At 33.9% G+C, this 67,207-nt stretch overlaps 1 long non-coding RNA gene and 1 pseudogene across 1 annotated transcript; both read right to left on the bottom strand.

Annotated features, from left to right (window-relative positions):
• Positions 1-25,376: 25,376 nt before the first annotated feature.
• Positions 25,377-26,307, bottom strand: LOC149562334 (uncharacterized). The gene is made up of 2 exons (XR_016363493.1): positions 25,815-26,307; positions 25,377-25,691 (listed from the first exon to the last, which is right to left on the bottom strand). It is a non-coding gene; the product is annotated as an uncharacterized LOC149562334 (long non-coding RNA).
• Positions 26,308-27,802: 1,495 nt separating this feature from the next.
• Positions 27,803-28,706, bottom strand: LOC149562333 (cell division cycle 20.2, cofactor of APC complex pseudogene; annotated as a pseudogene).
• Between the last annotated feature and the right edge of the window lie 38,501 nt (positions 28,707-67,207).

The following is a 67,207-nucleotide window of genomic DNA, read 5'->3' as shown; positions in this document are numbered from 1 at the left end:
ATCCACCTTGGAACCCATGGCTAACTCAACTTGCCACCTATCAACCTAATGCACTGCAACTAGCCCACATCACTAAACAAGAGATGGTGATATGAAAGAATCAGAAGCACTTGAGTCGAAAAAAATTGAAGATGAAATACCATACAATGTACCTATAGCCTCAACTACTATACCTTGATGATCTGCTTGATAGTTGTCAACCATCGCAAAGACTCGGTGATTCCTACTAGGATCTCCTATAGTAGTCTCAAATCTCGCTATGCCCTTACCATGTCCTGAAGATGGCTTGATGGAACACTCAAAAGATTTATGACCGAGCTTATCAAGGGAATAAAAGTTCCCTGCAAAGATGGAACCTATCCCACAACCACCTTGAGTAGCGCTAAGATATGGTGCACTATCCCTACTCGAATTTTGATGAACACTCTGAGGGGGATGATCTTGTTGATATTTCTGTCCTCGACTTTGGTCATCTCCCTTCTTACCTAAAGTACCAGAAAACTGCCCCCCTTTAGCCCTATGTTGACATTTATTTCCACCTTGAGAGGGTTTTGATTAGGCTTGGCCCTTTCCAAAGGACTGGGTAAACTAAGCATCTTGTCCTGAATATCATGCACTTTGGTTCTAAGAACTAGATCTACTACAAAAACCTCTGGCTAGATTTTCCTCTGCAATATGTGCCTTCTCGATAGTGAGAACAAGAGTCCTAGGTTGATGTTTACAAACTTCTCCAATAAGGGCATCCTTAAGGCCCCAAATGAAATGATGAGCTAGGAGTAAATCATCATGGTTGCAGCATGAGTACTTCCTAAGCTCAAAGAACCAAATTTTGTACTAATCCACTATCATGTTTCCTTGTTGGATTGCATTAAACTCATCAACACGAGCCTCTTTGAACTGAGGAGATAGGAATCTCTCTCGAAATCTATCCTCAAAGATCTGCCAGGTGAGATCTATAATGCTAATCTGAAGCTTATGTCCCTCAATATTCCACCATACGGATGCGTGGTCGCTCAACTACATAATCACACAACGAGCTTTCAAATTGGTTGCATATGGGTACATGGTGAAGCAACACTCCATGTCCAATAACCAAGTTTCTTCCTTGAGGCCACCTCCCTTACCATCATACAATGGCAGTTTGGATTGGTGAAGAGACTTCATGATATCCAAACTGATGGAATCTTCATTGTTGTAGTCCCTACCACCTCGACAGTGTCCTCAGCTACCTGGTGGAGTACGGAAACATTCACGCTCATGTTCCTCCTTTCTATGCTCTGACTAATGAGAATCTTCATGATGAAATCCCTCTTCTTGATTATGATCATGTTGGCATTCCTCTATACGAGGGCCCAACCAAGCAAGAATCTCTTGGAGCACTAGCATCAATGCCCCCATTCTATGCATGTCCATTATTATCTTGTTCTCCCTCTCCTCCTTGATGTCCCTCTTCCTAGTGTTCTTCTCCATGGTTATCGCTACGGGTACCACCTCAACCACCAAGTCTATGTGCAGGAGGCATCACTATCGGAACAACAAGATACTGTCAAAATAATTGAATCACAAGCATAAGAGTCAAAACCATGAACTATCAAGATATCAAAATAATAACCATAATATAATAATACACAATGGAAACAAAACCATAGTGGAAGCATAACACAAAGATCCCAATGTTGCAACATGGGCTCTGATACCAGATGTAATGCCCCACCTAGAGATCCTTAGAAACAAGGATAAATATAAGCCAAGATCATTTTTCTAAAATAAGTATGGATACACACAAAATACAACATACAAGGATCACAAAGATCACAATGGAAGGCTAACCAAACATCCCGACACCAATAGATCTCCAAATGCCACTACTAACCAAAATGATTGACAACGAAAGTGGCATAACTGAATTCGAATCAAAACATTTTGAATCTAAAATACAACACTAAAGGATTGAAGAGCACCTAAGAGGGTAGCAAAAACACTTCCCGAAAATTTTGGGTCAAACTAAAAAGTGCTCGCTATCTACCCGGACAGGTTTTTGCAAGTACCAGGTAATACTTTAAATCAACCCTTTGAGATACTTTCCAGTATCATACGACCTTTCTCAAGAAGGATGGTGACAATTTCAAGATTTGGATGTCAATCCTCAAAAGGATGTGTGATATTTTATAAGTATCATATGACACTTCTTCAAAGGCGGTGCGATACTAGAGAGTGTCGCATGACATTTCTCTAAAAGATGTGCGATACACTCAGGGATTGCACAACCGATCTCTATTGGGCATGCTACACTTTATTGCATCACCCCATGCTAACACATGGTTGCCCAGAAATGCAAGAAAAACTCTAAGGATGAACTAAAGAGTAAAACAGAGTTCAGAACCTCCACACCGGGGAGTACTAGATCCAAAATTCAAGGTGTAAACACTTGAACACAATACTGAAAGATGGAAACTACATCTAACCATCTAACAATTAGTGAAGGGAAAGTACAGAAGGAAACATCGCAGTGTACTAAAACAACATCGCAATAAACTGAAGTCACATCGCAATGAACAATACAACCATGCTAAGTATGTGGTTCCTCCCAACCATAATAGCATCATAAGACCATCGTGGGCCCTAGCCATCCCCCATGTGTAACAGCCCAAAGTACCACTCAGGTCGTCAATACTATCTTATGAGGACGTCACTACTTAAAAATGTTACAATATGAGCATAAGGATATCTAACATGCTAGAAGTAAAGCATAAGATAATCCTACAAATCAACTCATCATCTACATATGCTAAACATCATAATAAGGAAATTTGTCAATAATAACATCATCTAAACATGATATACAAGCATTCTTATGAAAGCATAAATCACAAGAAAGCATATTCTAGAACTCGAAGTACTAAGTGAAAACATCCAATGATGTTTGCATTGGGATAGTAGACCGTCTCTATACACTGGTCCCCGGTAGTGGTATAGGTAAATATGCCTCCCAACCATGTAGAACCCATAGGCCCACTCCCACCATGCTGATGGAGATAATGATCCAACCACAAACACACATAAAGAATACGTCCATGGCTAACACTCATGCCAGACAATATGATGACTAGAAACAAGAACAAAGACAATGCATAAGCTATACGTCCTAGTCAGACACTCAATGGGCTACTAAGTAGGGGTTGGCATCATGGAGAGTCGCTTGGCATTGACAAGCCCAAGCTAGTATTAGTAGCTACTCTTCTCAACAGAAGGCGCACAACCCAGGCAACAACTCTTTTCAGCAGAAGGTGCACAACCCAAACATTTTATTATCTTATCACTATTACCACTCAATATTTTAATTTAGTTATCACTTATATAAAACTTCTTCTGCCAACCAATGGGAAATAGTCACTAGGTTGCAGGATAGAAGCCCCTCGATGTGCTACCCTACCCTCCATGTGACAGCAAAGCAAGGTTTCCCCGAGCCGAATCCAACCAGACTGACCTCGCAAAGATCCCACACTAACAACTCTTAGAACGAGAAAAAAACTAATCCTTCAGGAAGAGGATTTTAGAAAATCTCTCCAATTTCTAAATTGAAAAATTGAAAAGTGGGAAAACAAAACCCTTTTTCAATACTTATTCACTTTTTGAGTGAATAGTCAATTAGGGAAAATAGTCACTTAGACTAGTTAGATTCCAAATCAACCCAAATGAAAATAGGTTATTCCTCATAATGAGAATTCACCTAAGGAAAAGCTGCCAAAAATTAAATTCAATAAGATTTAAAGCCTGAAAACCCAAAATCATAGAAAAAACTTTAAAAACTTTCGCAACAATGTGAACCTCTTAATGCACAGACACACTCACTAGTCTAATCACATAATGCAGATGAGATCAGATTTAATAATCACCAAAAGGTTTAATTAAAAAATTACAATAAGGATACATTGACCATATAGGGATGACATTGGTAAAATGAATAGATGAATAACTAACTCCATGTGCCACTACCAGGGATATAGTTCTTGCACACTAAAACACATGATCAAGTGCAATTGCATATAATAACATAGCCGAAGCAATAATTGCATTAAATGACTAATTAACCATTTATTCAATTATACCTAAAATTCTATTTACATCACTCACGTTCACATAAAGCATAAAGGGACAAGAATGAAGTAAATAATCAAAGCATAAAATCCATCACATGGCAAAATCAAAGATATGTCCAAATACCAGATAGTCAAATATCATCATAGATCTACTATCATCTCAAAATGGCATCAACATGCAAATATGATAAACTGAACAACATAGCAGTAAAGCATCTATAGTACTAAAATCAAAGTATAACATTAGACCCTCAGGTCATCTCAAAGTACAAATAATAAGAGTATCAACTATCTCTCAAATCAAAATAGACAAGGTACAGGCTACAAACACGAGAGTTACTACATTATGTAGCTCCTTTTTCTTATTTCTCTAAATTTTGGCTCTACTTTAAGAAGTTGGTGTTAACAAGTTTTGTTTATTCTTCCATTAACTCCACTTTATCTTGTGGTCAATATTGATTTCAACAATACACATCATGTAATCCTCTACTTGCATCTTTCCCTTGAGCTTCTAGACATCATGTTTCATTGATGAAAGAATTATTATTTGTTGACATCCATCAAATAGAGTTTTCATTCATGCACTAGCTTGAAAGACATCTTTTTCACTTCTTCTCTATGTTCTCTCTAATCTAGCCTATCTTGTTGCACTATCTTGTCTTCTAAGCTTAGGTGGAGATCAATTGTATTATCTTGGAAAAGGACACATTAATAGAGAGGGAAAATGGAATTGGAACTATTGGAGCTCTAGATTATGGTCTCCCAGATGTGGTTATTAGAAGCTCAAGGTTGCAAGTGAAAATGGGGGAATTCTCTACAAATATTGCAAGTGATAGTTGTGAAGATAAATTGCTTGGGAACTGGTGGTAATGAAGTGACTTGCATGGTTTTGGTTGAAGGAAGTGGAGGGGTCTACACAATTAATATTATTGTGATTATAGATGTCAACATAGAGGCAGGTGGTTGTGGTGGACTAGGAGAAATGGGTTTGTGCAATAGATGGGGAGATTGTAAAGAAAACTTCAAAGATAGAAGTGGTTGCAAGGGCAGAAATTGGAGTTTTAATAGTGTTTGAAGTGATAGTAGAAACTACAAAAGAAGATGCAGAAGGCATGGTTTGCACAAGTACAACCATGCATGCTATTGTAGATTGTGAAGGGGGCAAAAGCAATGAAGAAACGAGATGCACAAAATATTGAGAGGTAAGAAGAGAGGGATAAAATGTTAATTGAGGAATGTCATTCATTGTGGCCTAAATAGTGAAGTCTACTTCTCCCTCCTCTAATACATTTGAAAAATCTAACCTCCCAAGTCTATGTTTCTTTTTGGGAGGTGTTTCCGTAGTCGCTCAGCCTCTAGAGCCCTAAAAGCTTTGTTTGTCTATATGTTTTGTTGAGAATCTGAGTTTGCACCCTTTGGGCAGTTTCATATATGGTTGCCACTTATTGGGGATGTAAGTCCTATAATTGGCCTTTCTCTAAGATTCTTCACTCTTTCCTTTTCCTCCTTCTTGGATTAAGGGACAACTTATCCTTTTGAGTTCAGTAAACTTAAGGGCTATGTTTCCCACTTCATGACAAATTCATTTTCAATCAAAATGGTATTACATTTTGAATTTAGATTAGAATCCTCTTGATGTTAAACCCAAACATCCACTATCATTTCAATGCTCCAATCGAAGCCTATCACCTTTTTTTCATGGTCATGTGGATTTTGCAAGAAGGATTTACAATTATCGCTATTGTGAAGAGGGTAAGCTATGAGGATCTGTCACTAACTGGTACAAAAACTATATCACATAATTTTTTGTTTACTACTTGGGGGTTGTGGATATGCTCCTAATAAGGTCACATGAAATGAGTTAATAAATTTCTCATGTTGTGAGCTAAGCATCCATTGAGATCATAGTCCCAATGGTCGCAATGACATCTAGGCCTAGATATGTCAACTTGGTAATGAGTATGTCTTTGGCCTGACTTTTGTTTAAATATATCTCACTTTGCATAACCATCCATATGAATTATTGTTTTTGTTTTTTCTTACCCAAAATATTTGTCCACTATTGACAATTGTGAGGCCATCACCAAGGCAAGAGCCCTATCTATGACACAAGTGGGTGTCTTGAAAAGCTCTTCTGTAAATAAAAAATTTGAATAGAATCGAAATATGGCCCACAAAATGAGCCACATGGGGGCCAACTCTTGTATTGTCCCTTTTTGTCAAATATGAGACACTACTGAATTTATACAATTCTACTTTGAATAGTTAATTTATTTATCTAAATTGCAGTTTATAATGAAGTAAGAATACAATTCATTTAATCATTTAATTATACAAATGCATATATATATTGCAATGTAAATGAATGATAGAATCAAATGCAAAATTACTAGTAATTCCAAATGCAAGTACTTATTGTGTTGGACATTATATATAGTTCCAGATGCATATGCTTCAAGAAATTTATATGTAAAGAATATAAATGTTGTGTTTGATATAACAATGTGAAATGTGGTATACAACTTAAATGGTTGTCTCTGATACGTATTGTGTTGTTTAGGCTACATGTACAACTAATAATTAATCTCACTAACAAATATAGAGATCGTATTTGATGTTGTTGACTTTAGTATGCTTTGATTCTATGATGAGAGAAATTGTATATGATACATCAATACTTAATTTTTCTTTTTCTGATGATGTCGTCTTTGATAATTAATGTGAAATGCTTTCATAGTTGACTGCGATGACAACCTACAATGACTTATCGAGTGCTCCACAAGGGAAATAAATATATTTATCAAATAATATTCCTTCTTTATGATCCACTTGACTTGTATTTATATCTACAATGATCTATGAAAGGTTGTGGGTGGATGTAATATCCCCCTAATAATGAAATCTAATATATACGTAATAGTTAGTTGATCATTGGATGAGAAAAATAAGATAATTAAATAATAGTAATAAATAAATGATTATCAAGGAGAATTAATATTCACTTGTACTAATCAAATAACATTTAATAATAATCAATATTCAAGTAAATGATTACTAACATATAGCCTAAGTGAATCGGTCTTGAATAAACTTAAAATATAAAAGTCAAGTGAATTAGTTTAACTAAAGGTAATGAAACTAGTCTAAGAAAGGTAACCAATATCCCAATGGAATCGGTTTAAAACCAATCCCAAACCATTATTCAATTAACCCCCATCCTAATTTTTTTTTAAATCAGCAATTTGGAAGAGGATATAGAGTTTTCAAAAGTCACATTGTTCAATGGAATATGAAGAGATTAAGGAGATTTGGAGGAAGGAAACAAAGGAAAATATTAAAAAATATCTAAACAAACTATTACACTAAAAAATTTAACTAGGAATCAAAATATATACCATCTAATTTAAAAGGAAGAATCTAAGGAAGATTAAGGGAAAAGACACAAACTTTAAAAAGGGAAGATGAAAGTGTAGTATAGTAAAGAAAAGACAAGAGTATAATGACCAAATTCGTAAAAGATAGAAAGTAGGTAAAGTATTAAGAGGTAAGATTATGAATTTGAAATTTTATTATTTTATTTTGACATAAGATAGAAACATTAGGTTATTTTTTATAAGATAAAGAATTATGTGTTTTATATATATATATATATATATATATATATATATATATATATATATATATATATATATATATATATATATATATATAGAGAGAGAGAGAGAGAGAGAGAGAGAGAGAGAGAGAGAGAGGGTGCTCCTCTTAATACCACAAACACATAATAGAAACAAAGAAATAACAACAAATTGCAAGAACAAAATATGAGCTTCTTATTATCCCCAAAAATGTGGAATTGCATAATTTTGAAATACAATATGCAAACCCACATGGGTGCCTTCCTTACAATAATTTACAACATAAAGCTATGAAGTATCACCCAAAGGTGTCATATACAATGTATGGGCATTCCTTATATAGGCATTTTACATTGCCCAAGAAGTTTTTAGACACCAAACTCTAACCCTTGAGACCGACTAACTCTAAAATTACATATAGAGTCGACCTCATACACCTTTGACACTTACTTTGGAAATTTTGGTCAGCTCAACTTCAGAAGGCCATAACTTTCAAACCATTACTCTAATTGGCTATTGGAATTCTCAACTTTTGATCTATAGCCCAACTTATGCATGCTCCATTCATCCCCATTTTGAAGCTCATTTAGGACCTCTAAGGCCTTCAACATTGAGCTTGAAGTTTTTATGCAAAAATTGCATACTAAAAATCTGCAATAACTCCATGAATACTCATGATGTAACATTGAGCCTCAACTGGCGGGCTTATATATCCAAGATGAATATCTGCCTCTAAAATTGAGACATTCTAAGCTCGTATGACTAACTTTCTAAGTAGAAAGTCTCCAGAAACAACAACTCTGCACTGGGACAACCCTTATTCAATAAACAAAAAGGAAATATTTTTGGGTGATGCAAGATTTCAATTACACCTAGGAGAGAGAGAGAGAGAGAGAGAGAGAGAGAGAGAGAGAGAGAGAGAGAGAGAGAGAGAGAGATGAAAATATATTGACGTTGTTATGCTTATATTTGATGTTTTATAAAAGGATTAATATATTCTCTTATGGGGGTGTTTGAAGAACAAGATAGATTTAGAGTGGAGTATTCTAAAAGGATTTAATATAGAGTGGAGATTAAATATATTTGAATATAGAGGAATATAATATTAAGATATATTCATTGTGGAATTGACCTAACCACATAGGAAGAAGATAATGAAGGTAAGTTGTATTTTTTTATTAAATTATATTTGAATTTATATATGTTCATGTATTATTCTTATGACATATACATATGTATATATAAAAGTTGAATTGTAAATAGATAGCGTACATGGCTAAATGGTTAAAATTTTAAGATCAAGAGATTCCTTTTTGAGGGAAGAGAGTGACCTTAACATGGTTAATGGTTTAAGATCAAGAGAATACCTTTTTAGGGAAGATTGTGATCTTAATATGGTTCTTTAAGGTTGGAATCTTGTGTTGAAGGTATCATATGCATATGTGATAAGGGCCTTGCATAGAGGATATCTCTTACAGGAAGGTCCTTATAGGGAACACTCCATATAAGATGAAGAAGTAATCGAGGATGGTACTAGAATTGATGACATATCATTCAAGACCTAGAAATCCTCGGGAGGGTTATTGATCTCGATGTGGAGATGTCTTTAAGGTTGGGGTTAGAATAGAGGGTATAATAGTGAAGTTAAATTTATTATTTTATAAATTCTAATGTTTACTTTGCAAGTATTATTTATCCCAAGCTAATTGTAATAGTGGGGACATTACAGTCGAATGGACGCCACTATTTATAACAAAATAGAAATTATGTAGTTCACTAAAATAATCATTCGTGGTTATTTTGGTGAACATGATCATGAATAATAAGTATTAACAATTGGCATACCCTATTAGACTAATCACCTCATATCATAACACAATGGTAAAATATATTATACTCGAGGTATGGATCATAAGTAATGCACAATCCATATATCTATTGTGCCCCACAATGCATGGTAATTATTATATCAAGCCTAATGACATGTACCAATTACTAACATGGAATAAATATGTAATTGCAATAAATGATGCAAATGTTGATCTATTGAATATGACATATGAAGTTGATGCTATCATGGTGTTATGTTGATATGGCATTATGCAATATGAATGACGATTATGTAATTATATCAGCATGGATGCATCTATGTATATGATGTGGATGTCATGTATTTATGTATGACATTTTATGCATAAGTATGTGATGGAATGTGATCGCTAGATGTATTTATGTTGATAAACATTGCATGTGTAGTGCACAACATGATGGTGATCTCATGATGATAGCTCCAAAAACAAATCATCATGTCATCAATCCATCATGCAACTCACTAGTTGTGATGGCATATATAAGTGAACATCCAAAACTCACTTGTATATATCATCAAGGCTAAGCGTCAACATGGTGGACGGATGCCTTGGTGAATACCAAGCTCCATCTATCACTAGATCAATTTTAAGCTATTATGAAACTTTAGGAAGTGTTGATATTGTAAAAAGACAAGGTATGTTTCTTTCCTTGCCCATATTCACATATTGTTTCATTATTTCTTTAAATAATGAGATATAAAAACTCTCCTTCATCTAGTCAACATGTTGTGTAATAAACCTAGTAGGAGCCTCATGTCTATTTAAATATCCAAGGACCAAAGTGAAGAATAGGTTAGAAAATGTATAATAGTCACGTGTGGTAAAGAGTACACAAGTCCATAAAGAGACTAGATTCCATTTGTTGACATATGTAATATTTAATGGGATATACTTCTTTACAAAGTCAAACTTTTGGGGCAAAAAGATGCACACAATAAATGAGGGATACTTGAAGCAAAATTGCTTATGCTTTTGTAGTTCTTGAAATTACATCTTCTAGTGATGTTTTCAAATTCATATTAGAAGGGCTCTTCTCATTCTCGTAGCTTGAAACCTAGGTCCATTTTGAAGTAATCTACCTTGTGATCCTAGTACAAACCATAAACACAAGCTAGCATAGAGAACTCATCTCGCAAATCTTGTGGAAAATAATTCAAGTGTGTAGCGGATTTGAGTAGCTACCTCTCCATATTGTATCTCTTCAATTCCTTGTTGCAAAAAGTTATAGTGTCGGCCCTTTCTAACAAGTAGAACTCCAACATCCTTTTATTGAACTATTTTGCCACTTACACTAGGTTTTAAATGGATGCACATCATATGTTGGATGAAATCCACATTGATAATTATTGGTCCACACATAGGTACTTGTATACTCAGGGTGGTTGAATTAGTATACTTTGGGTAATTTCAACATTTCTCACATGTCTATATTCACACCAGTCTACAGGTTAATGCTAGCTATAACTTAATCATCCAGGATTAAGAAAAAACAATGAAGACAATCATAGCATCACATGACACAATATTTATCTCATAAAAAACCTAGCAAGGCTTAAAATCATAGTGTGTGAGTCAATCATCACAAAGCTTGCACTCTCCTGAAGTGCGCTCAATCAAGATCTTATCTCTACCAAAAGTTTCCAAGGACATTGTTAGGTGCCACCCAGTTAAGGGATTTGGATAAGACCTATGAAAGTATTGTCCAGTTAAGAGCATCCTAGTTAGAGGACTTCTGAACACAAAATATGTGCCACCTTGTTAGTGGATTTAATATAAAGAACCTATTATGGTTCACCCTTGATGAGATTTGTTGTTGTAGTGATTAGAAAGAAATAAAGGGAATGATGTCAACATATGGAGTTCTTTTCACCATTTGTGACTTCTCAATATCACTCTTCTTACCCTGGGATTACACTTATCTCAACTCTATGGCTCTCTCCATTCACTCTACAATCTAACTTTTTCCCTTGAAGTTGTTGGTATGTTTTTCATTGCACCAAAGGCTTGAGCTATCAACAAATGTCACAAACACTAGACTTACCCAAATCCACAAGAGGCGGTTAAGCCATGTTGCAAACCTTGAAGGAGGTGCTGACTACCAACTCAACAGTCTCCCCCTCATCACTGACAAAGGGTTCCGCATCGACAGAATGAAGGAGACCTCCTAAGATTCGAACCCATGACCCAGATCTCTAATACCAATTTTTGGTATGTTTGTCATTGCACCAAAAGCTTGAGCTATCAACGAACGTCACAAACACCAAACTTACCCAAATCCAAGAGAGGCAGTTAAGCCATGTCACAAACCTCGAAGGAGGTGCTGACCACCAAGTCAATAGAAGCAATGTTCTCTTTTATGGTCTTTGCTTTCTCTACTTTGAAACTCTCATGGCCCTCACTTAGAACCCTAATTATAGTATTCTCAACCTAATAGAAGTAGATAGATGATATAAAATAATCTCAATTAAATACATTACTACTAAATATTGATATAATAATGATATTATATTATTATAATATAAAATAGTAATACATCAAATATTATGATTGAAATTTATAATTATTAGATGATAAGAATAAATAATATTTATGATGATTAATAATCAAATAAAGAATAAAAATTATGAAAATCTTAATAATAATAATAACAATACATTAATCATATAAATAATTATAATAAAGGCATTGGAAGAGACGTGCATCCCTTCAAACATGAAAAATATATAAGGATGTCATTTTTCAAGGAATTACATGATTGCTTACTCAAAATTATCTTATCAAAAAGGGATGGAGAATAGGGGTCATTACAACTAGTATCAGAGCATGATCCTACCATCTGTAGGGAAAACTTTAAGATAATGAATTCAAAATTTTTTTATATAAATTAAAGAGCTTAAAGAAAATATTTTAGAGTTCAAAAGGAGAAAACTGAACTGATCACTCATAAGAAGGATGGGTGTACTAAAAGGTATGTGAAGATCCAATCAAGTTAGATAGTTTAACTTTCATCAATAGTATGTATAGATATAGCAACCAAGGAACCCTTGTCCATAGATTTCACTCTGTGTTCTAATCTAGAAGAGGAGATTCACATGTATGATAGGAAGTAAAAATAGGGGAATTATATACAAATATTGCAAGTGATAGTTGTGAAGATAAATTGCTGGGCAAGTGGTGGTAATGAAGTGACTTACATGGTTGTGGTTGAAGGAAGTGGAGGGGTCTACACAATTAATATTATTGTAATTGTAGTTGTCAACATACAGGTAGGTGGTTGTGATGGACTAGGAGAAATGGGTTTGTGCAAAAGATGGGGAGATTGTAAAGAAAACCACAAAGATAGAAGTGGTTGCAAGGGTGGAAATTGGAGTTTTTAGAGCACTGGAAGTGATAGTAGCAACTGCAAAAGAAGATGCAGAAGACATGGTTTGCACAACTATGACCATAGGTGTTATTGTAGATTGTGAAGGGGGCAGAAGCAATGAAGAAACAAGATGCACAAAATATTGAGAGGTAAGAAGAGAGGGATAGAATCCTACTTGAGGAATTTCATTCATTGTGGCCTAAATAGTGAAGTCTACTTCTCCCTCCTCTAATACATTTAACAAATCTAACCTCCCATGTCTATGTTTCTTTTTGGGAGGTGCTTCCATAGTTACTCGACCTCTAGAGCCCTAAAAGCTTTGTTTGTCTAGATTTTTTGTTTAGAACCTAAGTTTGCACCCTTTGGGTAGTTTCATATATGGTTGCCACTTGTTGGGGAGGTAGGTCCTACAATTGGTCTTTCTATAAGCTTCTTCACTTTTTCCTTTTCCTCCTTCTTGGATTGAGGGAAAACTTATCCTTTTGAGTTTAGTGAACTTAAGGGCCATGCTTCCCACTTCATGACAAATTCATTTTCAATCCAAATGGTATTTATTTTGAATTTAGATTAGAATCCTCTTGATGTTAAACCCAAACATCCACTATCTTTTCAATGCTCCAATCAAAGCCCGTTGCATTTTTTTATGGTCATGTGGATTTTACAAGAAGGATTTACAATTATCGCCACTATGTAGAGGGTAAGCCATGAGGATCTGTCACTGATTGGAACAAAAAATAATCACATAATTTTTTGTTTACTACTTGTGGGTTGTGCATATGCTCCTAATAAGGTCACATGAAATGAGTTAATGAATTTCTCATGTTGTGAGCTAAGCATCCACTGAGATCATAGTCCCAATGGTTGCAAATGACATCTAGGCCTAGATATGTCAACTTGGTAATGAGTATGACTTTGGCTTGGCTTTTGTTTAAATATATCTCACTTTGCATAACCATTCGTATGGATTATTGTTTTTTTTTTTTCTTACCCAAAATATTTGTCCACTATCGACAATTGTGAGGCCATCACCAAGGCAAGAGCCCTAGCTATCACACAAGTGGGTATCTTGGAAAGCTCTTCTATAAATTCAAAATTTGTATAGAATTGAAATATGGACCACAAAAGGAGCCACATGGGGGCCAACTCTTATATTGTCCCCTTTTTGTCAAATATGAGAAACTACTGAATTTATACGAATTCTACTTTGAATAGTTGATTTATTTATCCAAACTCTAGTTTATAATGAAGTAAGAATACAATTCATTTAATCATTTGATTATACAAATGTATATATATGTTGTAGTGCCTCTCGTGTTTGCAGTCTGTACCTTGTCTATTTTTGATTCGAGAGATACTTGATACTCTTTTGATATATGTACCTTGAGACGACCTGAGGGTTGAATGTTATACCTTGATTTCCGTACCATAGATGCTTTGTTACTATGTTGTTCAGTTTATCATATTTGCATGTTGATGTTATTTTGAGATGACAGTAGATCTATGATAACTGATTATCTGGTTATATGATGTATTGGACCTATCTGTTGACTATGTTATGAGATGGATTCTATGCTATGGTTATTTACTTCATTCTTGTATCTTCACGCTTTCTATGAATGTGAGTGATGTAAATGGATTAAATAGGTATTTTAATACATGTTGCTTCGGCTATGATATTATTTTTCATTGCACTTGATCGTGTGTTTTAGTGTGCAGGAATTATATCCCTAGCAGTGGCCTATGGAGTTAGTGATCCAGCTGTTCATATTTTGCCAATGTCGCTCCTATATGGTTGACGTATCCTTATTTAGTTGTTTTATATTAAAACCTTTCGATGATTAGCAAATCCGAACTCAGTTGCATTATGTGATTAGACCAGTGAACATGTCTGTGCATTTAGAAGTTCGCATTCGTTGCGAAAGTGTTAAGTTTTTTTTCTGTAATTTTGGGTTTTCGGGTTTTTAATCTTTTGGATTTAATTTCTGGCAGCTTTGCCTTAGGTGAATTTCCATTACGGATAATAACCTGTTTTCGTTTGGGTTGTTTCGGAGTTTAACTACTCCAGCTAGCTATTTTCCATTATCAGCTATTTCACTCAAAATGAATAAATATTGGAAAAATGAATTCATTATTCACTTCTCACATTTTGGAAAATTGAGTTTGGAGAGCAAATTTGGAAATCCTCTTCTGAAGGATTATTGTTTTGCTCGTTGTGGGAGCTGTGAGCGTGGGATCTTTGCGAGGTTGGTCTTGTTGGATTTGGCTCGAGGAGTTCTCGCTTTGCCGACAGTTTCAACAGTTTCGGTGAAGTATTTATTTTATTCTACGGGTTTCAGTTTTGGCCCTTTTTGCTGTCAGGTAGGGCCTTCCCGTTTTAATGTTTTTTTCTCTATTTCTGCTTCCGTCTCTTGTAGCAATATGTTAGGAGGCTGTGAACTAGTGTTCCCCTCCGTTTCTGTTTGCTAGTTCTGCCCGGTTGGTCGGGTATGAACGTTTTACCTGTTTTTGAAATGGGGGTTTGGGTTTTTGGGCCGTTATGCTGGCCGTTTTTGCATACGGTGTCTGTTTTCGATTATTTTTGGATTTTTGGGGTTTTTGAACCCAAAGGCCAAATGGGTTTTAATTTTGAAATTTTTCCAAAATTTGGGGTTTTTACCTCGTTTTGCATGCCGCCCTGTTTTCTCGAGCTTTCTTGGCACATTGTGGTTCGCGGACCTGGATGATCCATTTGGATACCAGTCGGAACACTTTTCATCTTTTTTTGCATTGGGATGCGTGTAGCATTCGTCATCCCGATTTTGGTTCGGTTGATTGACTTCTGTTTGCATTCTCATCCTGTCCTTGTGCATGATCTCTGTGACAGTGGTGTGCCACACACATGTACATTGTCGGGTGACCTGTGGGGCCCGATCTTCCATGGTACTTCCGAAAGTTGTGATCATTGGGGTTGGGTTGGGAGTTTGCATGCCTTCGGGCACTCATCGTTGGATGAGCATGGGTAGGGTAGGGTAGCATATGGAGGGGGCTTCTATCCTATAACCTGGTGACTACTTCCCGGTTGGTAGAGGAAGTTTTATATAAGTGATAATTAAATTAAAACTTGGGGTGGTAATAACATTAAAGATAATAAATGGTACTTTTGTGTATTGGCCTTTCGTTGAGGGAGTTGAGCTACACAGTGTATTGGCCTTCCGTTGAGGGAGTTGAGCTACATAGATCTGAGCTTGGGCTTTGATGCCAAGCGACTCTCCATGATGTCAGTCCCTACGTAGTAGCCTATTGAGGTGTCTGACCAGGACCTATAGTTTATGCATTGTCTTTGTCTTGGATTTAGTCATCATACTGCTTGGCGTGTGTGTTAGCCATGGTTGTTGTTTTGTGTGTGTGTGGTTAGATCATCATCTCCATCAGCACGGCGGGTGTGGACCTACGGGTGCCACGTGGTTGGGAGGTGTAGCTACCTTCACCACTGCTAGGGACCGGTGTACAGAGACGGTCTATTGTCTTGGTATGACTGTAGCTGGATGTGTCACTTGGTACTTCGATTTACGGAGTATGCTTCTTGTGATTTATGCTCTCATTATGAGGTTATCATGTTTAGATGATGTTAGTTTTAATGCTTCCCTCATTATGATGATTAGCATGTAGTAGATGATGTTATCTGATTACAGGGTTATTTTATGTTACTACTAGCATGTTAGATTTCATTTACTTATATTGTAGCATGTTTGGTAGTGATGTCCCTATTACGACAGCACCAATGATTTGATCGGTTGCTTGGGATGTCATGCGCGGGGGATGGCTAGGGCCCACGATGGTCCTATGACGCCATTGACGGTTGGGAGGAACCGCGTACCTAGTTTGGTTAATTGGTTTATTGCTTTGATATTTATGCTTAAATGTAAGAGGTTATTTTCATGTTCACTGCGATGTTACTTTAGTTTATTGCAATGTTTCCTTCTGTTCTTCCCTTGCTATTGTTTTAGATGGTTAGACTTTGCTTCTAGTTGTCCATCTTTTAGCTTGGATTCGAGTGTCCTTACCTCGAAAAGTGGATCCGGTACTCCTCGGTGTGGAGGAACCTTGTTTCATTCTTTTTCTAGCCTTGTTTTTGTGTTTTTGGGTGCGTGCTGATTCAAATCTTCGCGGGAGGATGATTCTCTTTCGCGCGAGGATGAGAATCTTCGCGCGAGGATGAGAATCTTCACGCGAGCCGCGAATTTCTTCGCGCGAGAATTCAAGTCTTCGCGCGAGGATGAAAAGTCTTCGCGCGAGCTGTGGAGAATCTTCGCGCGAGTCGGTGAAAGTCTTCGCGCGAGTAGAAATACTAGTGCTCTGTCTTCGAACAGGGGCTAGTTAGGCTTGTCGAAATAAAGTTTGAAAGTTGGTTTTAGATACCCTTTTGGTTTTCTTACCTTCCTAGTGCTTCTCAGATGTTGTTAGGGGCTTAAAATATATCGTTTAAGTATAAGGAAAATATATATTTAATTCCTTATACTTAAGATATATTTTAATATATGCGACGATTCATTTGAGATGGGTTTTAGACCTCTACGAGCTAAGGTGTAGATTCTAGGAAAAATCAGGGCTTCAGAAGTTCAGACTTAGCCAAATTTCAGGGCTTCAGGATTTCAGACTTAGCCAATTTCCAAGAGTCAGCGTATGTCTTTCAGCTTGGTAGGTCTTTGTGGTTTTCGTGATTGTGTTCTAGTTGGTAGTGGCGTTTGGAGATCCGTTGGTGCTTGGTTGTCTTTCAGTCTTCCGTTGCGATCTTTTGGTTTGTGTAGGTTGTCATGTGCACTTACACTTGTTAAAAAAAAAAATTTGTTCTGATTTGTTTTTCATCCTTGTTTCCAAGGATCTCCGGGCGGGGCATTACGTATGTTGTAATGTAAATGAATGATAGAATCAAATGCAAAATTACTAGTAATTCCAAATGCAAGTACTTATTGTGTTGGACATTAATATATATAGTTTCAGATGCATATGCTTCAAGAAAGTTATATGTAAACAATATAAACATTGTGTTTGATATAACAATGTGAAATGTGGTATACAACCTAAATGGTTGTCTCTGATATATATTGTGTTGTTTAGGCTACATGTACAACTAATAAATAATCTCACTAACAAATATATAGGTTGTATTTGATGTTCTTGACTTTAGTATGCTCTGATTATCTAATGAGGGAAATTGTATATGATGCATCAATAATTAATTCTTCTTTTTTTTATGATGTCAACTTTGATAAGTAATATGAAATGCTTTCATAGTTGGTTGTGATGACAACCTACACTGCTCTTATCGAGTTCTCCACGAGGGAAATAAATCTATTTATCAAATAATATTCCCTCATTATGATCCACTTGTGAGGCCTTGCCCCAATCCATCATAGTACATCTAATACATTTTTATTTTGATAGATTATAACTCGATATGCCGAAATATTGCTTGATGGACTAGACATTATTGTGTTATTTTATGTCGCGTGATGCTTTACTTTAAGATGCTTAATCATGTTATTTGATGTTTTATGAGAATTCATATTGATGGTGTAGTATAGTAAATGAATTCAGGATTAGAAATATGATTAGTACTTTATTTATGCAATTTTTAATGATCAAATATGTGTGTAGAAATGAGGAAAAAGTTAATTAAATGAAATATTGATGTTTTGATTAATGTGATTATCCAGATGAGTTTTAAATATATACATGTAATTTTTTTCGAACTACTAATGTGCGAATTAAGTGTGCAGAATTATAAGCCAGAAAATCTAACGGAGAATTGATAATCGACCCTATGTACAATCTATGAAACTCAAGGTTGAGTCTAATGAATGATGCAGACCCTGTTGTTTCATATTTTATTTGTATCATAATATGAATGTGTGTATCATTTTGTAATCGTAAAGTGTTTAATGTTATGTAATAGTGGATCTTATGGTATCACTTGACACTCATAATTCGTAAATGTGTATCAACATGATAATTAGAGTTAGGTGAGTAACCTAATAATCTAATATGAATTAAGTTAGTAACCTAAGACTAATTAGTTGGTAACTTAGATTAATTACCTTAATTAGGGTTTAGTGGTAAGTTTTCTTTCCTAGGGTTTTTAGAAAGTTCAAATATTTCAAGTCAAATGAATAGGTCCTAAAATGATCCTAGATGCCCAAATTAATGCAAACCAAGTGCCTAGGGGGTATATATGGGTTGGGGACGTTTTCCACCCCTAGACCCTTTTGTTGACTTTTATGACCTCCTAAATATCTCATTTTTCCTTTAGTGCAAAAATTGAACTTCTTCATGAGTTTGCCAAGTTTACACTCCACCAAAAAGGTTGTCTTAATGGTGGGATCAAGTTGGAAGACCCTAGAAGGCCTTAGTCAAGTTTGGAGTTATTGCAAATTTTAGGTGGACAAGTTAGAAACCTATTTAGTTGCAAATTTGAAGGTTGAAGACTATTCACCCAATCTCTACATTTAAAGAGAGAAAAGTCAGAATTGAAGGAGGAAGAAGGATTAGCTCTTCTCTAAATTTTAGTTTGCCATAACCATTTGTGAAGGTAGGAATTCTTCACTGTCTTGTTCTTCGTGTTGTGTTTTCATTTGTTAAGTAGGCCTTTTGCATGTGTGTGTGTTCATATGTATGATGAAACATGTAAGGAATGGGTTGTTATGGGTTCCTTAATTGTTTCCCTTTCATGTTTTTACATTTTGTTTTGTGAGGGAAACTGTAAGGGTTGTGTTGGCATTGCTCACCCTCAGATAGGAAAGAAGTGGCCATGTACGAGAAGAGGGCCTCAGTTGCACTCTAGGCTAGTGCAGAGTCTCTCCTCATGATGAAAAGAGGGAGAAAAGTAGGGTGTTATGGGCCCCTACTTGTCAATACAAATTGTATTGTGTTTGGGAGATAAGAAGTGTAAGAACAAAATTTCTTGTGATTATTAGCTTCAAAAGGGGCATCTATTTTGGTGTTGTGATTACTTCTCCTACCCTGGAAAAATCCACCTTCTCCCTAGTCTTAGTTCGATAAGGAACCTATTGTGCAAACCTAGGATGGGAGAACTTGTTTGAATGTGTCTTTGTGTTGAATTTGTTTGTCACCCGATCAGTTTTGGTTCTCCATGGTTACCTTGACGTAATTTGCAGATTTTGTAGTTGACACCTTGATAAGGAGCCAAACTGGATTCAGAGTGTTGGTGTTTTGATTCAAATGTTTTGGAGACTTCTCCTTAGGATAATGTTCCTTTTGTAAAATTATTGTTAAACTCATTTATTTGAAATGACAATGATATCGGGTTTTCTTCCCTGGTTCTTTCTCAATAGAGTCCTTGAATCAGGTGATTGAATAAAATAAATAAGAAGTGGCTAGCCCACGTGTGTTGAAAAAAATGAGCAATTCCTTTCATATGGCATTCTTTATAATTCAATTCGTGTGCAAATGATTAATGGTGATTAGATGCAATGATGTTACTTAAAGATTATATAATTTGATTACGAACATGTGTTAGAGGGAATTCGATTTATATGGTGGTTATTTCATTTTGCAATGTAGTGACTATTGAATATATATATACACTCCTACTTTAGTGCATAAATATAACATCAAAGGACTATGCTATCATTCATCTTAGAAAATGGACAAAAAAAAACCCCCTTAAGAATTGTATGAGAAATTTAACACTTGTGAAAAAAAATTGATCCTTAAGAAATTTACCTATCTAGAGCAAATATGCTCTTTTCCTTTTGTATGAGAAACTTTTATTTACTTTGGAATAGAGCATATTCCCTCAAAGATTCCCTGTTAAAAATTCTTCTCATTATTCAATTAATAGTTGGTAATTATAAAATACATTACATAAAATAAATAATTTTTTTTTTCAAAGAGAATAAAGCAATTGAAATAATTCTATCCTATCTCATCCTTACCTTATCTCTACCCTCCAACCACTAAACTTTAATTCTTAATAGCTCCTTCAGCTTGTTGATGTCATCCCTTTTAAATCCTGAGACTTTCTCCAAATGGTTTTGGAATGGATGTAGCCTTTAGAAAAAAATGGAAGCAAAGTCAAAAGGTGTTAGTATAACAATAAATGTCATTACTCAATTTCAAACTTCCTTTTTAAACCTTCCTCCAATCATATTCAATCATATTCAAGGGAGATTTTAGACTTTAAAACAAAGCCTTTATGATGCCAAATGTACCCACTTTGTAATAGGGACAAAGTCTACCTTGGGCTGAAATTTTAGACATGGGTCCACGTGCAGGGGTGTTGAGGACCGCCCAAGGCAAGTAGGAAAGGTTAGGATTAGTAGGTGTTTAAGTAACGTTTACAAATTAGTTAGTAATAATATTAATTTGAAAGGTGTTAGGGAAAAGTAATTAATGGGTTAGTAGGTAAATATAGTTAGGTTAGTTAGTATGTGTTTAGATTAGTTAAGTTAGTTTTATTAGAATGTTGATTAAGTTTAGTAATTGTGACATAAAGTTATGTTGGGATTTGATAGAGATTTAATTATATGGTTAGTTAGGTGTGGAGTTAGTAGGGGTGGGTTAGATGTCAGGAGGTAAGATTTAGATAGATTTAGGATATTTATTTTTAATTATTTTTAGATTTGGTTTATTTTATTATGGTAGTTCATTTAATTTTGAATAAATGTATTTTGTTAGGTTTCTCTTAAAAAGGAGATAAATGGATAATTAGTTTAGGATAGTAATAATATGATTTAGAGAAAGTGGTGGCATTTTGGATTAGTTTAAAACATTTAGATGTTTTCCTTTGTTAAATGTATTTTATTAAATAAATAAATGGTATTATTTAAATAAAGGAATAGACGAATTGTTTCATTTTAACACATTTAATTATTTAAAAGGGGAAGTGAAATGAATTGCTAAATAAGGGTAAGATAGAGGTTGTAAGTTGTGTTACGATTAAATTTAAATGATTTAATGACTTGGGAGATTTAATTTCTATTATTTATAGTTTTGATAAAAAATTATATGTAACTAAGGACAATAGTGTATTGGTTAAGATTCGGTCAAATGAACATTTTAACATTGAATTCACCTATGAAACAATTGTCTCGAATAATTTTGATAGTCAATATTTTGAGTAAGAATATGAACAAAAGTTTACTTTAGACCTTCTAGTTATTAGCGCTTTACTAAAACCTGTGACTTGTTATGTGAGCAAGTGCCTTGCCACACATAAAAATTTGTGTGTTTTTGTCCCGTTATTTTGGGCATGACACCACTTGACTTGTATTTATATCTACAACGATCTATGAAAGGTTGTGGGTGGATGTAATATCCCCCTAATAATGAAATCTAATATATATCTAATAGTTAGTTGATCATTGGATGAATAAAATAGGATAATTAAATAATAGTAATAAATAAATGATTATCAAGGAGAATTAATATTCACTCATACTAATCAAATAACATTTAATAAACATGTTTATAAGTTGAGTGGACACGCTCAGTTTTCATAAAGTTGTAGCTCTAATTGTGGGGTTTCCTGCTGACACTTCCAACCACATAACAACCTAGCAACTTAACAAACTTGCCACCAAGTTGACCAGCTGCCTCAGCCACTCAAGAACTGTAAACACTTTCCCTTATTTTAGGAGAGTTCAAGTTACAAATCCCAGCATAAGTTGTTAGGCCCACAAATCCTACAACATATCTAGTATTATAAATGGAGAGAAAGAATTATTGTTTCTCTTTAGAAGATAAATGTCCCATTAAGTCCATGGAGATACTATTCTCAGAGTAAATATGGATCAATTGCTTAATTTTTCTCTTTAGAACATAAATGTACCATTAAGTCCTTGGAGATACTATCCTCTCTATTTATTGAAAGACCTCATAAAATTATTGGTATCTTGAAAATTAATCATAATACTGACTCTAATTAGTCTTATATTTATATAAGACCTAAATCTTATTGATAACCGTAGCCCCAATATGGAGGAGGGAGCTATTCTATTTTTTCAACCCACAATTGAAAAGTATCCCTCAATCTCATGACAACAACAACAACAAATTTCAAGGAATTTAAAAATTGATGTTTTTAAAAAAAAATTGCCAATCTTCTTCCATGAGAGCCCATGCCACATTGCGGCCATGGTGGGTCCTACACTAACTACGAAATTAAAGCTTTACTAACTTTTCGAGCTAAAAAACATTGAAAATGCTATAGCTATCACAATTGTGTGGGATGAATTGGAGTGGTATAAAAAAATCTGGGGATCTTGAATACTATCAGAATTACATGGGATGAATTGGAGTGGTGCATAAATAAATCAGGGGATCTTGAATTCTATCAAGAAAGAGTTCTGGAAAATGATAAATTATCAATCTCACTGACCTGCTTCAAATGCCACACACAACCTTGAGGTCTCCAAGGTATGCTATGTGGGTGTTAGCTTGGTTTCATTTTTTTAAGCTCTTGTGGCATGATAAACTGTTATGCTTATTGCATCCGAAATTCTGGCTGTAATACATTTAGAGGAGGTGTCCCAAGCACAAAAGTATTTGTTTTCATCATCTCCGCTCTTCACAAGAGCATGCATATGTCTAAATGTGGAACTCACAGTAGCACCCATTTGTTTTACATTCTACTCCATTCTCATTCTTAAGGCAAGGGTTATGCAAAAGAAATTTCTATAATTTACTGTCTACTCCACGCTTTATTGTTGGGTAACAAATGGTGAATGAAAGGAAGAAACTAAGTAAAAGCATCAGTCCTAAAGAGAATATCTAACAGATGACCGTGAACAACATCAAACAAAGATGCACACAAGGTATAGATGATATCACAAAGATTGACAATAATGTGCAGCAAAGAGCAAGATGCAGATCCTTATTATCAGTCACTTCTCTCATGCATTGGAGTTTACACGTGGGAAGATGGGGGCTGCTATATGGGTACATAGAGCTTTGATGGATGGAAAAAGGTCAATTTATCCAGTTGGCAACAGGAGAATCTATTTTAGAGTGTTATGTAGGTATACCATTGCTGAGAAGAGACAATCTACAAGGTGTTCTGATCAATGAACTATTAAGGATAATATGTTAATCACGCCATCAAAATGTACAAGGTTGTGATGCATAGTGAGTAAGATTAAAAGAATGTAGACCTCTTCATCTTGCAAAAAAATCACATCAAGAGGGCTTGCATATTGACTCAATATGGGAGGTCAAAAAGTTAGGCCTGAGAATGATGGTCTTTGTAGAACAAAGGACCCTGGTAGACCTACTTGTCTCTTGACAGCTCTACTCTAAATGTTATTGTTCTACCAGCAGCATCAGCTACCCTTCAAATGGCGTAGTCATGCTAGATCTTGCCACATATTATGCATTTTCCACCGCTAAAGAGATGGGGGATGCAAACCAGAGTGTTCTTATTTTGTTTGGACATATTTATGTAATAAATTTTATTGTCAATGGCATTGGATCCAACAACTTGGCTGTTATGGTTTGCCAAATGAATATGCAAAACAGTAGCTAGAAAAATACAGGTGGAGGTAATGGAAAAAAATATAGTTGCAGACTTTTCAGGTTGACAAGTCGGGTATCAGTGATGCTAAGGACATGATAATCACCCATGGTAGCAGAGGAGGTCAAATTTTATCATCAATTTCATATGGCAGTGATCTCATGAGTTGATGCCAAGCATTCTTAGTGATAAAAAATAGAGAAAGAAGTGGGATAGTGGATTCATCTCAACCTGGACGGGGCACATAAAAACATATATGAGACAAACCCATAAATTTAAGGGTGCCCTTAAAAAATTATAAAAACTAACTCTACTCTTACAATGTGCTGACAAACTGTACCACAAATGAATGATGTCCTAATTAAGGCCCTTCTTACCCTACTAAGGCCCCGTTTGGTTGGGGAAGATAATTTTTTTGACATAACCAAGTTATTTATAACCAGGTTTTCGAAAATCTGGTTTTGTGGTTTGGAAAGCCAATGGTCCGTTTGGTTGACACGGAAGATGAATATACTGTGGACCCCACAATATTATTAAAAAAATTGTCATAAAATTCAAAACCTGGTTTTAATTTCGAATTCCACCTTTTTGTTGGAAGAAACTTCTTCCAATTTTTGACCAAAATTGGAAGATGAAATTGAAAACCAGGTTATAATTTTAACCAACCAAACACAAAAGTTTTCCCGGTTTTGGCCCTCATCTTCCAGCAACCAAATCGGGCCTAAGCGAACATACCGGCCACACTCCTGGAACCACTCAAGCACATCCTGACCTCACCTACTTTGGTCTTAATTAGCAGCTTGGATTTCTCAACCATGCTCTCTGCCCATTTTGTAGAGGTCACGATCATAAAAATATGCAAAACAAACCCCACAATCGACTAAAGTAGCCTGAGGATACTGCCATAACAGGACTTTTTAAATCTGATTTCGTTCCCTACAATAAATCATGTAATTTAGGAATTTTTTACGGGTTTAGAAGGTGGGCCATTGTCAAAGATCACCATTTATAGAAGAAGAGGTGCACATACGTTCAGGTCAATAAATGTAGACACAGGCATCTAAAACACTGCCAAAATGGCATTGGCAGAGGATGAAATTAACATGTTTTAAAAGTCCTCACCGCATTCATCTAAGATCATCTACAAAACACACTGGTTTTCTATATGCAGCAACGCCCAAAACCTTGTAGCATAAGATTCGATAACAAAACCTGCACACAACAATTGAAAATGTGTCAATACAGAATCATCTAAGGATGTAAAGAGTACATTCCAAATATAAAGAATTACTGGAAAAGAACCTAAACAAATCTATCCAACAAATTCGCACAAACCTGGTCCCCGAGTGGAACCTGGATGAAGATGAATATCAACCAAAAGCAAAGCATGGGTGGGAGAATGTTGAGCAACAACTTATGGCCCCCCTATATAGCACACTAAGGTGGCCACCGTATGCAGGAACCAGCTCCGCGGCAGAAGGCATTTTCACCTGGGCAAGAAGGGTAAAGATCTCCTCTTCTCATCGACATTATAGTTGGCATCGTACAAGCCCCTCAGTGGCTTAGCGAGCAGAGACTTACCTGGTGCATCCCTATCCCCCAAACCCCTCCGCGGCCTAGCAAGCAGCTCCGTGGGCTGCGTATGTGCGACGAGAGAACAACTTAGAAGGGCTGCCACGTGGGTGTTTCTCACCACACCAACCAGGCAAGGAGGTGGGAGGGAATGGATGACCACGATGGCCGCCATCGTCTTGCACGCGTAAGAAGCATCGACAACCGTTGATTGGAAAAGGGTGCGCCTTCGGCGTAAAAATCAGGAACAAGTCCAACAAGTATAGAGTATGAAGAACACATCAGAATAGGTAATTACATGTGTCAGTCCAGATTGTAAGTTGATTTAAAAACAGATCATATATGTTAAAGCGGTGATTCTTCGCGGGGATGGGTCCACGGGTCCAAGCTTATGGGCCCACACTAGCTAAGGTAAGTAAATGATGCCCAAACATGTTCATATAAATTTATAGGTATTTCCAATATGTGTATTTGGAAAGAAGAGGAAGAAAGATTTTTAACGACGTTCATAAGGCTATAAGTCTAAGGGACTCACATAAAACTTCTAGTCAGTCTGATATGATTTATTCGGGCTGTCATTTTTGTTGTGAATTTACATAAGTAAAATGGCCCCCTTGAGGAGTCTTGGTTCTTCAAAAAAAGTCTTTTATGTTGTTCACTTCTAAAGTTTCTCTATGATGGTTGTGAATGTCCTCGTATGTGATGCAATCAATACTTAAGGGTCTTTTAACAAGAGTCTTGGTCCTTCAAAAAAAAATTTATGTTGTTCGCTTTTAAAGTTTCTTTGTGGTGGTTGCGAATGTCTTCGCATGCAATGTAATCAATACTTAAGGGTTGTTGGTAAACATTTGTCACAGTAGAATTTGCCCAATGGAGTGTGTGACAAACCGTTCACAACAGTTGGAGAGGCCCTTGGTATGCGGTCTTCCTCTGCATTTAGAGGGGTAGCTCCCTCGTATGATGTAATTTTTAAAAGATTTTCAAATAAAGAATTTAAAACTTAAAAGTTCAAGAGAAAGTCATCCAAGACGAATGCACCACACGCCCTCACGACCTTCTTCGATAAACAAGATTGATAACAAGGGTGATCAAGGACTACACTTGAAAGCAACGGGTATTATCAAACACATTCATTAACATTCATAAATACTCGCATAGCACCATGAGAATGTCTACTACTGCATATAACAATTTTGATTTCAAAATAAGAAACCCAAAGCACATCTCATTTCATTTCCTTGCACCAAGAAGACAAAAGAGATTTTTCAATTTCAGAGATAAAAAGTGTACATACTTTCCAAAATTTACCCCTCAATCAAAATTTCAGCATAGTGTCCCCTTATTTTTCAAACAAAAAATCCCCTTACAAAGCCCAAAAGAGCTCTTATATAGACACAGAGGTTAATAACTACCCCTCTGTGGTTAATAACTACCTCCCAAATACGTGATTTGGGTGAGGTTAATTAACTTTAACAAAATTAACCTCAAATAGCAATGACCACTAATTGAAATGTATAGCTTGGAACATGTCTTCAGACGGTTGAATCATTGACTTATTGTGTTACTCGATAAGAGTCCTTCATGATCATCACCAAGTTGGACATATTGAATATGGACAAAGAAATAATCTTTCACAACATCAATTGCTCATGCACTGACAGTAGTCTAAATAGTGATGCTACAATCTTGAATGAAGAAGATAAATTGTCACTTCGCAAGAACATTTTATTTGAAGAAGGTATTTGTTTCTTTCACTTCTGTGCTCTGAGTCCTCGTAGAAGATCCAAACTTTTTCTTGGCTGGAGAATAGGTGGTTTTCTTTTTGGCTCTTTAGTTTTGGTATTCTTTGAGGTATCAAGAGTTCCAAAGAATTTCCAAAGCCTTAGTGTTTCGTCTACTCCAGCTGATGCAATAGTAGAACCAATCTAGACTCTGTGCGAGATGCAGCACCCTTGAAGTATGGCCAGTGAGCTCTACAATCTTTGTCATGGATGATTATTTCCATAAAGTCAATTGATTTTCGCAATACCCACGTGCACAAACTAAAGAGTTGGTGTCAATTGTCTTTAGGCACGCTCCACTGAGACTATTCCACAACTTAATTGGTTGGTCTGCAAGACCTGCACCAGATGCCAAAAGATTGTGCTGGAAAGTGCATCACGTCGAGGCTGTAACTGCATTATTATGTCCCTCCATTCTGTGAAGATACCGATTTCTACCATTAGAGTATGACATGTTTTTGTCCTAGATATGAAGCAAGTTATCGCTGCCTTCACTCGCAAGTTGCCTGCCAGATAAGGACCACTTTAATCCACACAATTCCTGCTCATGGCCTATGTATGTCTTTACATTGAAATTACCCATACGGATATCATGAATTATTATTTTAATGTCCTCACTATCGGTTGCAAGAATAGTGTCATTCCAGGAAAGTGAGCCTACACGGTCGTGATGACTTTTCAATGATCTCAACTGTTGATGAGATGTTGAGTCCCAAATTCGTACAGCATAACTAGTCAATCCAATGCCAATATTTTTCCCATCGGGTGTCCAATTAACACTAGTTATTGGACCAACATCGCTATCCACAGTCAATAGCTTAGAGGTAATGCTCTTATTTGTATCCCATAAGTATACTGCATTGTGTTGGAACATTTGGGTTATGAGATCTGTAAAATGTGATGTCTACATTCACTAAACCTCCTCTTTGAAGCTTTCACATAACAATATCATCATATTGGTCCAGTGGGCAGCATACATATTTGCCAGTATTCACATATGATGCAAAATTTTGTGGCTCCAACTTTAAAAGGTGATATGATGCACGACTCTCTAGCTCTACATTTCCGTGGCTTCTTCAACAAGATTGTTGAGAAGGTAATGATGATGAGATTCCATGGGAAAGCCAATCACCGCCACATTTATCTCCTCCTCCATATTACAAACTGAAGGTAATGCATTGTGTCAAACAATTCACATGCGGCGTCACCCCCTATCAAGTGAATGCCGCTAACTAGAGAGGGTCGAGCATTTGGTAAAACAATTGGTCCTTTGTCTATGCTTATTCAGTTCGCATATCTTGCCTATGTTTGTTTGACTGAAGGTTGGATCATTCTCTCAGAAAATTTGTACACTCCTTTCATTCCACTATTCTCAACGCAAAGGCCAAAACAATTCAAATTCACTTTTTTTTAGAACCAAGAGTTATAGGCGTCATTAAAGCGGTATCAGGGAGACTAAGACTGCCCATATTTTTGCCAAATTCTGCTGCAACTTTCTCAAACTCTTTCTGTAGGTTGGAGATCATAGAATCTTGAGTACCAGAAGGAACTCCCCCGTTCAAGTCTTGAATATCAACAGTCTTCTCTCGCACACCATTACTATCTGCTACTTCATCTAATACAGTCACTCTCTCTTTCAGATGTTCAGAAGGACCTGCGCTGGTTTGGAGCTTCCCAAAAACTCATTAGATTTAAGCTGAAGATGAGGCATACTTTGGTCTAAGCTTGAAGCAGAGCATGAGTTTGCAGAACTTTGTGGAGTTTCTGTATCGGAGGTTGAGTTGTTGGATGTTTTCCCACTCTTGGGAGATTCGTTTACAGTCTTACCAATCAATGGATCATTCGCAGTTGTAACATTGGCAGTGTGTGCAGGAATCCAACCAGGCAAAATAAAAGAGGCAGATTCCATGGCCTCTTCATAAGGGAAGGCATGGATTCCTCGAGATTGTTTCAAGTGAAGTCTCAGAAACTTCGGTACCTTACAATCCACAACAACTACGTTACATTGTAAAATCTTGGCACACAATTCCCCTTTGTTTGATAAACACCTATCAAGTATAACCCGTGAAGCACAATGCTTCTCTTGCTATCGCTCCTTTTGGTGCTATCATTTATTGGCACATGGATTTTTATCCAGCACAGGCGTAGAAGACTGCTTGAGAAACTGGAGTATTCAACATCTTTCAAAGTATTCAACTACAAAGAGGTTAATAACAATGTCAAAGAGGTTAGTGAATATGTGTTTTTGGAGAGGTTAATTAACCTACTCCAAAATGTGCGTTTTGGAAATTATCATTAACCTATTTGAGAGGTTAAGAAATACACATTTTTAGAAAGGTTAATTAACCTACTCCAAAATGCATGATTTGAAAGTTATCATTAACCTTTTTGAGAGGTTAATGGTTAATGATAAACTTGAAAACGCGTATTTTGGGTCTCTCCATTAACCTGCAATAACTTGAGACTTAGAAGTCAGTTTTCAAAAATTTCAAGTGCTGCACGGAGTTGAGAACGAGCCGGAGACATGAAGGTTTAGAAACTCACAAAGATTCAGGGATAAAATGGCCAGTTTTAAGCTTAAAACTAGACAAGTTACAAAATTAACCATGGCTTATAAAATTGAAACAATTTTATAACCGGGCAACAAGGGTCTTTTAACATACTCCCTAACATACTTTAATGAATGTCTTTTAACATAATGAAGACATACTTTAAAGTATTTCTTTTAACATACTTTCAACGGTGAAATGAATTAACACTTAAGGGTCTTTTAACATACTCCCTAACAAAAGATTATACTAGTGCTTGTACCCAACAAGGTGCAAGAGTACAACCAATAGGCATTGGGATTGAAATGTCTCAGTAGCTGAATATTTTGTTCATGCCAATGTGGCTGTAGTGAAGGTCAAAACATAGTCATTAAGAATCCTAAATACCCCTTGGTTGATACCAACATGATGATGGACTCCCATTGCATGTTATCCCACCTACCAGGTCTATAAAAACTATTTATATGATTTGATGCCAGGCAATATGAGATTTCTGAAAGATTTATGCTTAATGGCAGGTGATACTAATATAAATGAAGCCCCTCTTATCCTTTTACTATCGTGGACTCTGAGGATATCACATTCACTTTGCAAATTAAAAAGTAGGAGATAATTTCCACAAGAAGTCAAATTATGATATTGCTATTAGGATTTAACTATGTGATTTTGAGTCAAACTCATTGACCCATGTTTCATGAGTAGTGATTCAACATGAATCCATCTCTCATGAGAGTAAATGGAACACTTAGCACTCATTGGATCTAGGTGATGCTCACAAGGGTGAAGCACCACTTCCAGGGAGGTCACCCATCCTAGTACTACTCCAGCCTAAATGCGCTTAACTACAGAGTTTCCTCCATGGTTAAACCCAAAGCTTGCAACCCCATTTACAAAATCTTTACCAAGTGTTGTGCCTTATGAACCATTCATTTAGAAAGCCCCTTAAGCTCATCAATTAATAAGCAGGAGATAATTTCCATAGCAAGTCAAATTGTGATATTGCTATCAGGATTTAACTGTGTGATTTTCAGTCAAACTCATTGACCCATGAGTTAAATCCTAATAGCAATATCAAAAATTAAAAAGTGTTCCACCTATGACTAATAATCTAATAATTTATGCAAAGCCCTCTACTAAAACATAAATCAAATTCATGTAATCTAAATATCAATGTTTTAAATTAATTAATTTTAAAAACGCAAAAAATAAAGAATCTTGCGAGAAACCTACTCTCACATTCAAAATGGATGATGCACTATGACACCTTCTTGCCATGTGTTTTTAAATTTCTCAGAAGTTTTAAACTCACAATAATTTAACATAACGACTCCCTACCTTTAAATATGAATTTAAACTATCATATGGTTTTTTTGTGGGATATGATTTGAATTAAAATAGGTGCCTTGAGAAGGATGATTCTCGGCATTATATATATAAGCTAGTAGCAGTCGGAGCACACATGAGAGAGATTTTTGGAATAATTACTCTAATACTATATAATTTTTTAATATTTTTTTCTAACTTATTTAATTGTGTTATGAATATGCTTCTAGTTAACCTTAGAGTTCATATTACAATTTTTGTAAATTATATTTTTAAAATTACTTAGGGTTACATTTTCACTTGCACTTATGATTATCGAAAAGTGTATGTTAGACTTAGGGTTAGACTTAGAGTTAGGGATGGGTTTCGACTTAGGGTTGGGTTTAGAGTTTGACTTAGACTTAGGATTAGAGTTAGACTTATCATTAGGAATATGGTTAGGGGTATAGATAGAGTTATGTTTATCGAACGACTATATGGGTAGAATTAGGGTTAGAGTTGGAGTTAGGGTTAGAGTTATAGACTTAAGTTTATCAAGATAGTGTATGTTAGATTTAGGGTAAGACTTAGAGTTAGGGATAGGTTTGGACTTATGGTTGGGTTTAGAGTGTGACTTAGATTTAGGATTAGAGTTAGAATTATTATTACGAATTTGTTTAGGGCTGTAATTAGGATAAATTTTATTAGAATAATATATTGTTAGAATTAGGGTTAGAGTTTGACTGAGGGTTAGGGTTATACTTAGGGTTAGGGTTAGAGTTTTACTTGGACTTAGGATTACATTAGACTTATCATTATGAATATGGTTAGGGGTATTGATAGAGTTATGTTTATTGTAAGATTGTATGGGTAGAATTAGGGTTAGAGTTGGAGTTAGGGTTAGAGTTATAGACTTAAGTTTATCGAAATAGTGTATGTTAGATTTCAGGTTAGACATAGAGTTAGGGATAGGTTTGGACTTAGGGTTGGGTTTAGAGTTTGACTTAGATTTAGGATTAGAGTTAGACTTATCATTACAAATTTGGTTAGGGGTATAGTTAGGCTAAAGTTTATCAGAATAATATATGGTTAGAATTAGGTCGCACAATTTGAAATAAGGTTAGAATTAGATTTAGCATTAGGAATAGGTTAAGTGTTATAATTAGCTCATCAATTTAATAGGCAATATATGAGTGTATTTATCATGTAAAGGGTTTAGTATTAGATCCACAAAGTACAAGGTTACATGTTCAAAAAAAATTGAAAGTACCGTTGAAATAAAAAAGGAACTTTGTTGTGAAATTAGATGTTATTAATGGCATACATAGATTAAAGGAGAATTATATCTCATAGTAAAATTATTCAAATAAAGTAAAATGGAAAATTTGGAAGATATAAAATCTTTACATGGAGAACATTTCTCCATAATGATATAAGTACATCACATATTCTTCAGAGATAAAAGTTGTATTGTGACCTTCATTTGTTAAATGATCATTGTAAACTTCTTTCATCATGGATGGAAATGCATCTACTTTTCCAAATGTGTTATGGACAAATCTCGCAACATCTTCCATCTCAATTATCTCAACTTTTTGTACATCATCAATTGCCAAAGCTGCATTCTCCAAAGCTATGAGCATAGTTATACAAGACTCTTTAATTATCTGCTTGCACCTATCAAACTTTGTCTCAAAAAAATGATTTGAGCCTATGGAAGTTGTTGGGCTCATGTCAACAATCCTTGACTCTCTATTTGAAGCTACCATAGCTGAAACAAAATATGATATAAATTTAAAATCAAAATCATGGCAATGATACTTAATTGGAGGGATATAATTTTGAAATTAAAATGTTTTTCATAACATAATACGTGAACCAGCATTATGAAGTGTGGATTATATCAATGTAAAAACCATATTGCATAAAAATTGCAACAAAATTTTGTGTATGGAAACATGGAATTATAATGATCATTCATAGACATTAAAGAGTAAGAAAATATAATTTTGTAATGTCTAGTACCAATGCATTGTTTCAAAGTAATAAAGCACAAATTTAGCACAAAATAGAAGAATGATTGACTATGCATTTTTGTAAAAGTAACTCATTATTACATTATTGATGTTCAAGGCTTCTCAACATCATTTCTACTACCTTCCTATTTGAAATGTTATTCCTACTTTTCATTTTTTCATAGCGGTCATATGTAAATTGTGGCATTATTCTTAATCCTTCTATAGACTTTACAGGAGAAATAGGCACAAATGTTAATCCAGCTCTTTCCTTTGGATCTATATCAATTGTTGCTTTTTGAAGAGTTAGTCCCTATGATTTGTGAATTGTCAATGCCCATGCTAATCTTAATGGTAGTTGGAAGGTACTTCCCTTCTATAATGGGGCTATAGTAACTAATTTTGGATGGTGGTCATCAAATGGTATTCCAGAATAATTATCAAATTCAATAGTGACATAGGTTGGTGGTTGAGGAGGACTAGTTCCTGGTCTATACACAATACTTCGTATATATCCCAAAGGTCCATTAATAAGGATAGCTTCTATCCAAAGATTTGTAGTCAACATCACCCTAGAATCTTTACTGATCAATAACTCTAACTCAAGTTCATCACTTGAACCATCTTCAACTATGTTACCATTTCTTGTCTTAGTTGCAAGATTGTGTGTAATAGGATACCTCAAAGAGTAAAACATTCTCTTATTATGATTGTGGACATTCTCATTGGTTGAGAATGAATGTACATCTTTGTCAAAGTCATCATTGGTTGGAGCATCAAGTCATATAGGGATCCTCATTATAAGAAGATTCCAATCATCTATTTTAGGATTCACATTTCTCAAATTTCTTAGAAGTTCATGAAATCTTTGTTGATCATTTTCTTTACCATCTTGTTGAAACATTTTATCTAATGTAACCACTATTTTGAATTCTTGCCACAATAATTTAGCTCACCTTTGGCTAGCATATTTTGGTTTATCATTGACTAAAGGTAATTGACCAAGATCACCAACCAAAATAATAGAAAGTGCTGAAAGAAAGAAAATAAAGGTTGAAAAAAAGTATTAGGAATACTACAAATGGATAGTAATAGTAAATATTAGTTCGCATAAACAATACACCTAAAATGTAATAGGGATACTACAAATGGATAGTAATAGTATGTATTAGTTGACATAAACAATACACTTAACAACAACAAAATCTTTACTTGCAAAACTTCTATCAACATTTTTTGGGAAAGCTTGTCTAAGATGAGAATCTATATTTTCTAGCAAGTTTTGACCAATGAAACTCATTTCATCAATCAAAATATATCCAATGTGATCCATTTCTTCTTGAAAACTTGTAAGTCGTGCTGCTTCTAGTTGAGTAAAATCTTTTATTGGTATTGCATCTTTGAATGAATTTTTGAAGCTCCTATATTGAAAGTTGCTACTCCAGTTAATGCGAGTAATAGAAGTGGAGAAGGATTTGGCATTGCATCCATATGAAGAGATTGATTGATGGCATCAATTAGATAAGATTTTCCCATTCTTGTAGTTCCTTAAATTATCATACATAGAGGGTTCCCCACCTGATTGCTATGGTAATGTGTCATAATAATGTTAATTTCCTTTTGTTGGTTTCCACTAAGACTTGAAAATTTGATGCATTTTGGAATGTCATCATACATGAGACATTGATGTTTCTTCATTTCACCAATGAAGTTGATAGTCGCAATAGTATTATCTTCACATTGACATTCAATAGACCAGTTTGTATTCCTATTAATATCTCTTCTTCCCAACATGTCTATTTCGGAAAATTGCATGTGTTGACCACAATGTAATCTAGATATGATTTTCCATTCATGCTCTGTAGTATTTTCTTGAATACATACAATATCTTCTACATCCGAGTCACTTGCAGCTTCATCATTTTTTAGTGGGTCTGCTCATTCAACATGCGAAGGAGTATATTAGAGTGACTCCTAATTGGCCACTATAGTGTCATCAGTATCACCAATGTCCCTCTCAATGTCATGGAAAGTTTTGTACAATAACAACTTAGATGAACAAAAATCAACCCATTTGTTGGAGTCTCATGGAGGAATCGATATAAGCCTTGGGAAAACTCTAACTATAGTTGCTATTTATCTTGGCCCCCATTTGTTATCTCCTCTTTTCTTAGGATTATATATCCAAGATCTTGCTACATCAATTAATGTTATACCTTTCATAAAAAGGGGTCTTGTTTTATACCCCTGTATAAAAGACTTTGTATGATTTGCTTCATTATTCTCTATATTAATTGTTACAGGTTTGAAAACTTCACGTGAGACATTTAGATTAACAAACTTTAGACTACTACTCTCCATAAGTGGAAGTTCTAACAACATATGACATGTTTCCTGAGCTCCAATGTCTCTTTCTATAATTTTTTTTGTGAGAAGCTTTCTGTATGCCCTTGTTGCAAGATCATTTGGATTCTCCAAGTTTGATAAATGCATCAACATTTGTTGATATATTTCAGAACTTCTTTCTGCTTTTGAAGCATACTCTGCAATATACTTGATAACTACATGTCTAGAAAGCAAAGGTTTCCAATCTACATTTTCCCTCCAAAGTTGCAAGATGTGTCGATTATGTGTGTTAACTCTATCATCATTTCTTGTTGGATCAAACCATTTTTCACCTGTCTCTGTATCCTCATATAATCTAGACCCACCCAGATTCACTAGACAAGGAGCATTATACCTGGGAGGGATAAAATTATAAGTTTCTATTGATGTGCATAAATAATTGATGTGTTAAATAGTCATAAAACTCTAAATTCATACAACATTTACCTACGAACCATTCCTCCCCTCTTTTTGCATAAGCATTCACCCTCCTTATAGATAGTGTATCTTTCGACACAGTTCAATTTCTCTTCATAGTCTTGATCGATATTCACCTATGCTAGTTGTGCAGTATTTTTCAAACATGGATGACCAAAATTTTGAAAAGCCTAAAAATAGTTGTACAAATTATAGTTAGTTGTTAATGAATTTGTGCTTAAATAAATCTGTAATTATCATAACATAGTGAGATGTGAGATAATATAATTTAAAACATACCTATATATTTCTTTGGTGCGCATCATGTCTAGGATTCCATGCATGAATAATGGAATGAAAATGTCTTTTAGCACTTCTCCTCTCTTGCTCATTTGACCAATCAATAGTGTCCATGTTTGGTGCTCCTTCCAACCATAGGAATCCACGCACATAAGGTGAACCCTAGTGTTGCCACTCATATCTACATCAAACATCTTTGACTCTCATACCCTTTTAAAGTATTTCTTTTCTAAACATTGTATGTCTAAGATGCATGTAATGTGCAACAATGTGAGGATAGTTAATGATATTCTATCTTCTCCATTTTTGAGCCTCCCGTGGATTAGTTGGTGGTGTCCTAGGAATTAATGCATGTAAATCAAGCCATTACATGTCTGTTGCACTTAATGTGAAAAAAATTGTACGAGTTCCTAGTTGGTGAACCAAGTCTATCAATCCACCTTTACATTTAGCCCAATATGACCTTATGCCCATTAGACTTGTTCCAAACCTCATCAACCTATCAACTAGATTATTATGTGGAATATTATCCATATGTCCACGTAACTCATTGATTGTAATTGGAAAATCTTGTAAATTCCTTTTCACAAATACAAATGATGAACTTTGTGCACGATGCCCCATTATCATGTTTGTCATAAAATACCCAAACCTTGGATGTTTACCAAAATGACGATCCCTATACTGAATCAGATGTTTAGCAAATTCATGAAGATAAACTTGCTTCATTCTTGGTTCTAACCAGTCACATCTTCCATCAGGAAACAATGTTGGAAAAGCCATATCCACCAATCCTGACATAACATATTCATTGATAGGAGATGCTCCTATAGTTGGCCAATCAATTAACTGAGATGAAACTAAATTAGGATTGTTAACCCATGCATGAATTAATTCCATTTCTCTTTGAGCATTGGTTGGTCTAGAGGCCATAGATGTAGTATGCTCAAGTATATTTCCTTCATCTGCCTCCATGAGTGGACTAACGAAAATGACCTCATTTGCATCAAAATCAAACTCCATGTGTATTGTCTTCAACCTATTAAAAATATTCTCATCAAAAATTTGGGTCAAGTCATTGAGAGAACCTTCATCGATTCTAACATCTGCATAGAAGGGGTCATTTTCTACTTTGTACCTTAAAGCTCTATACACACACTCCCTATTTACAATAAAGTTATGATAGGTGCCATGTTGATCCCATATACAAACAATAATTATTCGCAACTTTTCAATTGCATTTGGCAAAACTTTGGATACTTCTTCAACATGTTGAGGAAAACATATAGTGTGTCCCTTGTACTTGTATTGACCTCCAGTTGCATGTGTAACTTGAAGTATAGGACTAACACGTGCAATTAACATCTCTTCAACTTGGGTCAAATTTGCAAGCATTTGTGGTTGAGACCCAGGATCCATATGGTTTAGAGAAGAAAATCTATGAATACCTCTCTCTTGTCAACACTTGTTAATTATAAGGCCTTGAGAAGTATGAGAAACTTTCATAAAAAGATATGATTCTTGACAAACATGACACATACTTAGAACCTTCAAACTATCTATTTGATGCCTAAACTACATTTGAAATCTTTTGAACTCAGTATGAAGAAGACCATTTGGGTTTGTAGTGTTTTCCATAGTTGTATCAACGTCATCATTAATGTTCAAAACATTTTCATGTTTTGGGGTTTTAGATACTCGTTGTACTAATCTAGAATTTTCATTTTTAACATCCAACTGAATATTTGCATTAGATGGTTGGTTGTACCTTTCAATTGGTTGGCCATCATTTTCTTCACACTCATGTTGTGCTTCATTTGTAAGGAGAAGGGTTTCTGGAGCAATTTGACATCGTTTATTTCTTTTCACATTTCTTCCATCTGTTTGTTGAATTTCCAATTCTCCTACTATTTGTTCATCCCTTCTTCTAACATGCCTCTCTCCCTATCAACTTGGTTACACCTTGTTCTTTGTTCTTGTCTTTGAATTTCTGTCATTTATTCTTGTTGACGTCTACGATAGTCTCTTTGATATTGTTTATGATATTCTCTTTGGTGTTCTCTTCTTTGTTCCTCTGATTGAAAGGTTAACCTTGGTCTCACCATAGCTAATTATGTAAAAATAGAGTGAAGTTAGGAAAATAAATTAAGAACACAATTTTATGAACTAATGAATTATACTATAAATTAAACATTAACTTTAAATGATTTATGTTTGTAGGTGGCGTATTGATATTTAAATATGTACTTAAATATTCTAAATGAAATATGTAGTTAAATATTCAATCCTTATAGTTGTATTTAGTCATTGAAGATGACACAAGTTTATGAAAAAAAGTACAATGAGATAAAGAATATTGTAAAAGAAACTTATAATGTACAAAAATATGAGTGATTCAAAATTGTAAGAGCATGAAAGATACATTTTATTTATATAGAGAACAATTACATATTCATAAAATCAAAAAAGTCTTCTGTCATTTACAATACAAAAATAGTGATACAAACAAAATATATCCTTGTCTATAAGATGATGCATCTGAACATAAAAAGGTCAAAGATCAAATCAATTCCATTGTTGAGGCCTACATTGGCCTTCTATCTAGTCCAACGATGGTCGCAAGTTTGATTGTGAATATGGTTTTAAGGTTATAGTATCCAAAAAATACACTTCAAAAAGAACATCACGGCTCAATGGGGTTTCAAATGTAGCCTCCACAATCCCTCGCCACCAACAATCAGTCTCTCTAACTTCAATAGAGTCCCCCACTAATATTTCATTTGGTAATGGAATTGTAGGTGGTAGGGGTCTAACACATTGTATAGTAACCTCCTCTATGAGTGGTTCTCTAGTCCACTCATTTGTAATAAAATGATCATACTGAAAATAAAAGGTTGGGTCATTTCTATTTGGCACAATTCCAATGATTGTGCCCTCAAACCAAGCACCCTGGTACCCTTCTTCAAAGGAGCATATTTCTACTTTCATGTCAATAAATTCATCCATTTTATCTTCCTTAAATCTAATTACAATGAAATTGACATTTAAATTAATCATTTTAAAATTACTTTAAAACAACGTGTACATGCAATGCACAACATGCTTTAGAAGAAATCCAAATAAAAGGTATGTGCTAATTAAGGAGAGAATGAAAAGCCTAAAATCATTTATTTTCAAATGGAATAAATTACAAACAGATGCTTTAATGGGAGAAGAAATTTGAAAATAGTTAAAACCTTTTAAAGAAAGCCCAACCAAAACTACCAAGCATTACAAATAATCAGCTCAAAGTCATATAGTTTTCAAATAAAAACACTTCCATAAATAGAAATATAAATCAGCAAACTAAAGAGAAAGTTTCCAAGATGTTTCTAAATGCATTTCAACAACAGTTTATGGTTTGAAGAAATTGGGAAAGGAAGAAGAAAATGGAAATCTGCAATGTTGAAAATCTAATAATAATGTATAGTTTTTTAAAAAGATAAAATATGATTCTAATATAAAGAAAAATATAACCTAACATAAAAATATAATTTTTTGACATTAAATTATATAATAAAACATTAAATGTCTTAGACCTAGAAAATATATGTAGTAAAGCTAACATGCAAAAACAATGTTTTTTCAAAGTAAAATAAATAGCATATCATAATATTAGAATAGAATATATTTTTTAATTGTTACAAAAAATATAAAATATAATTTTAACATGATGAAAAAATTATCTAACATGGAAATATATATATTTTACATTTAAATGTATAATACATCCTTAAATGTGTGAGACATAGAAAATATATGCATAAAGCTAACATAGAAATGTAATTTTTTTCAAAGTAAAATAAATATTAAATCATAATATTAGAATAAATTGTTTTTAAACTTGTTTGAAAAGATAAAATACAATGCTAACATGAAGAAAAATATAATTTGACATGTAAATATAATTTTTTTACATTAAAATATATAATGAAACCTTAAATGTCGTACACATAGAAAATATATGCATTAAAGCTAACATGCAAATACAATATTCTTTTAAATTAAAATTAATATTAAATCATTATATTAGAGTAGAATGTTTTTAAACTTTGAATAAATACAAGGTAAATACAATAAATTGTCTTAATTTTCCTATTGACTGTAAGACATATATATGAAACTCAAGCAAAAATAATAGAAATCTTGAAGAAAAAATAGGTTAAACACAAAGATTAGAAATCTAGAAAAAATAATTATATCATTAGAGAAGGCTTGCTTGAGCCATGAGAGAATGAACTATCGTATTCTGGGTCTGTAGATTCCAAGATGTTTGCATTGCTTCTTCCTTTGATTTAAAAAAAAATGAAGAGAAAATGAGATTTAAAACAAAATTCATGAGAATGTAATTAGAACAAACCATATATAAATCAGAATAAATGTCAATAGTTTTAAAACAATCCGAACAATCTAGTTTTTCATAACAACATCCTTATAATAGTCCAAAAATTAAAAAAGACAACACAAAGTTGCAGATGTACAAAGTAATTAAAAGGCAAAAAGGTAAATAAAACCATTAGTTGAAGACATTTTGAAGAAAGCAATCAAAGATTAATACCATGACAGGAAAAATTTAAGGTTTGAGTTGAACCTTAAATAAATGATGATGATGGATGCTTGATTTATTAGATAAATGTGAAGAGAGGAACTATAAAGGAAAGAAATAAGGAGGGAGGAAACTTTGTTGCTGCAGATGAAAAGAGAGCTACTATGCTAAAGGGAAGTTACACTGAAAAAAGGTCTTCCATCACATTGCATGTAGCATGTGCCTCAAAAGATGATCCTTGAATACTCGGTGTAGGCAACAAAGAAAATTGCAAGGAATACACATAGTTAACAAATGATAAAAGAGATTAAAATCCCATAATAATAGATATAAAAAACATTACCTTAGCACAAAAAATATTGATATTGCTCGATCCAATGTTGCCTAGAAATGAAAAGTTGTCTAGAAATGAAAACTGGAATAACTAAACAATAACAAAGGTTGATATTGCTCGATCCAATGTTGTATACAAAGAAATTCTCGTCATTTATAATATGGATGTGTGATACTTCTTCACTTCAAAAAATTGAAATGCCACTTCACATGTTGTGTCGTTATATTTCTGCATGGCCATGTTGACAGACTAAATTATATAGTGGAGATTAAAAATAGCAATCAACTATGTCCTTACGTTACCAAAAAAATGAATCGTCACACAATGGAATGAGAAAATAATACAAACAAATTGCTACATGTTTGCAATAACATTTTTCCATTAACATTTTTTCAATCTCCACGTGGACATGGCATGTCATATTACTATTTTAATAAATTTTCTACCCTATTTTTTTGGGCCTGTAATGTCAGGTTTTTTTTTTTATAAATGCAAAAAGACATTTATTATTAACTGTCTTCTATTCTTTTTTATTAACACAGCATAGTCCCTTGTTGGGATTTGTTGTTGCCATTGTAAAATGTCTCTCGACATAATTAAATTTAAAAAGTCTTGAAGCGAAAAGTTTTGGATGAATTGAGTTGGCATGACAAGCCTACCTACTCCCACAACAGGGAAGTAAATGATTAAAAAACATGCAGGAAGGTTGTTGTGGTGTATTAAGGCGAGATTCAACTTGCTATATAATGATAAAAATGGGAATAGTTTTATTTTTATTTTTATTTTCAATTTTTTTAAAGAGTAAGCATCTTGCATGCGTTGTGATATTGTTATCAGGATTTAACTATGTGATATTGCTATATGGTTCATAAGGCACAACACTTCATGAAGGTTTTACAAATGGGGTTGCAAGCTTTGGGTTTAACCATGGAGGAAACTATGTAGTTAAGTGCGCTCAGGTTGGAGTAGTACTAGGATGGGTGACCTCTCAGGGAGTCTCAGTGCTTCACCCCTATGAGCATCACCTAGATTCAATTAGTGCTAAGTGTTCCATTTATTCTCATGAGAGATGGATTCATGTTGAATCACTGCTCATGAAACATGGTTCAATGAGTTTGACTCAAAATCACACAGTTAAATCCTGATAGCAATATCACAATTTGACTTGTTGTGGAAATTATCTCCTACTTGCAAGCATTTTTTTTTTTTTTTTATAAGATGTTTTTAAACACACATTAGGCTAAAATAATTTGTGATAGAAATTATTCAAACAAATAGATAATTTAATAAACGTTAAACAAAAAAGTTATTATAGCATAACATATTTTTAAATTTATTTTTATTTTTATTTTGTCTGTGTCTCACACTCTATAAGTCCTAAAAAAATGATGACAGACCTCATATAGATCCTTTACATTGTAGCTAAGATGAACAACTTTTCATTGATCTTGTGTAGGTTGCTTGATACCAATATTTCATGTTAGGTTTTCTCTATTTATTTTCTATTCAACATTTTTGTTTGTTTGTTTTAAAGGATGCTATATATTTAAATTTTAGTTATAAGCATACATTAAATAACACTTTCCTTGTGGCAAGAACTACCAGTGAACTTATCAAGGCAATTAGCCTCTGAATTTCATGAACCAATAGAAGTATCTAGGTTACATATATATTTACTAAAAAAAATAGAACTAAATGAAAAATGAGATATATTAGGTTAGCAAATTACATTCTCAAAAGTAGTCTATAATTACAATACTTATACATTGGGGATGTTAATATCAAGTGTGAACAATACAAAAGTCAACGTGGTCAAGATTAGGTTGTTTAAACACAAACTCCTCCCTAAAATACCTTACTATTATTTTGCAAATATAGTAAAGGTTTTCACAACTTCAGAGAAAATAAAAAGTTTTATTTTCTGTAGAAACTATAATAAAACACAAGTATGCTTCTTTATATCGTTATAATTGAAAAATTAGCATTAAATTGCTTTATGTTCAATATTATTTATTGTCATTTTCCTTTCAACATTAAGATTTTATTATTAGAACTTCAACATAAATATTTTATTATTTTTATTTTCTATAGAAACTATAATAAAATACAAGTATGCTTCTTTATATCCTTATAATTAAAAAATTAACATCAAATTGCTTTATATTCAATATTATTTATTGTCATTTTCCTTTCAACATTAAGATTTTATTATTAGAACTTAATATCCTGAGTTTACTCAAATCAAGCTTCATTGTGACAAGAACATAGGATTTTGTTGTATAAACCTACAGCTCCTTTATTAACACCATTTAAAATAATATTGTTGACTCTTCACCAATTAATTATATGATTTTACAACTAGCATCATCTCTAAACATTAGCTATAAATAATCATAACTTAAAACTTATGAAAAACATATATACCTTAAAAAATACTTATAATATATCCAACTTTAAGCATACTCACCATTAAATTAATTATGATAATTATAAGATAAATAATAATAATGTTTGCATCTAATGTTATACATATGAATGGTGAAGAATAATAAGGTTGATATAAAAATAATTACAGAAAGAGCTATTTTCATCCTCTCTTTTCTTCTTACTATTTCCTTGCTACTGTTCAGATTTATCCTCCTCTTTCTTGTGCTTTAATATATTTTATTTGTTTTACCAATGGTCATTCTGAATTCCTCCTCGAGCATCCACTCTCTTATATTTTTCTCCACCATGAATTCAAGCTTCAACAACTTATGAAAAACAAGAAGAAGAAGAAAGCAATGTTGTAAGTTTTTGTGCTGGGCTCACTTACCAGAGACTTCTTAGGATTTCTCTAGCATATTTGTGTGTTTCTAGCTATACAATAAGGTAGGGGTCCCATGAGGGGGGCTTGGGCTTTATTTTTTAGGAAATAGAGGCCCCATGAGATTTTTTCTTGGAGGCTAATGGATTATTTAAAATCTTTTTCACCAAAATAGGAGCCCCTAGTTTTTAGCCCTCTTAACTTGAGCAAGTGAAAATGGGGTGGGGCTAGAAATAGCCCCATTGGCATAGGAAAACATTGTTGCACATGTCAACAAATCAAACAAATTTTGAAAAGAAAAGAAAGTTTTTATTTTTTTATTTAATAATTTAAATTTAAAATCCCCCAAACTTCCTTAAGTTTAGGAATTCAAAATTTTAAATTGTAATACATTTTATTATTCATGAGACCATTCAGCTTTAAACATTCCTAAAGAATCTCAACGATTATTGCTCTATTTTTTAGGAAGCCCCCCTCCATAGGACCCCAGCCTAAGAACCCTTTTAAATTATTCGTATAGAATCTAAAGATCTTTCTTCCAGATAGTGTGTGTTGAATTGGTAGCTCTAGACTAGGGAATTGTGAGTTATTAAGAAGTAACAATCATGTCACTTTCATCAGCATTCTCTCTACATGTTGTCATGCAAATCACATGATAAATCTAATGTTTTTCTCCATGCATGGGCATACTTGGTCGAGAAGTGCCTAATCCCGAATTGAGAGTGTGGGACATTTGGGAATCTAGGCATTCCAAAGGCTACCTACAAGGGCATCCATATATGCTTTAGGGTAACAAATCTACAACCAATGGTTGATGCCCTAGTTCTTTAGATAGGGAAGGGCACTATGTAATTAGTAACAAACTTTATAGCTAGAAAATCACAAAACCATAAACCATTTCAAACAAACCAATATACATTTTTTAAATAGGAAAATACACAAAATGATCTCTCATAATAGCATATTACCAAAATGGTAGAAAGAAATGATGAGAGGAAAAATACCTATTTATAGGAAACTTGGGCGGTCAAATTATGGTGGTTGGAGAGGTGGTGCACTCCAACGGTTACCCCATCGATGGACCCATGGCCTTCTACCTGGCTGTGTAGCTGCTTACTCTCCCCTTAGGTGCTCAATCATGCATAAAGCAGGACAATGGCAACCCAGTTCCAATGGAAAAGCTCTAGAAATAGGTGTATGAGGAAATGTTAGTAGGCTATCACCCAAGTGATAGCTTGTGGGAAATTATGTAAATCGAGGGATGAAGATTATAACAAATATTATTTAAGTAGATATTAACAATAGAATACCATTAATAAATCATGGGATTGGTTTATTTATTAGTCTTAGAGTGGATAGGGAGTGTGCATAGAGGGAAGAGTAAATCAAGCATGTTGGGGCAAAGGAATCCCAATATTGATTTTAAAATCTGAGGGAGCCCCAAGCTGAGTTTGTCCAAACTCGAGCAGTAGTAAACCTTCCATCCACAATGGAATTAAATATGTACCTAGTGGGTAGGGAGTGTGCATAGGGGGAGGAGTAAAATGGTTGCATTGGGGCAAGAAGATTCCAATATGGATAAAGATCTAAGGGAGCCCCAAGCTGAGCACGTGCAAACTCAAGTAGCTGTAAATCTACCTTTCACTAGGGAATTAGACACCCTATTGTAGTACTAGCTAAGTGAAAGTTGTTAAAATACACATCTCCAAGAAATTTTGATTTTCAGAAAAAGGAAAGGAGCACAACATTCGTGGTCAAATTTGGTAAAACACTTCTTTAATCATTTTTTATTTCAATTTGTAAAAAGAAATCTAACAAAGTTTCGACATGTATACTTGTGTCTACATCGTGTCTTCTTGCATCAATGTGTTTTCTCTATGTCTTCTTTGTGTCTTCATTCATTCATGTGTCTACCTCATGCTTGCATTGTGTCTTCATGCAATAATTTGCCTACTTTGTGTCTTCATTCATATATTCTTTCATAGACCATCATATACTAACTCAACAATTGCTTGAGGACAAGCAAACTCAAGAGGCGTAGATTGTCATGATCCCCACTTAGAACCCTAATTATAGTGTTCTCCACCTAATAGAGATAGATAGATGACATAAAATCATCTCAAGTAAATACATTGCTACTAACTATTGATATAATGATAAATGAATATAATATATTCATTAAATATGATATAAGGTTATATATTACCATAATATAACATAATATATATCAACATAAAATATAATATAAAATAGTAATACAACAAATATTATGATTGAAATTTATAGTTATTAGATGATAAAGAATAAATAATAATTATGATAATTAATAATCAAATAAAGAATAGAAATTATGAAAATCTTAATAATAATAATATATTAATCATATAAATAATTATAATAAGGGCATTGGAAGAGACACATCCCTTCAAACATGAAAAATATATAAGGATATCATTTTTTCAAGGAATTACATGATTTCTTACTCAAATTTATCTTATCAAACAAGGATGAAGAATAGGGGTCATTATAGAAACCCTAATCTTCAAATTCAAGATTTGAATTCTCAATCATATACCTAGCTTGTGCTCATGTTACTATCATGCATTTTTCTCTTTGGATGTAGCATATACATACAAAAGTCACACATATCCTATGACCATGAAGACTTCTATCATTGGAAAGAATTCAAATTTGAATTCTCTCATCTATCCTTGATGTAACAACACCATCTCCATTAAATGCAATCATCAGTACACTTCTACCTACTTCATGACATGGTAGTCATGGGTATCTTGTTACTTGCTTCCTCTTACTGACTCATCTTAACCACTCTCTGCATGACTACTGGTCACACCCTCTTTCCAACATATTTGTCATCCTCATTAACATTCTTACTCATTTACCAAGACTCCAAGTGGTTGTCCTTTACCATTGCATATGTTGGACTTGTCCTTCTCCTTTCTCCGTCCACCCTTATGAACTATAGTGACACATATGTGTTCAATGTGCCTCATTAGTTAGGGCTCCATATTAGTCGATGTTCACCTTTCACCCTGACATCAATGAAAAATAGTCATAACTAAGTACATTAGTCACTCCATTGGTTAGTCCTTAGAATTTTAGTCATTTGTGCCAATAATCTCCCCCTTTGGCATTGATGGCAACACACACTTTTGATCTTACTCAATCATTCCCTTTTGTCTCTACTTCATGCTTAGCAGATAATGCCATGACTTTACCTTTGTCTTCTCTTCTTTAGTCAACATATATTCCTGAGATGGTGCATCCACATCCTTTGATCACTCTAAATAATTTATGTGGGTTTATTAGGTTCTTCTTGACTTCTTCTTTCTTCTTTTCTCTAGGTATCTTCTCTATCTATGGTCTTCTCTTGTTTTGACCATTGGTTGTTAATTTTTCAAAATAACTTCTTAGCTTCTTAACCTCTCCCATTTTGACAATAATGCTAAATGTATGCAATATCTTTCTATGATTTCTCCCCCTATGAAGTAGTCCCCATTTCTTATCAACCCATACTTCTTATTTGTTCATTTGTGGACCATGGATTGATGTCTTCCTTGTTACTTTACTTCAAGATTGATAGGGGTAGTATCCCTAACATCTCTCTTAGATACTCAAAAGTATTCCTTTGGAGAGATTTTTTAAATATATTAACCATTTTCTCATTGGTTGGTACATACTCTAACCTTACCTCTTTCTCTTGTACTTTCTCTCTTAGAAAATGATATTTTATTGATATGTATTTTTTCTTCACGTGTATAACTAGTTTCTTTGATATGTTGATTGCACTTGTGTTTTCACAATTAATAATCACTAGTTCTTGCATCTTTTCTTGAATTCCTTCAAACTATTGTTTAATTGAAACAACTTGAGTGTAGTTCATTGTTGCATCTATGTACTCTGCTTTTGTTTTTTTATGGCAATATGTAGTTTTATTTCTTTTCAGCCCATGGAACCAATCTTCCTCCAAGAAAGAATTCACCACTATTTGTCTAATTTCAATCATCTATGTCCTCCACCTAGTCAACATTAATAGAGATACTGAGCTCAAAGTTTCCTTTGTGGGGATACCATAAGCTATACTCTTCAGTAAGCTTTTGATATCTGAAGATCCTCTTCATAGAAACCATGTGTGATTCCTTTAGATTGGCTAAAACTCTAGACACTACACTAGTATCTTGTGCAATATCTAGTATATCGAACACAACATTCTACAATTTACCAATCATGGATTGATAAATTTCTTCATTCACTTTAGGGAAACTAGTCACCATTGGGGTGCCTATCAGTTTAGCCTCTTTAATACCCAATTTCTTTAGAATCTCCCTTAAATACTTTGTTTTCCCTATGAAGATTCCTCCTTTTAGTTGGGACACTTGAAGTCCAATCAAGAATCTTACTAATCATTGACATTTCAAATTCTCTCTTCATTACTTCAAAAAAAAAATTGCTTGTCTTATCATCTCTTCCAAATATGATGTCATCCACACATATCTCAGCAATCAAAAAACTACCTCATGTTTCCTTCTTCCAATATATGTTGTTGTTGTCAATTTTTCTTACAAAGCCATTTTTTATCAAGCTTGAGTACAATATCTCATACCATTATTTGGCTGCCTAGTTTAGTCCATAGAAGATTTCTTTAGCTTACACACTTGGTTCTAACCTTCTTCATTTGAAAACCCTTCTGGTTTTTCAATGTACACTTCTTCCTCCATAACTCCATTCAAAAATTTTAACATCACATCCATTTATTATACATTGAAGTTGTTGTATACCTCAAAGGCTAGGACTGTATTGACTCCTTCTAGTCTAGCCACTAGTGCAAAGGTTTATCCATAGTTAATGCCTTCTTCTTGTGCATATCCTTTCTAGACAAGTTTGGCATTATTTCTAACTACTTTTCATCCTAATTCATTTTATTCTTGAATACCCATTTTGTTCAAATGACATTATTTTTCCTTTGGTTAAACTACCAAGGTCCATTTTTCATTCTTTATTATTTAGCCAATTTCTTACTCCATGGCCTTTATCCAATCTTTATCCTTGAGTGCTTCCCTCATAGCTTTGGGCTCCATGTGTTAGAGAAGACATACTTTCTCTCTTGTCTTTATCTTTATCATTACTCCAACATCTTTATCATCAATTATTTGATCGAGTGAATTGTGCCTTCTCACATACTTGGCTAATACATGCTATCCTTTAGGTGTTTTTTCCCTTGGTTATTTAGGTTGAACTACTTTTTCCTATGTCGGTACAACTTTTTTAAAGATTATGCTTCCACTAGTCCTCTTTCCACTAATTCATTCATTGGAATGTATTCAAATTGTTTGTAGTGTTCTGGTTCTTTCTTTCTTTCTTCTTTGTTCTTATTAGAGAATTCATCTACCTTCACACAAGTAGATTGCAAAAATTTGTTTTCATGATGTTTCAAATTCTAATAAACTATTATTTTTGTAGAGTATCCTAGAAAAATACCCTTATCACTCTTTGGTTCAAACTTTCCTTGGTATTCATCTCTTTTGATGTAGCACTTGCTTCCAAATTCCTTAGCATAACTCACTAAGGATGAGTGACCAAACCATAGTTCATAGGGAGTTTTCTTGGTTACCTTCTTTACATTTACTCTATTCAAGTTGTACATATTTGTGCTCACAACTTCTAAATCTAATATATCTATGCAACATTTTTTTGAATCATTAAAGTCCTAACATAGTCTATGGTTGTTTGATTTTTTTCTTTCTGCAACAACATTTTGTTGTGGTGTTCTAGGAGCTAACATATTCCTTCTAATCTCGTACTCTTGGCAATATCTCTCAAAATCTTGTGAGGTGAACTCGCCACCCTAGTATGACCTCAAAAACTTTAAAGCCTTACCATTCTCCCTCTCAATCTTTCTCTATAGGCCTTGAACATGTGAAAGGCTTTTGACTTTTCATTCAGTTAAATAGTCAACATTATTTTGGAAAAAAAAAAGCATCGATAAACAACATAAAATATATATCACCAGACACACTCTTAGTCCTCATGGGACCACACAAGTTACTATGAACTAATTCTAAAAAATTTTCAAAGGAAAATGATTTTCTAGAGAAACTAGAACTAGCCAACTTTCCTAGTTGACAATCTTTACACCTTACATTGTCAAGTTTAGTAATAGGAGGAAAACCTCTTACACATTTTATCTTTCCTTCCTTAAAAATGCTCTCAATATTTGCATATCTTAACCTTCTATGTCATTACCAACTACTATAATTTTTAGCTACCAAACATTTATTCTTAGTGATATTGAGGTAAAAGAGGTTAATTCTTCTTTGTCCTCCCATAGCTAGTAATTTAACTATCTTGCCAAAGATTTTGCAAGAGCCTTTGATAAATTCAAACTTATAACCTTTTTCCATTAATTGAGTTACACTCAATAGGTTATGCTTGAGACCTTCCACTAGATATACATCTTTACAATTAGTGGATTTATTTAGGGATATAGTACCCTTACATATTATCGTACATGGTGAGTTATTGTCAAACTTCACCATTCCTCCATTGTAGGCCTCCACCTCATGGAATTTACTCCTATCACCAAGCATATGGTGAAAGAAACCATTATCAATTATACATTTATCATAGTTCTTTCCACACTTTGTTCTATTATATTGACAAAAAATATTGCATTCTCATCTTCATCATTAGCATCAGTGACACACTCCTCAGCAATGTATCATCACTTCTTCTCTTTTTCTTTGGAGCTTGACCATATTTTTCTATTCTCCTTCTTAATTGGCTCTAGACATCTAGCAACATAGTGTCCTACCTTATCACAGTTAAAATATTTGATTGGAAGCTTACCTTTGTGCTCCCCTTTTTGACTTATTATTCTCTTTGTGAACAAACTTTTCAACTCTTCTTGTTCAACTTCTTTAGTGTAGTGACTCTCTAGTTTTCTTCTATGTCTAGAGGTACTTTCCTCCTCCCTTCCTCTTTGGATTGTAGTATGTTCAACTGAGGCTTTGAATTTTGTTTCAACCTTAGGTTGATTGTTGTCATAGTTTCTCATCTTAAATGTAGTGAGATTTCTTATCAAGGCATCGAGAGATACCTGCATTTCTCTATAGATCTTAGTTCCTAAATGGATGAGACTCTTATGGAATACTTTTGTAGAAAAGTTCTCAGTTTATTTCTTACTCCATCTTCTTCATGTAGCATTCCTCCAGTAACTTTGATGGCTAGCATTACACCTTTCCCTTTTTTTCCATAGGTTTTGATGTCTTCTCCTTCTTGTATTCCCATATCATCATAGTTTCCTCTTAAGCTATCAACTTGAACCTTTTGAACATGATTTTCACTTCCATAGATGATTTTGAGCTTTTTGTGCCTCTCATAAGTTGTTTCCAACTCCTCTACATATTTTTATTCAACATAAGATAAAGTTCTAGCTAGATAATCCATTATGGCTATGTGATTTTCTTTCCCATCTATATGGTTATCATTGAGTGGAGTAGCAGGTTCCACATATTTGGTCTCCACATGACTCTAGTATGCATCATCAAGAGTTCTTAGATGCAACCTCATCTTTCTATACCATGAGTTGTAGTTTTCCTTTGAAAATTTAGGTGCTTCTCTTTTCAACATCTTGATCTTTGCCCCAAGTTTTTAGACTCCTTACTTCATAAGACCTAGGCTCTGATACCAATTTTTGGTCCACACATAGGTAATATACTAAGAGGGGGATGAATTAGTATACTCTAGATAATTTCAACTTTTCTCACACGTCTATCTTCCCACCAATCTACCAGCTAATGCTAGCTATAACTTAACTAATTAGGATTAAGAAAAATCAACAAAGACAATCATAGCATCACATAAAACAATTCTTTATTTCATGGAAGCCCATCTAGGGTGAAAACCATAATGTTTGAGTTGATCCTCACAAAAATTTCACTCTCTTGAAGTATGCTAAGTCAGGAACTTATCTCTGTTAAAAGATTACAAAGACGTTATTAAGTGTCACATGATTAAGGGATTTAGATAAGACCTATAAAATCCTTTCTTGGTTAAGAGTAACTTGGTTAGAGCACTTCTAAACACAAACTAATGTGACACCCTATATGAGATTTAATAAAAAGAACCTGTTAGGGTTCACCCTCAATGATATTTGTTGTTGTAGTGATTAGAAAATAATAGAATGAATGATATTAACATAATAGCTACTTTACTTAGCTTGAATATAGATCACTTTGATGATCCTTGGAATTGTCTACAACTTTTTACTACCCTCAATCATCTTGCAACTCATACACAATATCTTACATGTTTGGCTCTATTGGCTCTTGCACACTTCGTTACTTGTGTTGAATGAGCACATTGTCTTCTGTTGAATGAGCACATTGTCTTCTCTTCAAAACACCAACTTCTCACTGTTTGTGACTTCTCAACATCACTTTTCTTACTTTGAGATTACACAAGTCTAAGCTATGTGGCTCTCCCACTATTCACTCTATAATCTAACCTTTTCCCTTGAAACAACATTCACTTTTATGGTCTCTACTTGCTCTTCTTTGAAACCCTAATCTTCAAACTCAAAATTTGGATTATCAAGCATATACCTAGTTTGTCCTTTTATTTTTATGTGCCATTCTTGTAAAATGTAGTGTGTACATATAAAATTCACAAATATCCCGTAACCATGATGGCTTGCACCACTAGAAATAATTCAAATTTGAATTATCTTATCCTTCCTTGATGTAACGAAACTATCTCCATTGAATGCAACAATGAGTGCACTTCTACCTACTATGTGACATGGCATTCACATGTATATTTCTACTTGCTTCCTCTTACTGAAATGACAAAACCATTGTACATGACTATTTATCACACCCTCTTTTTTGCATACTTGTCATCCTTATTCACATTCTTATTCACTTAGCAAGACTCCATCTAAGTGGTTGTCCTTTACTATCAATTCAATTGGACTTGTCCTTCTCCTTTATCTCATCACCCTTATGAACTAGAGTTGCAAATGCGTTCTCATCATGCCTCAATGATCAAAATTTCATACTGATCGGTGTTCTCCTTTCACCTTGACATCAATGACAACATAGTCATAACTGAGTACACTGGTCACTCAATCGGTCAATCCTTAGGATTTTGGTTAGTTGTGGCAACAATAAAAACCTTTAAATTTTCCTTAAATGATTTTTTCATGTAGATTAAATTCCACCATGCAAGTGCCCATGAACTTGGGTCATGGGTACACCAATGACATTATTGATTATGGTGTGTGTAAATGTTATAATGAAATCCTAGAGACTCACAATATTGTTGTTGACCTTCTTCATCATTTACATGGTTTTTTTTTCAGAGGTTCTTTAGGTCAACACATATCTTAGGGTTGTAGATATTGTTGGAAAAATTAGTCACTAAGATTAAATCTCAATGATTTGCTTACTTAAGGATACTAGTTCTTTCCATTATTAGATTTGGAGGCATAAGGGTGGATGCATATGACTAGTCATTGTAAAAATTGAAACAAAAAGATGGGGTCGCAGTCTCTTCACCAACAAGTGATCTTGATACTTTTGTTGTCATAAATTCAACTTGATTTCCAAATTAATTCTTCTTTCTTTTCTTTGTTTTTTGTAACTTATGTCTTCACAAAATATTTGTGAGTTTGTTCTTCTTCTCCTTTTCCTCTATATTCATTTTGTATGTTTTCAATGTGTATGCAAATGAGAATTGAAACACTACTTGTAGGCTGATGAAAATCTCACTTGTTCAAACTAGTTTCTTCACCTTTTTAAAATATCCAAACATTAAATGAAGGTGTGTAAACAACTTATAATGTTACCTTTTGGGGAAACACATACTTTAAAAATGGCATGAGGAGAAAATTATATCCTAACCATTATGCCTTAGCCCAAAGGTGGCTAATAAGGGTAACGTCTTGCACAATAACACTTAGAAACATGTCAAGGTGATGAGACACCTAGAAAAATAGCTAGTGATGTGCACCAACATGTATTAAAAACACAACACACAAGTACAAAGTAAACTAACCTTCAATTTACAGGAAACCCCAAATGGACAAATGATTTTTATTTATTTTTTAAATCTCTGAGTGAATTTTTGTAATTTGGATTTCAAACACATATATTTCTAGATTTTCAAATAGGAACATGTTATTCTCTTTGTATTTGACAATTCTAGCTAAGTTTAGAAGTGCATTCATAAAATTTCAAAACAAGGTTGCCTTCTTTAAATGTAGGATTTGATGTCTTCTTATCAACCCATTGGTTAACCACTTGTTTGCAGTTAATCAGAGTGTCAAATTCCTTATCCCATGACTCTATGTCATTAAGTATCTTCATCAACCTTATTTCTATGCCCCAACTCTCCTTGACCTCAAGGGAGTAAATCAATTGCAATATTGTGATTTCCACAAGGATAGGTGTTATAGTCTCTTTTCCATAAACTCTTTCATATGGAAAGGATCTCAATTCCTTATTTAAAGTGACCAATCTACCCATAACATTTTCCATAAATACTTATGCCATTCTCACTAATGGTTGTCTCTTATTCACTTAATCAACTTGATTAAATTCACATTGTGGAGTTTACAAGTCTATTCCCTATGGATAATAGTTGGATGAAATCTTGATTGACTTTTGGATGATAGTTGAAGTGTTGAGAAAGAATTTTTTCTTCAAAGTGAAACTTTTTTGTCTTGTAGCAAATAAAAATTCTCAAATTATTAGAGATAATGGTCTTTGGAGGACCAAACCTGGTGATTATCTCCTCATGAAAATTTAGGATCTCACTTTTAGTTGCACTTTTCAAAGAGACTACTTCTAAACACCTCGTGAAATAATTTTTAAGTAATTAGAATCTATCTTTGTTAGAGATTGAGGCCAGGATTATCATTGTAATGAATTATAATTCTCCTTGTGCAAATGGATCATCAATTATAATCTAAATTAAGGACGAGGTAGATTTATTGCACTTTGTAAAAAAGAATTAACAATTGTAACACCTTTCAACCAAGCAATAGTTGTCATTGAATAAAGTAGGCTATAAGTAGTTAACAGATATGTTCTCCAAGGTAGTGGATTTTAAAAATAAATGGCCACTCCTAGGGTTGCTATGAAACTCTCTTGAGATTTTTATTTATTTATCATTATCTATGTAGGAAGGAGATCACCATCAAAATTAAGGGAAATGAGAGCACCCTAGAAATTCATTTGAGATCAGTATGCACATGATGTATCCAATAGTTCCTTGAACAACCTCTAATAAGAAAATACAAGTGCATACTACTATGTCATAAAAGCAAAAACAAACATAGTTGATTTCCCACAATTCAAAACCTTAAAGGAAAGTGATTGTAATTTATCGATCTATGATGCAGGAGCATCCAAAGGTATAAGGGCAATCCTGTGTCACCCAAAAAAAATGTACTTAGACTTAGTTTCTGTTTCATGTGTTTTCATTTCTGGATACCCATTTGGGTCAAATAAAGGTTCCAACTCTCACAGTTCCACTATCAGTGTTCTAGGATAGAGTATTTGAACACCTTGGGATAAGTGTAAATGTCAAAAAAATAGGAGTAGGTAATTGAGCCATCATTTTGGTGAACTAGGAGGTGTAAATTGGCCAGATGAATGTAATTTTAATTTAGAGCATTCCAGAAAAAGAATCAGGTCAAAAGGCCCCACGGTTTGAAAGTTATCGCAATTTTTCGGGTTTTGGAGACTTCCTAAGAATGCTTCAAAGTCAGGTTAGGGGCATTAAATGACCTCAAAAAGGGCCAAAAAATGGGAGATGAGCGAAGCTGGTCCATAGGGCTATAGAGCGCTTCGAAAGCTTTCTAAAAATGTAAACGGTTCGTCAATCGAAGCTACGATTCAAAAGTTATGCCTCCCGAAAGTTCGGTTACCATTTTTGGATTCTTCTAGATTTGCACCAACTTCTAATGCGGCTTCTGGAGCCTTCTACTTGGTTGGTGGATGCCTACTAGCACTTTCTAGAATGCTTTCCTAGTCCTTAACCCTCCGAGGTCTATTTAAGGACATTTTTGGCATTGTAAAAGGTAGTTTGGAGTGGATTTTGAGAGGAGGTACTGAAAGGAGAAATTATCTCCAAATTTATGTTATTGTAAGCCCATAGGGCATGTTATGAAGTCTATTTTCTCTGTACTGAATGTACTAGTTTATTTTCACAGTTAATACAATTTCAATTTTCCTGTTGTGTCCATTCTGTGTTTGGGTTGTGTCCCGATCAATCTAAATAAATTATAGTAACATTACGACATACAAATCATTATTCTACAATCATAAAACTAGAAGAATGAGACATAATAGAGATCACAAATATACATGGGGAAAACCTTTCTAGGTAAAACCCCACCCTCCAAACCATCAAGATAATATATTATTCAACAACAAGTTACAATACATTTTCATCCTTCACTGGAGATTACATCTTGCTCCGTTCGAGAGAAAATTCGGCAACATAACCCTATGCAAATAACTTCTCATCTCTCTTTTTAATTCTCTACAACAATGTCATGTACTTTTATAGTTTTTATACAAGAGGAAATTGTTTCTAAAGTATCTACATTCAACATATCTACAAATTATTTTAGAAACTTCCTTATGCACAACCCTTGCATAGATACAAAGCACAAGATAATTAATCACCAAAAAGCATAAGCTTTATGTTTTGCTACTCTGAGTGTTTTCTTGTGGAAGAATCAAGCTTCATTTAGAAACTTTCCAAGAAAGCACAAATCAAATGATAAATCATGGTAAGGTTGAGTCATGTTATCCCAACAATCTCCCACTTGATGAAGACCTTACAAGATTCAAACTAATGAAACTATATCATCATGACCATTCATGAAACCACATAAATCTTAACGCGTGATCTCATGCTCCAACTAGACACGTATCCAACCAATGCAAGCATATGACCTCATTGATAACAAAGGCTGCACAATAATGCCACCACTCCACCACTCTCATGAGCTACACAAAAGTATCAACTTCTTAACACAATAGATCTATGAAGTCATCCTCTGAAAAACAAGATAAAACATCAGCCAGAACAACAACCAAATTGATTGGTCCAATCCAACTAATAACCCACAAGATTGAAAATAACATCCATGGTAAATGCTAACCCATCCAATCACCCATTCCTCAAAAGTATCCAACACCAAAAAACTCAGGCTGACAACATAACCAACCCATAAACTACAATCTCAAGCTATATGTGCAAATTAGTTGATGAAGACCAAAGACATACAAGAACTCCCACTGCATGGGTAATGTCAAATCTGAAAACTCAAAATGCATATTGAATCGACTGATAACAACACAAAGAAAGTGCAACCATGTAGTACCAAGGACCATCTACAAAGATATGAAAATCTTGTAGCAAAAACACTTCAAGAAACATCTCTCTCATCTAGTCTCCACAACTCTCCCATGTTCTCCACATCCAACAAAGAAAAGAGATAAAGGAACCACCTTGTCATTGCAAAAAATAGTTAAGTACAAGTGATAACAAATGACCACAAAAGAGTAACCACCATAGCTCCAACAAATCTCAGAAAATAATGTTATGTGAATCCAAACATCCAAGAAGATTGCCAAGACCAAAGAAATAACCTGCAAATCATAAGCATGTAGCATGTCCTTCTACAAACACTTATAAATGTCAATTGTGCCAATTATGATTTCCTTCACAACTCCAAAAGAAAAGACACAACAACATCCAAAACTATTCAACCTCAAGAGGTCAAATATAGCATGATATCATGAAAGCTATATGGATGTAAGCCTCTTTAAAGAAGATCAAATAACTTCATTTCCCATTTCATGAAATCAGCCCGCTACCATCTCCTATTGTCATCATAAATGAAAATGCACCTCAAGCAGATATTCATATTACCCATCTCTCACAATGAATCCTCCAAAACAATCTAATTGCAGCTCAAGATCCATGAATATGAAAGAAAACATAAAGCACCTAAAAGTAACATTGGGAAATACTTCTCAAGTGATAAATTTTCGAGTAGACCAAGAAAGGGGAATGAGAATTATCCTCCAATATATGCAATTCACCCTATGACTTACCCAAGAACAATATCTGCATAGGTCTCTATTGAAATCACGTCCAACAAAAGTGTAGGCTCCTTGGACTTTCTGTTGAAATCTCATCAAGAGTATACATCTCAACAACATATCTCTCATATCAAGAGAACTCTAGCCTCACCTAAGTCTCCAAGTATCCACAAGAACCTCTAATCAATCACTCTACACAAAACTCCACTACAACATAGCACTATCATGAAGTATCAAGCAAATTATCAAAGTACTCAATACCAAGAAGCTAAACCAAGATCAATGTCAAAGCTCTAGCCATGAAATTAGGAACATAAACATGACATCATGATCTAAACCATCTCCTCCAAAGAGATAACATACTCCATGTGATCATATCAAAAAATTGTATCATGTCACAACTCTAAACTGGTAATAACGAGAAACCCGTGAGATAAAAGCCACCATTATAACATATCAAATAAAATCATAAACAACATCTCTACCAAGGACCCCTTGAAGCCTAAAGATGTCAACATTTCTAATCACATGAAGATACCATCTCCAACTAGTCACTAGTAAATTTGGAGCTATTTTTTGATGCATGGGTGGTTGAAATTTTGACACTTCCACATCGAAAATCAAGGTCACTAGTATTTTTTTGAGATTTTCACACACTCCATGGATGTTGATTTATCAATGGGCCAATCCATAAAAAATCATCCCCATCTGTAGCAACATAATACTAGAAGAATGAGACAGAATAGAGAACACAAATATACGTGGGGAAAACCTTTCTAGGTAAAAACCCCACCCTCCAAACCATCAAGCTAATGTATTACTTAGGAACAAGTTACACTACATTTTCAGCCTTCACATGGAGATTTACATCTTGCTCCATTCTAGAGAAAATCTGGTAGCATAACCCTATGAAAATAACTTCTCATCTCTCTTTTTAATTCTCTACAACAATGCCTTGTACTTATAAATTTTTCATACAGAAGGAAATTGTTTCTAAAGTATCTATATTTAAAGCATCTACAAATTATTTTAGAAACTTCCTTATGTACAACCCTTGCATAATAACAAAGCACAAGAGAATAAATCACCAAAAAACATAAGATTTATGTTTTTCTACTCCAAGTATTTTCTTGTGGAAGAATCAAGCTTCATTTAGCAACTTTCCAAGAAAGAACAAATAAAATTATAAATCATGTTAAGGCTAAGTCACCTTATCCTAGCACAAAATTTCTCTTGAAAATAACCCTTTCAATTAAAGAAGGTCCTACACTTTTTAGCCTACATAATCTCCTCTTGTGCAATGGTAGAATTATTAGATATCTTCTAGGTTGCACAAAACAAGTCTTCTTTGTGATCCAGGAATTTGTGAGTTCAATTTGATTTTTCAATGTAGCTTATGTTGTGTCTTCTTCAATCAAAGCATCACTTCCCTCAGCTATTAAATGCCAAAATTTCTTGACTTTTATGATAGCAAAAAAATTCTTTTCAAGGAATTTATATTTATCCTCATATCCCTTAGGGTCCTTGAATCGAAGGATATGAGATGGTTACCTTTTCCTTCCTTGTCCTTATAAGTTAACACTATTACTTTGTTGTTCTTTCTTCCATAAAAACACATTAATTTTTTTTGAAAAAGTTAAAGTAATTCAACAATAGAGCTAAAGAAGTCACTTTCTTAATTTTCTCAAGCACTACTCTCTAATTTGAAGTTCATTTATTTGTTGTGCAACATAAGATAAATTGGCCCAACCAATTACAAAAAAACTCAACATAAATATTCTTACAAAGTTAAGTTTTATAAGGAAATACTAGACTCCTTTCTTGTTAACAGGTAGATGAAACTCCTTAACTTCAACTCATGGTCATTAGAGACTCCTTTTATTGATACCTCATATCTCTAAAATTCCTTTTGTTGGACTCCAAATACACATGTTTTAGGATTTAATGATTCTTTAGACTCTTCACACCTTGGAAAAACTTCCCAAAATGACACTCCTTCGATTAGAAGAATACAATAAGGTCATCTAGATAGATAAGGATAGTGAGATTAATTAAATCCTTAAAAGTGGCATCCATCATGCATTGAAAGGTAGCTTCAGTATTTGAAAGGCCAAATGTATCTTCACATATATAAATTTTTTGTACTTGGTGGTGAATGAAATTTTATGTTTGTCTTGATCTTTGGATCAAACCTAGTTGTATCTAGAAAAAGCATCAAGAAAGAAAAAACCTAACATCTAGCAATGGTTTGAAGGATCTTCTCTATGGAAGGAAATCAGTAATGAAACTTTACAGAGGCCATGTTCAAATATTTTAAATCTACACATAAGTGATTTCTATATTCTTCTTCTAAACTAGGACTAGGTTAGACACCACATATTATACTTAATTAGATATATTATTCAAGAATTAATTAAAATTTTCAATCTATTGGGACCACCAAGACCTCAATTTTTGAGTTGATAGGTCTCTCCCTCTATTAGATTAGCTAGCTCCTTTGACCAACTTGATAATATGCTAAATTATATCACAATCATTGTCATAGGTCATGATATGTCCATGTCATGAATTTATCGTATATGTTACAAAGATCAACTAACCTTTTTTTATCTTTCCTAGCATAAACTTGTCCAAGATTTAGCTTTGTTCCATTTGTAACATTAGGATCAACATTCTCACCCTTGTCCACAATAAATGTTCATTTGTCATTCCTTGCATTATTACAATCAAAGAGAGTTTCCATGGTTATTAGCCTTTTCAAAAATTTATTTCTCTAAAGTTGAATAATTTGATTTTGTTAAGCTTCTACAACCTTGGATTGTAGCTATTCTATGAACTTTGAAGACTACTTGATGAAAATAGTGATATGATCATCGCTCTCAAAGACTAGTTGTACTCATTATTAGGATAGTTTGATGACCCACATAATGAATGCTTGTTTACCAATGGGATTGTTACTAGATCAAAATAAAAGATAGCCATTGTTAGGAACAATAATGCACACCACATAACTAAGGGATGATAGGTTAATCATGTTGGAAATATAAGGTAGGCAAGGTTACTAAGAGGGGAAGGGTGAATCAGGAACCAATATAACTTTATCTTTTTTCACTAATTAATCCTTCATATAATATTCAAATCTAATTGCATGAAAGAATGAAAGCTATTAAAACATTCATAATACTTTGACACAAGATATGGTAACCCATAAACCTTCCAATTAGAAAGTAAAACTAGGGTGGGGATGATACCCACAAGCTTTAGTAGTGCAGGATCAAGTTAACCTATTAAGGCTTACAATTGACCACGTCTGGTGATCTTCCTTGTTAGGAGCAATAAGAATTGTGAGGTCCACCTTGTTAAATAATTTACAAAAATACAATGAAGTATGCACTTTGTTAAAAGATTTAGAAAAGATTGTTAAGTCTACCCTATTAAAGGATTTAACTAATACACTTGTTAGGATGAACTAATGGTTGATCTTTGATCTGCAACTTTGATTTTCTGGTTGAGATTCCTTGAAATGCAATGATCACCTAACTATGATAGATAAATATCAGTTGTCCCTTATATTTCTTGTAGCCTTCTTCCATTCACACTCCTGCTCATCATATTCTACTTCACATTCTTACTTGGATATGATACAATGTATTACAAATATACCAATTCAAATCATAACTTACTCAAGTCGGCTACAATACCAATTTCATCATAATTCACAAAGTCGGCCTAGCTATTGTAACTCAAGTTTTGAAGACAAAATTGATGATGTTTTGATACTCAAAAAACACTATCAATGCTCAAAAATCTTTGGCACACAGTTAAACTTGAATCTCAATCCATATTAATCACTTCCAAGTAGCTTGAACTTGATCAACACTATGTGACTTGGTGAACACTGAGGAACTTAGTAGTTGTTGAATCACTCGATTGACACTACATGAATCGGTCAACACTAGATTCATATGTTAACATAGAGAGCTCAGTAGACACAGTATAACTTGGCTAACATACCATAGCTCAGTTAATACTACAATCTTCTTCACTTCCACTGAATAGCTTGGTAGCCTCTACTATGCTCTATTTGTATTATGTAGCTCGAAACACTACAAACTAACTCAAGTGCTCGGTAGGCATTGTATTTTGACTACTTGGCTTAAGAACAACTAGATCACTTGGTTAACACTAAAAAATGATCGATAAGCTTGGTAGTAACTATAGAGCTCAGTAGTAACTAGAGCTCTGGTGGTAGTTCTAAAAAGAAGAAAAAGATTGTTGAGGAAGGTGATTCTGACCAGGAAAGCGATTTCATGGAGGAATTAGTGAGAGATCACTATAATAAGAAGAGTGGAGGTAAAGGAAAGGGTATTAAGGGCTTTCAAGATGACTAGACCTCTCCTCCTTTTGATGATGAGCCTCTGGCTCACCGATTGGAAAGGAAAAGAAAATCTTTAAGGCAGTAGGAGGAGAGGTTACAGACTAGGAAGAATGGGGACTCAGATAATGAGGATGTTGGGGAATAGGGGCACCTTCCAGATTTGGGTGATAATATTGATGGTGGGCTTGGGTCGTCCAAGGGTCTTTTTGGTAACCCTGGTTCAATCTTGAAGGAGATTGGCTTCTTTAAGCAAAAAATGTAGTTGTTGGGCAAGGAAATGGAGCAAGTTAGCAAAATTGCCAGAGGTGAGCTTACATTGGGCCAACATATAGACAGAATTTTAGAGGTTATTGGGAATGTAGAAGAAGTTAAAAACCTCATGCATAAGATACCACTACTCAAGGCCAAACAAAGGGTGATGGATAAAGGGATTAGTGGTATTCAGGGGAAGGTGTCTAAAATGGATGCTAAGCTGGGAAATTTGGAAAAATTGTTTAAATAGATGGCTGATAATGTGGGTAACCTCTTGAAGTGAATTGAGAATGACAAAGGGTAGGACTCCCCTCCAATGGCAGAGACAAATGCATCCAAGCTCATTCTAAGAAGAATGAGGATGTGAGTAAAAAGGATGAGGTGAAGGCTGTTGTTGATAATATGCATATTCTAGTGGATCAGACTGTTGACTTGATAAAGACTTCTTAGCTGGTTGATTTTTGTTCTTTTACTATTCTTTTGATGTCTTTTACAGCTTTGTCTTGGGTGACCTCATGGTTGTTCTTTTTGGAGGTCTATCTCTTATTGTCTTGTGCTGCTTTTCTCTAATGTTTACATCTCTTGTTTATCTCTAGACTTTTGTTATTTTGTAAAGGTTTTGGGTCCTTTTAAACTTGTTTTTACTTAATCAAAACTATAGATCTCAATAGCAATGTAACCATTTGACTAAGTGTTGTGGCATTGATAAACAAATTGACAATAATGTCAACAAATCAATTAGAACTAAATTAAAGCATTAATCCATTCACCTCATACTTGATGTGTAAATTTAAAGATAATACAAAACAAATAATACCATAACACATAACACATAATACAAAGTTCTTTTGTGTGGAAACCTTGTTAGGAGAAAAACCATGGTGGGATCAAACCCACTAGATGATGTACTAGTACATATAAGATCTATTAAAGGTAGATGAAAAATTTGAATGCATTTAGGAACTCACGTAGAGTTCACTACTTAATTATAATGAGGGAAATGACCCATATTGGACTACAAACCAAATACAATAAAGGAAATAACCCAATAAGTGGAAAATAATCCACTATGAAGAATAATCCACTAAGATGAATTAACTAAAAGCATCAACTATGCCAAAATAGTTCCTTTGAAGAAAATTGTCAGATTGAACTCATACATTTTCTCAATCAAATTTCATCTCTATCTCTAATCAAAACTCTCATTATTATCTTTGCATTGTATCATTATCTCTATCCACATATATTCAGTCGTATGCATGAATTCATAAATTAATTTACTTCTTTATACAATTCTCTAATACTTATTAGGTTGTATAAACATGAGACCTAATTAAAAATCAAATTGCATCAACTGATGAAATTCCATAAGTGTTGGCTAGAACACATATAGAATACAATGCAGTATATTAAATCATCACACTACCAACCATGATTAATCATAATAATCTAATGAGCTCCTTTCTTGCTTGAGTTAGTCTTGAAATAATTTCCCTTTCACTATCCATTGAGCAAAACAACTTTCAAGTCCTTAATCCTTGAAAAAATTGAATGGCAATGCAAATCAAAGTCTTCATGATGTATCCAAAATCATAGACCAAAAGTTTGTTCCATCAAAACTTGCTAAAACATATACTGAACTTCTATCTATAATAGTTTCTAGTAAATATTATCAGTAACTAGTCTTCAGAAAAGCTTTTGTAACTTCTCTAAATCAACCTGGAAAAACATGAAATAGAAAATATAGCATGTAGACTCACAATTTATCATCCCATAAGATTTTTTATCTTAGGTTCAACAAACTGTGTCATTATCAAAACCCTCTTTGCGCTATTTATCAATAGGGACACTATAATAGGTATATATGTTGACATCAATGACAAAACAATAATTCTACATTGATGACAATATATGACGTGGAAAAGCTTCAATTTACAAAGTATCATCGTTATGTATGTCTCAAATGTCTTTCTCCTATATCTCTTTCTAACAAATGTCTTTCCTATATTTCACATAAATGTATCTCCCCCTTTGACATCGATGAAAAAGTTTTATCTTTTCCTCTACATAGCTTGCATTTGAAAATACTTTCCCTAAGACATATATACCTTACTATACCAACCACTCAATCACTCCCCTTAGGATTAGCTCCCAAAACATCAAGTCCAATGTAGGATGACTCAGTTTAGACCATTGGATTGATGTCATCCTACATCATTAGTTATGAAAAGGAGGGGTCATCACCCAAGCATACCTCTGAGATATTCAAAGGAATCCTTTGGTAAGGGATTTATACATATCTTGGTGATATGTTCCTTAGTAGCCATACACTCCAACTTCACTTCCTTCTCAATCACATTCTCTCTCAAGAAATGATACTTAATTGAAATATACTTTGTCTTTGAATTCAACACAAGACTCTTTGAAATAATAATAACACTTGAATTATCATAATAAATAGTAATAGATTCCTCATAGTTAACTCTAATATCCTTCAAACATTTCTTCATCTAAATAACTTGTGTTTAGTTAATAACACCAACAATATATTTAGCTTCGAAAATAGATTGTGAGATACAATTATATTTATTACTTAACCAAGAGAGTAACCTGGTTCCCAAGAAGAATGCTCCTCCACTAGTGCTCTTCCCATCATTAACACTTCCTTCCTAATCAACATCAATAAAAGCATGAAGTGTAAAATCATCAGCTCTATCATACCATAATTTATAATTCATTGTTTCTTTCAAGTATTTGAATATTCTTTTAATAGAAACAACATGTGATTCCTTCGATTTAGCTTGAAATCTAGAAACAATTTCAAATACATTAGATATATTAGGTCTTGTATAAGTTAGGTTTTATAGTACACCAATAATTGATCTATATCTGGTTTGATTACTACTTCATGACTCATCACCCCTTGTCAATTTACATCTTATAACCATGGGTGTCCCAACTAGCTATGAATCTTCTATACCAAATTTATTCAATAATTATTTTACATATTCTCTCTCTCTAATATGAAAATCCCTATCCTCCATGTGAGTAATTTGTAAACCAATAAATAATTTCATCTCTACTATCATAAGCATCTCAAAGTTCTTCTATATCTCATTAGAAAAATTTGAACGCATATTATCATCAGCATCAAAAATGTTATCATCCAAAAAAAAACTTTAATTTTAACGTATAAATTACTATTGGTAATGCCTTTGTTGAATCCAAGCTTCAATAAATATTTATCTAATATCGCGTACTAGGCTCTAGGAGCTCTATTTAATACATATAAACCATTCTTCAACTAGTAATCCATGTCCTGATCATCCATAGTAAATCCATCAGTTTGTTCAACATAAACTTCTTCCTAAAGATATTCATGCGTATATTTTGATTTAACATCCATAAGATATACGTTAAATTATTTGTAATTAGGATAAACAAGAAATATTCTAACAACTTCTATTATAGTAACAAGTGAAAATATCTCATCAAAATCTATACCTTACATTCATGAACATCCTTTGCAAACTAATCTAGCTTTTTTTCTTACCACTTAATCATTTTCATTCACTTTGTTTCAAAAAACCCATTTAGTTCTAGTAGCATTTTTATGTTTAGCTCTATGAAATAAATTCCATGTTTTTTTCTTTTCAATTTGATCTAATTCTTTTTTCATAGCTTTAATCAAATTATCATTTTTTCAAGCTTCATCAATACTTTAGGTTCAACTTGAGAAATCAAACTTTAATTTCATCTATAGAAATATTTCATATAGTTATAACTCTCTAATTCATAAAACCAATAATTTGATCTTCAGTATGATTAAGCTTTACATGCGTTGGAGTCTTAAGGGAATGAGTCTCATCAACTTTAATTCTATTTTCAATATCTTTAACTAAACCTTC

Source organism: Cupressus sempervirens, chromosome 4, assembly GCF_028749045.1.
Source record: "Cupressus sempervirens isolate cs-2001-9-10 chromosome 4, ASM2874904v1, whole genome shotgun sequence".
Lineage (NCBI taxonomy): Eukaryota > Viridiplantae > Streptophyta > Pinopsida > Cupressales > Cupressaceae > Cupressus > Cupressus sempervirens.
Note: the sequence above shows the minus strand (reverse complement) of the source record. Positions and strands in the feature narration are given on the sequence as shown.